Source organism: Taudactylus pleione, unplaced genomic scaffold (assembly GCF_031769625.1).
Source record: "Taudactylus pleione unplaced genomic scaffold, aTauple2 ptg000242l, whole genome shotgun sequence".
NCBI lineage: Eukaryota > Metazoa > Chordata > Amphibia > Anura > Myobatrachidae > Taudactylus > Taudactylus pleione.
The window spans coordinates 139,808-211,896 of record NW_028284644.1 but is presented as its reverse complement, the minus strand read 5'-3'; positions in this window follow the sequence as shown (position 1 = coordinate 211,896).

Below are 72,089 nucleotides of genomic sequence, written 5' to 3'. Positions count from 1 at the left end.
TTGTTACCAAATTTATGGAAACGGTAATTAATCGAAAATAACAACCTATCACCCATAATACTTAGGTTTTCTTCAAAATGAGTCTTTGCAGTGAGGTATTCCTGTTTATTAGAAAGAGAAGGGGATTGTTTATATTTTTGGAAAGAGGCTGAAAGTTCTATTTGTAATTTCATATAATTTTCTGCTTGTTGTTTACGAAGAGAGGAAACATATGAAATAACAAATCCCCTCAATACCGCTTTTGCAGCCTGCCAAAAAAGGGAAGGGTCAGAAGTGGCATACGAGGCATTATGAATTTTGTAGTCCTCCCAAGCCGCCTCCAAATGATTACAAAATGTGAGAGAGTTGGAAAGGTGGGTTGGAATCTCCATTGGCGGGTCGGGCTACTATCGGTAGGTATATGCAAAACGATTCATACTAGAGCATGATCCGACAGGACTATAGGTTCCATATCAGATATACTAACCCTAGGGAGCAGAGGGGAAGAAATTAATATGTAATCAATCCTTGAAAAAGTATGATGGGCTGCTGATAAACAGGAAAATTCCCATTCTGTAGGATGAAGTGCTCTCCACGCGTCCACCAACAAGAGCTGTTTGGAGAGAAAGGGTATTCCTATTTTAGGGAGAGACGTGGAGCGGGCATTTGAGGAGGATTTATCAAGGAATGAGGAGGAGACTACGCAAACAATTAAAGAAGTGTGGAAAAAAGGAGTCAGTGTGGCTAGTAGTTTTTGCATGAAGGCTCTAGAATATTGATTTGGAGCGTAAACATTACATAATGTGAACTTATTATTAGAAAGAGAAATGGAAGCAATCGTATAGCGACCTTCTGGGTCTGAGTATGTAGAGGAAACAGCCAACTGCCAAGTTTATTTGTAGAGAATCACAACCCCTCTGGCTTTTGAATTGAAAGCGGCAGCTGCAAGGATCGCCCACCCTAGCATTTGCAACTTAGTCGTTTCTTGCGGTGTGAGATGGGTTTCTTGTAGGAAAGCGATGTCAATGCACAATTTAGAAAGATAAAGAAGTATCTTACGGCGTTTTACAGGGGAATTGATACCTCCAATGTTCCAGGAGCCCACTCTAAGCTCTATCATCTTCCTCAGTAAAGCGAATAAGATGACTGTCCCATGCAATTACAGGCAAAGATCCAATTAGCTGCAGGGAGAAGAAGGGGGGGAGGGCTAGAACACAAGGACTGGGAGGAGAGACATCAAATATATATATGCATAGATCTATAAAAAACAATCTATGAAGTATCGATGAGATAGGAGAGTATCCCAAGACCCCATTCTTAGATAAGGCCTGGGGGACCCTCCCGTCTCTGGAACTTCTGAATATTTTAAAGAAAATCATCATTGAAATATTAAACATTGCTAAACGAAGCAACATTATCTGCAAAGAATGTCGGGTAGGAGGGCTCCACAACATCCCGGCTAACACATGTAACAGTTTCATATAGCGATGATAATCAAGCAGCAATAAAACTATGATAAAGATAGTAATAGTAAAGGCACCTCAGTATCTATCATGTAAAGTATATATATCTATATATATACGCTGTGGATATTTAGAGAGAAAACTAGAAAAATCACAAAATATATGTGAGACCGCAGTGAGCATACACGGAGCTTACTAGAGCAATATAAACTTAAGTATAGTACTTAACAAGGAATACTAGAGTCCAGATTGTAATAAAGGAGAAACTGAGAGAAGATAAAGCATAGAAAAGAGACAAACACCATGACATATCAGATTGCTTCTAGCAAAAATATCAAGGTGGGATATGGTCGGAAATATCTTCAGCTGAAGCTTGGGATTCTTCATTAAGGTAGCCGGCCGCATCATCTGGGTTCATGAAATCCTTGTAAGAATCTCCTTCGAAGAGCCTTAATCTAGCAGGGTAGATGAGTGCAAATTTGCGTTTATTCTTGACTAGTTGTGAGCATAACGGTGAAAATGCCTTACGGGCTCTAGATAATTTGACGGAGAAGTCTTGGAAGATATATAGCTGTTTCCCTTCCCATATGATGGATTTGTTTGCTCGCGAGGCTGTCCAGAAGGTGACTTTGTGAAAGTAATTGAGACATTTGAACAACACCACTCTTGGACGTGAGTCAGTCGGTTTAGGATTGGGTCCTATTCTGTGAACTCGTTCAATAACTAAGTCCGTACAGACCTCAGAAATTTCTAGGAGAGAAGGGAGATTATTTCTGACGAAATAAGCAAGTGCTGGGCCTTTTATCGATTCAGGTAAACCAACCAATCTTATGTTGTTGTGTCGAGAGCAATTCTCAATGTCGTCTAACTTGTTTCGCAGGTATTAATTATCTTTCTGTAGAACTTGTATTTGCCCTTTTCTATCAAATACATCCTGGAATGTAGCCCCTAATTTTTTCTCTGTGTCAGAGACCCTTATAGATAATTGCTGAATTTGATCTTTGATGTCAGACACAGCTTGAGAGAGAAGAGGCGTCATCGTGGTTTTGATTGCTTCTACTACATCCCTATAGGTAATAGAGTCTGCAGGACCACGAGCCTGATCTTCCACATGAGCCGCAACCTTTTTGTGAGCTGGTGGAGTGACCTCTGGTTCATCACCTGGTGCCATGCCGTTATTTACACGGCGTTTTTCTTGACGTGGCGGTTTAGGGATAGCTGAGGTCTGGGACTGCAGGTATTTCTTCATACAAGCACAATTGAAATGTGTTGATATATATATATTAAAGTTAACAGCTCTGCACACTGCTCTTGATGGTGGATATAAATAGAATATAAGTCTAAGACGCTTATGGAGACATATAAAAATGAAATCCCACCTAATTTCTGTGGGGAGCTCAAACAAAGAGCTAGAGAATGGGGGAGATCAGAATGTCATCAACTCCGAGGAAAATATGCAGCATGCGTCAACTGTAATAATACTGCGATCAATCAGCGGCGGTGGTAATTAATGCGTGACCAGTAACTGCACACCTATAGAGAAGTATGGTAACAGGGGTCTTAGACGAGAGTAATGGATAAGCTAGGGATAGTACACTAAATAATCCTCCCACTGCGTTCAGCGTTCAGCCGACCCGCTGTCCAGGTGAAAGGCTTGTCCATGTTATAATTGTGTTGAATGGCTCCCTCGTATCCTGCTGTAGCGCGGCTATTAATAAAGATGTCAGACACTCCTGCAAATCAGCCTTCCAGGCCAAACTATCAACAAGTCCCGGAGTCTATGGGAGCTGGAAAATGTCACAGGGAAGCCTGCAATAGTGGCTATTTCACTGCTGCCACTTCCATCTGGCTCCCCACACTTAATTGTACCCCGTTGCTAGCAACAACGGCTTGCAAGACTCTTCCAGGTAAGGGGGGGGAAAGGCCTAAAATGGCGGCACTTATCTTGTCCCGGCTTGCTGCTTTCCCCGACTGGCATCACCCTCACGGCCACAACTCCACGGCAAGTAGCGGCTGCTACAAAGAATACTGCAAGGTAACGGGAGGGGGGAGTCTGTATCAGCGGCTCTTACTTCACCGCCGTTCCGGCATCGCCCACATGGCCGCAATCCCGCAGCTAACAGCCGTGTCTGATTATATTTCCCGGTGGGCCAGACAGCTCTGCCGATGTCTTGCTGGATCCGCAAGTCAGGAGGAGAAAGAAGGTGCTGCTATGGAGGCTATAATAGCCTTGAAAAAAGGAATGTTGCCGGGAGTGAAATGGAGCTCTCTCACAGAGCTGCTTCCTCCATGAACCCGGAACCGGAAGTATGCTACAACTATTTAGGGAAGAAGTAGGCAGCTGGTATTCTGCCTGTAATGGAGTGGCCAACACAGTCACCAGATCTCAACCCCATTGACCTGTTGTGGGAGCAGCTTGACCGTATGGTATGCAAGAAGTGCCCATCAAGCCAATCCAACTTGTGGGAGGTGCTTCAGGAAGCGTGGGGTGAAATTTCTTCAGATTACCTCAACAAATTAACAGCTAGAATGCCAAATGTCTGCAATGCTGTAATTGCTGTAAAAGGAGCATCTTTTATGAAAGCAAAGTTTGAAGGACAAAATTATTATTTCAAATAAAAACATTATTTCTAACCTTGCCAATGTCTTGACTCTAAGTTCAATGCATTTTACAACTCATTTGATAAATAAAAGTCAGTTTTCATATAAAACACGAAATTGTCTGGGTGACCCCAAACTTTTGAACGGTAGTGTAAGTTTCATGCAACACAAACAATATAGACAGAGTGAGATTACCTGAAGGAGAGAGCAGTGAGGAGAGACAGTGAGGAGAGAGTAGGTGCATTGAGGAGAGACAGGAGAGACAGTGAGGAGAGTCAGTGAAGTTCATATCAGTGAGGAAGGTGCAGTGTCAGTCTGGCAGGAGCAGCAGCTGCAATTCTGCACAGTGAGATAGAAGCAGGGGTCTAACGGAGCCTGAGACATCCCACCAACACACCATGGGGAAGAGTGGTGTCTGATTACAGCCATAGGACAGACTTGCGAGGGCCTGGTGTACAGGAGCTGATCAGTAACAAGATACTGACCAGAGCCAGCTTCCTGACTGAGACCTAAACCAAGGTGTGTATGGTCTTATGACAATTATCACCTCAGCACCCAGACTACCTATTAGCTAAATACCTGTATACATATTCAGTACTTCAAGCTATTGATACTTGTACTTCAAGTTATTCAGACACACCGCTGGCACAGAAGAGTAACTGGAAATGACGCGAAAGCAGAACAGCAAGGGAACCTGTAATGAAGTGACGGCAAGCAGACACTAGTAGTAACGACGTTGTACAGGCAACTTTCTGTTGTCCAGAGCCAAGTAATACACCCCAAGGTAGCAGTCCATTGGAGGACAGCATCAGCTGACAACAACCATGCTACCATTGGATGAAAGGTCAGCCAGGTGATGAAGATTGTCCATGGCTGCGTCCATGATGGCAACATCGGTAACCAAGTCACGGAGCAGCACATGAATGTCCAAGTGCACCTAAGGCATAATCCTCAGTGCGTCACTCACCGCCACACCTGACATCTGACCACACGGGAAGTCAGGGGAAGTCGGCGCTGTGGTGAGTAACGGCTGGTCCTAGGCCAAAACCTGACATATATTCTTGCATATGGTTACTTTATTAAAAGCAAAGTGTTAAACAAACACTGTAGTTACAGGAACTACTTTATATTACCATCAGTTACATGGTGCAGATGCTAGTACTATTATATTGGAAAGACAACAAATTTTATAGGGAACATTCCTTTAATAAACAACTTAAAAGGACCCAACACAAACCTACGTTTGCAACTATAAAATGTGTACACCAATGAGTAAACAGGACAAATATGACTTGCTAAGTGGTTATTAGTATGGAGTATCAGTATATTATCTGAGCTGTGTTTCATGTATGTGAATTTTAATGTTACAGTCAGTGATAGTGCTCTAAATTAACCTAAAGGAGTCAACTTAGCACATGTAATATGTTGTTTCTAAAACTGTTAGAATTTTCCAAGTAATCATTTATATATGTGGTAGAAAATAGCATAACATATTTCCTTCTAATCTATAAGAGAAGTTACATTGGTTGAAATGTAATATATAAATGTATGCCTTTAGGGATCAGCTAACTTACTTTTGTTACAGCGAAGAATAACTCTCATTGCTACTGTATCCTGTATAATAAAACTTGTGTTTCTGTTACCACAGATAATCAGATCGCAGGTATTTTATTTGTGTAAAGGAAAACAGAATATAAAACATAGGACACTGACAGTAATTAGTTTTCCACAAATAAGACCTAGGGGTAAATTTACTAAAGTGAAAGTTTTTAGAAGTGAGTTTTAAAAGTGATGTTGCCCATGGCAACCAATCAGACTCTACTTATCATTTAACTAGCACCTTCTAGAAGATAATAGCTAGAATCTGATTGGTTGCTATGGGCAACATCACTTTTAAAACTCACTTCTAAAAACTCTCACTTTAGTAAATTTACCCCCTATACTCTAAGTTTAGGGGTTTTCCAAAGCAAGCCCCTTGGTGGAAGGTATACAAGAGAGGAAGCTTGGGTGGAGGCACTCACTACCGGAGTAGTATAGAAATCATCTGCTATAAGGTAACCCACTTCAAAAATATAACAAAGTAAACAGGATTACACTGGCCCTTCATATGTCTGCTCTAAAGTATTACATACACTGCACTTTGCATGAGGCAGACTATAACTTGTTATATGATAATTCTAATTGGGCCAGCCACACATGGTCTAAAATAAAGCATTTGGGAAAACCCCTGTAGAAATCCTGCACTTGCCCCTGAAATGATATATATAAGACAGAAATGGATCCACAGAAAAAAGAATTGGCAGTAATTTTATCAAATTAAATTTTGTTTGGCATATGAAGTCCTTTTTGCATACAGATGGAGCAATTTTAATTAAGAAAGATGGCATTATTCTGGTACTTGTTGTGTATAAAGTTATCTTAGGTAAACCACACCCACTTGAGGGGTATATCTATCTCTATTAAATACTATACATGTATTTTTTGTAGAAATAGAAGATATTGAGAGGCTTCAAGTTGTGTAGTTTTCCGCGTTTAGACATTAATGCACCAAAAGCCAGTTATACTGTATGTATATTTGTGTGGGGAAAAATGCAAAACATTTATATTTGCTCTTTAGAGTAGCTGCTCCTCTAACATATCTGCCATGTAAAACTGAAGCTGTCATTTGACTTTGTATCTTTACTTGTGTCAAGATGTTTCCCCTTATCTGCCAATGCTCAGATTTTATTATCTGCCTCCTCCAACTCTTTCTTTATAGCACTGAGTGTGCTGCAGTCATGCTGAGTGTTCCCTGTCGGAGGAAATGCAATGAATAAATGATCTATCTTCATTGTTCATTAGATTTCAGCACCTGGACAGCTCAACATGATATCAAATAAAATGATGACTCGGAATGAGAATTGAGATGGAAGTGTCTGCCCCCGTGCTTTGGATTCATGAAGGAGAACGTATTCGCTCTTTCTCCCGCCCCACACATATTAATGATTAAGTATAAATGCATTGGCCACACTAGGAGGATACTAACAAGGACCAGGAAAGGGCATTGCTATTGTTGAAGTAACTTGAAGAGGAGAAGCCATAGGGAGCTGGAAGCACGTAAGATAAATTAGTTGGGTGAATGTGAATTTTCTGTTGTATTACGCAAAGACTGAAAATGTATTAACAATGCAACAACACCTGAGTGCCCAATTTTGTATTTATTTATTGAATTGATTGCTATTTACTAAATTACTAGTTTTAATACTAATAAGCGATGATGCAAGTTATTTTGTAGGATATTTTCTGATGAATTTCTGAAACTATTTCATCACTTACTGTCATGAATTTCCAGACTTGTATTTTCGAGAAAAAACATGGATCCAACACTCAGGCAACAAAATCTAAGATGCTTGTACACTGTGACGCTGCCTGTCAGACCACAGTGTAATATTCATACACGTATTGTTTGTGACACTGTAAGTGGTAGCACAGTGTATAACAAATATTGTCACACTGTGGAAAACGCAGTGTATTTGTAAAAAATATTGTAACACTGTAAGTGTAAAACACAGGGCCTGATTCAGACCCGCTCGCAAGTGGGTCGATGGTGGGCCAGTGTGTATTCGCGGAGTGCGCGAGTCCTGGAGCGAGAGCAAAAAACTTTCACTCTGGTGCTCACAACTAACGGGGCGGCTGTCGATGTTGATTGACAGCTCGCCGTGTTTTGTAGGCGGGGAAGGGGGGTGGCTGGGCAAACTGAGGCATTCCTGCAGGAACACAAGTGATGTCAGTAGGTGGACTTCCTTCTCTATTAGAGCAGGAAGTCCACTGGGGGCTTGCGGCCATGAGACCCTACCGTAAGGGTCTCGTCGCAAGCCCGATGGTTGCGATGGTCTTGACCATCGTGAAAATCACCTGGCCGCTCGCATAAGCTGTGGGTGGTCACCCACAGCTATGCGAGCGGCCAGGAGGCTGCATCTTAAAAAAACAAGCGTCCACCCTGATTCAGGGCGAGCGCTCTCTTTTCGCGAGCGGCTCTGAATCAGGCCCACCGTGTATTCCTAAAAAATATAGTCACACTGTTAGTGGAAATGTAGAGTATTCATAAAAAACATTGTCACACTGTTAGTGGAAACGCAGTGTATTCGTAAAAAATATTGTCACACTGAAAGTTGAAAACGCAGTGTATTCGTAAAAAAATATTGGTCACACTGTCAGTGGAAAATGCTCACTCATGAGCTCCATCTTCCGGCTCCCACAGTGGATAATGGGAGAGAAGTCATACAGAGCGGGCTGGCTCAGGAGCAGGAGCCGGAGCAGGGATTCAGGTAAGTGGTGTTTTATATTATGTGTGTGTCAACTGGGGGGGGGCACTACTAGGGGGAGGGACTACTACTAGGAGCACTACAAGGGGGGACTACTACTAGGGGCACAATAAGGGGGGGACTACTACTAGGGGCACTAAAAGGGGGGAATACTACTAGGGGTACTACAAGGGGTACTACTACTAGGGGAACTACAAGGGGGGACTACTACTAGGGGCACTACAAGGGGGAACTACTACATGGGGCACTACAAATGGGGAGGACTACTAATAGGAGCACTACAAGGGGAGAATACTAGCAGGGGCACTACAAGGGGGTACTACTATGGGCACTACAAGGGGGGGACTACTACATGGGGCACTACTAGGAGAGGACTACTACTAGGGGCACTACAAGGGCGGGACTACTGGTAGGGGCACTACAAGGGCAGAACTACTACTAGGAGCACTACAAGGGGGGAATACTGCTAGGGGCTCTACAAGGGGGCAACTATGAGGGGCACTACAAGAGGGGGACTGCTAGGGGCACTACAGGAGGGGGGCTACTACTAGGGGCACTACAAGGGGGGACTACTACTAGGTGTACTACTACAAGGGAAGGACTACTACTTTGGGAACTACAATGGAAGAACTACTACTAGCGGGATTACTACAAGGGCCACTACAAGTGGGTGACTACTACTAGATGGACCACAACAAGGGAAGGACTACTACCAGGGGCACTACAAGGGGGGGACTAATATAAGGGGTACTACAATGTGGGGACTACTACTAGGTGGACTACTACAAGGGACACTACAAGGGAGGGACTACTACTAGGGGCTCTACAATGGGATACTACTACTAGGGGCACTACAAGGGGAGAACTACTACTAGGAGAACTACTACAAGGGGCACTACAAGGGAGGACTACTACTAGGGGCACTACTAGGGACACTACAAGTGGGACTACTACAAGGGGCACTACAAAGGGGGACTACTACTAGGGGCACTACAAGGGGGGACCATTACTCGGGGCACTGCATAGGGGTAACTACTTCTGGGGGCACTGCATTGGGGGACCACTTCTGGGGGCACTCTATAAAGGTCAATACTGGGGGTACTGCATAGGAGGAGACTACCACTGGGGCCACTATTTAAAGGACACTGCATAAGGGGTACCACCATTGGGGGCACTGCATGGGGGGTACTACTACTGGGGGCACTATATAAGGGGCACTGCATAGGGGAACCAATACTGGGGGAACTGCATAGGGGGGAGTACTACTGGGGGCACTATATAAGGGGCTTACTACTGGGGGCACAAGGCACACTGCACAGGGGGGGCCACTTCCGGGGGCACTGTATACTGGGCACTGTATAAGGGGAATCACTACTGGGGACACTACTGAAGGCCTGCATAAGGGGGACCTCTCCTGGGGCACAAAGTGCACTGCATAGGGGGGACCACTACAGGGGGCACTGTATAAGGGGCACTACATAGGGAGACCACTACTATGGCACTACATAGCGGTGACTACTACTGGGGGCACTATATAAGGGGCACTACTGGGGGAATGTATAAGGGGGACCACTCCTGAGGCACAATGGGTACTGCACAGGGGGGACAACTACTGGGGGCACTGCATAAGGGGCACTGTGTAGGGGGGATCACTACTAGGGGCATGCATAAGGGTGACCACTACTGGGGAAATGTATAAGGGGCACTACTTGGGGCCTGCATAAGAGGGACCACTACTGGGGGCATTGTAGACTTACATCTACAATCAAGCAAGCAATGATTTACAGTGTTAAAGAAAAAAAATAAATAAAAGCTAACAGCTGCAGAGATAGAAAAAATTGGCAATATGCCATTTACTACTCGAAGTGGCAAGGAAAGGATAAGGCCTTGGCCTTTATTTATGACTGGTGGTTATGCATCTTATGATGATGTAAGCCCTTCTCCCTGTAGAATTGTCAAAACAATTTAAATCGCTAAGGCACATGAAACAACTGTGTGCTCAGAAAAGTCACAGATCCCCGGGGAGAGTCCTAGTATATCCGGGGTTGCCATGTGTGAGCCTGACATTTCTAATACTGTACTTGAAGAGGATCCTCCTTACACCATTTGTGTGCCCAATGTAAATGTGGGGATGAGCAGCACAAGTCAACATGCTGATGTAGAAATCAAGGATGTTTCTGTGGAACTGCACCAGAAGGATGAGGAGGATATTTATGTAGTTGGCGATAACAAGGATGATGAGGATGTTGATGCCGAGGATGTTTGTGTAAAAACTGTAAATCGGGCAACAGTTGTTGCCCATGGTGGGAAAAAGCCCATTGTTGTTATGCCTGGGCAAAGGACCAAAAAATCCACTTCTCATGTGTGTAATTATTTCCACCCAAATCCGGACAACAGTTGTAAATCCATCTGTAACCATAACCAAGTAACAGTGAGTAGAGGTAAGGATCTTAACCATCTAGGAATCTCCTCCCTGTTACATCATTTGCAGCACAGTCATCAAATTGAAAAGGGTTTTTCAAATACAGAGACTTTCGCTTTTAAAAAACATAACAACAATCAGTCCAGTGTCACCTGGCTCCTCCCTTCTTTTTGGATCCAAGTGCCTGCAATCCCCCCCACCAACACCTGCATCATCATCAACATCCTCAATCATGATCGGAAGTAGTCCAGCATCCAATTTCATAAGATTGACTGACTCCAGTATCCACCATTAATGAAGGGGGTTTTAGACAGTTAATTGAGGTCCTGTGTTCCCGCTACCTTGTCCCTTCTAGATTCCACTTTTCTAGAACAGTAATTACCAATCTGTACAAGGACATTAAAAAAAAAATGTATTAATGTCCTCCGAAATGCCGTTGTGCCCACTGTCCACTTAAACACAGATATGTGATCAAGTGGGACAGGGAAAACTAAAGATTACATGACTGTGACAGCCCACTGGGTAGGTGTATTGCCTCCAACAGTGCAAGTAGCAGCAGGATCTAACAAATACGGGTTCATTGAGGCAGGCTATTCTGTGTATCACCGGTTTTACTAAGAGGCATACAGTACCACTGAGAACCTCTTAGAAAAACTCAGGGAAATCATTGCAAAATGGCTTACCCCACTTGGACTCTCATCGAGATTTGTGATTTCTGACAATGCCCCCAATATTGTGCGAGCATTACATCTGGGCAAATTCGGACACATCCCATGTCTTGTTCACACAATTAATTTGGTGGTGCAACATTTTTTTTAAAATGACAGGGGCATGCAGTAGATGCTTTCGGTGGCCTGAAAGATTTTGGGACATTTTCAACAATCAGCAACTGCGTGTCGAAGATTGCAGCACCAGCAAGGACTATTGAATGTGCCCTGCCAACAGCTGAAGCAAAAGGTAGTAACTAGGTGGAATTCTACCTTCTATATGCTTCAGTGGACGGAGGGGCAGCAAAAGGCCATCCAAGGCTACACTATGGCTTATGACATAGGGAAAGGAGCAGGAATGCACCTTAGTCAAGTGCAGTGGAGAATAATTTGTGTGTTGTGCAAGGTTTTCAAACCCTTTGAACTTGCCACATGTGAAGTTAGTTCAGACACTGCCAGCATGAATGAGGTCATTCCCCTAATTAGACTTTTACAATAACAGCTGGAGAAACTGAAGGAAGAGGTGAAAAGGAATGATTCCACTAAGTATGTCGGACTTGTAGATCAAGCCATTCATTTGCTTTCCCAGGATCCAAGGGTCATCAATCTCTTGAAATCAGATCACTTTATTTTGGCGATCATACTTGATCCTAGGTTTAAGTCATAGCTTGTGTCTTTCATTCTGGTGGACATAAATCTGAAAAGATGCAAAGAGCTGGTGGTGAAAACATTGTCAGCTCAAACAGCACAAGAAATGGCAGCATCTTCTCCTTCAGTTTCTGTGGCTGCCAGTAAAAAACTACATTTTCCTAAGAGACCCATTGCTGGTGGTGATGCAGATTAGTCATCAAAACCTAAAGACATCTAGTTGGGTCTGAATGAAATGGCTACAATGAGTGACATATCTACAGTGACTTTGTCTGAGGTGGTCATCATTCAGAGAATGGTGGAGGATTATTTTAAGGCTAGCATCCAAATAGGCATGTTAGACAGTCCGTTTCACTACTGGCAGGAAAAGAGGCACTGTAGTCCTTTACACAAACTGGCTTTGCTTTACTTTAGTTGCACACCCTCCAGTGTGTACTCTGAAAGAGGTTTCAGCACAGCCGGGAACCTTTTGAATGATCAGCATAGGAAGTTACTTCTCCAAATTGTGGAAAAGGTGCTGTTCATCAAAATGAATTACAAATTCCCAGAGAAAGACCTTTACCAGCAATTACATAAAAAAAATACAGAAGCGCCTGTAATGGTGGATTTCAGTGGGGACTAATTAATAATGTGTGAAGAAGAGGATGTACACACTGATGGGGAAGACGATGATGACATCTGATCTTACCTATGTTGTAAAGCCAGTTTGTGTATGGGATCATTGCAACCAATGTCCACTGCGCATTGGCAGCTTGTTTTGTGGGGGGGCCAAGCAAACCAATCATTTCAGCCAAAAGTGGCAGTCCCTGTCGCTGAAGTGATTGGTTTGTTGAACTGTGAATGTCCTGTTTTATATATACAACATAAGGGTGGGTTGGAGGGCCCATGGACAATTCCATCTTGCACATTTTTTCTTTGCATTATTTGCTGATTGGGGCATTGCTGCCTGACATTTTACATTTTATGGTTTATAAATGTCCAGAAATTTTAATGGCAACAGACAGCATCTACTGCATACCCTTTTCATTTTTTGAAAGAACATTTTGAACCACCAAATTGATAGGGTGGGCAAATATGATCAGCATGATCACAGAGTATCTTCATGCCAGGATGTGTGCAATAAAGTGTAAATACATTTAAAACAAAAATTAGTTGTGCATGTTTGTCATATACAAATACATTTACATGGTACATACAGTGCATAAAGCAGGCTGAGGTAACCTGAAGTACGCCACCTGTTGTTGACAAATACAAACTACTAGGGGCACTACTGGGGACACTACAAGCGGGACTACTACAAGGGGCACTACAAAGGGGGACTACTATTAGGGGCACTACAAGGTGGGACCATTACTAGGGGCACTGCATAGTTGGGACTACCTCTGGGGGCACTGCATTGGGGGACCACTTCTGGGGGCACTCTATAAAGGGCAATACTGGGGGTACTGCATAGGGGGAGAACTACCACTGGGGCCACTATTTAAAGGGCACTGCATAAGGGGTGCCACTATTGGGGGCACTGCATGGGGGTACTACTACTAGGGGCACTATATATTGGGCACTGCATAGGGGGACCACTACTGGGGGAACTGCATAGGGGGGACTACTACTGGGGGCACTATATAAGGGGCTTACTACTGGGGGCACAAGGCACACTGCACAGGGGGGGCCACTTCCGGGGCACTGTATAATGGGCACTGTATAGGGGGAATCACTACTGGGGACACTACTGAAGGCCTGCATAAGGGGGACCTCTCCTGGGGCACAAAGTGCACTGCATAGGGGGGACCACTACAGGGGGCACTGTATAAGGGGCACTACATAGGGAGACCACTACTAGGGCACTGCATAGCGGTGACTACTACTGGGGGCACTATATAAGGGGCACTACTGGGGGAATGTATAAGGGGGACCACTCCTGAGGCACAATGGGTACTGCACAGGGGGAACAACTACTGGGGGCACTGCATAAGGGGCACTGCATAGGGAGGATCACTACTAGGGGTCTGCATAAGGGTGACCACTACTGGGGCAATGTATAAGGGGCACTACTTGGGGCCTGCATAAGAGGGACCACTACTGGGGGCATTGCAGACTGGGGTACTGTATAAGGGGCACTACTGGGGGCCTGCATAAGAGGGACCACTACTGGGGGCAATGTGTAAGGGGCACAACTGGGGGATTGCATAAGAGGGACCACTACTGGGGGCATTGCATACTGGGAGTACTGTATAAGGGGCACTATTGGGGGGACTGCATTAAGGTGTATATGGAATGGAAAGGACTGTTCCCAAAGTGACATGAAAGGGGTGTGTTTCATGGTTATGGCTTTGTCCATGAGATCATGGCCCCTTAATTTGTTTGGGCATGCACAACAATATGCCTGGGGGCACCAAAAAATATACTCGCTTACCAAAAAATTGGGGCTAGGGCTGGCCCTGTTGATACCGCAGTGTAATATTTAAAATTGGTACAAATTGACGTGTATGCTGTACCCAACTTCATTCATGTTTGTTATGGGGAAAGATCAGTTGAGACTGCAGGAACCACATACTAGTGGTGGAGTGCTGCCAGTGCAACAAGTCATGATTATACTAGTCCATCTACATCATCTACTAAAGCCGATGCCCAAGGGCATACAGAGCTTAAGTGAAGGCATCTAAAATAAAGCAAGCAATGATTTACAGTGTTAAAGAAAAAAAATAAATAAAAGCTAACAGCTGCAGAGATTGAAAAAAATGGCAATATGCCATTTACTACTCGAAGTAGCAAGGAAAGGATAATGCCTTGGCCTTTATTTATGACTGGTGGTTATGCATCTTATGATGATGTAAGCCCTTCTCCCTGTAGAATTGTCAAAACAATTTAAATCGCTAAGGCACATGAAACAACTGTGTGCTCATAAAAGTCACAGATCCCCGGGAAGAGTCCTAGTATATCCGGGGTTGCCATGTGTGAGCCTAACATTTCTAATACTGTACTTGAAGAGGATCCTCCTTACACCATTTGTGTGCCCAATGTAAATGTGGGGATGAGCAGCACAAGTCAACATGCTGATGTAGAAATCAAGGATGTTTCTGTGGAACTGCACCAGAAGGATGAGGAGGATATTTATGTAGTTGGCGATAACAAGGATGATGAGGATGTTGATGTCAAGGATGTTTGTGTAAAAACTGTAAATCGGGCAACAGTTGTTGCCCATGGTGGGAAAAAGCCCATTGTTGTTATGCCTGGGCAAACGACCAAAAAATCCACTTCTCATGTGTGTAATTATTTCCACCCAAATCCGGACAACAGTTGTAAAGCCATCTGTAACCATCACCAAGTAACAGTGAGTAGAGGTAAGGATCTTAACCATCTAGGAATCTCCTCCCTGTTACATCACTTGCAGCACATTCATCAAATTGAAAAAGGTTTTTTAAATTCAGAGACTTTCACTTTAAAAAACATAACAACAATCAGTCCAGTGTCACCTAGCTCCTCCCTTCTTTTTGGATCCAAGTGCCTGCAATCCCCCCCACCAACACCTGCATCATCATCAACATCCTCAATCATGATCGGAAGTAGTCCAGCATCCAATTTCATAAGATTGACTGATTCCAGCATCCACCATTAATGAAGGGGGGTTTAGACAGTTAATTGAGGTCCTCTGTTCCCGCTAGCATGTCCCTTCTAGATTCCACTTTTCTAGAACAGTAATTACCAATCTGTACAAGGACATTAAAAAAAAACTTATTAATGTCCTCCGAAATGCCGTTGTGCCCACTGTCCACTTAACTACAGATATGTGAACAAGTGGGACAGGGAAACTAAAGACTACATGACTGTGACAGCCCACTGGGTAGGTGTATTGCCTCCAACAGTGCAAGCAGCAGCAGCATCTAACAAATACGGGTTCATTGAGGCAGGCTATTCTGTGTATCACCAGTTTTACTAAGAGGCATACAGTACCACTGAGAACCTCTTAGAAAAACTCAGGGAAATCATTGCAAAATGGCTTACCCCACTTGGACTCTCATCGAGATTTGTGATTTCTGACAATGCCCCCAATATTGTGCGAGCATTACATCTGGGCAAATTCGGACACATCCCATGTCTTGTTCACACATTTAATTTGGTGGTGCAACATTTTTTTTAAAATGACAGGGGCATGCAGTAGATGCTTTCGGTGGCCTGAAAGATTTTGGGACATTTTCAACAATCAGCAACTGCGTGTCGAAGATAGCAGCACCAGCAAGGACTGTTGAATTTGCCCTGCCAACAGCTGAAGCAAGAGGTAGTAACTAGGTGGAATTCTACCTTCTATATGCTTCAGTGGATGGAGAGGCAGCAAAAGGCCATCCAAGGCTACACTATGGCTTATGACATAGGGAAAGGAGCAGGAATGCACCTTAGTCAAGTGCAGTGGAGAATAATTTGTGTGTTGTGCAAGGTTTTCAAACCCTTTGAACTTGCCACATGTGAAGTTAGTTCAGACACTGCCAGCATGAATGAGGTCATTCCCCTAATCAGACTTTTGCAATAGCAGCTGGAGAAACTGAAGGAAGAGGTGAAAAGGAATGATTCCACTAAGTATGTTGGACTTGTATATCAAGCCCTTCATTCGCTTTCCCAGGATCCAAGGGTCATCAATCTCTTGAAATCAGATCACTATATTTTGGCGATCATACTTGATCCTAGGTTTAAGTCATAGCTTGTGTCTTTCATTCTGGTGGACATAAATCTGAAAAGATGCAAAGAGCTGGTGGTGAAAACATTGTCAGCCCAAACAGCACATGAAATGGCAGCATCTCCTCCTTCAGTTTCTGCGGCTGCCAGTAAAAACTAAATTTTCCTAAGAGACCCACTGCTGGTGGTGATGCAGATCAGTCAGCAAAACCTAAAGACATCTAGTTGGGTCTGAATGAAATGGCTACAATGACTGACATATCTACAGTGACTTTGTCTGAGATGGTCATCATTCAGAGAATGGTGGAGGATTATTTTAAGGCTAGCATCCAAATAGGCATGTTAGACAGTCCATTTCACTACTGGCAGGAAAAAGAGGCATTGTAGTCCCTTACACAAACTGGCTTTGCTTTACTTTAGTTGCACACCCTCCAGTGTGTACTCTGAAAGAGGTTTCAGCACAGCCGGGAACCTTTTGAATGATCAGCATAGGAGGTTACTTCTCCAAATTGTGGAAAAGGTGCTGTTCATCAAAATGAATTACAAATTCCCAGAGGAAGACCTTTGCCAGCAATTAAATAAAAAAAATACAGAAGCGCCTGTAATGGTGGATTTCAGTGGGGACTAATTAATATTGTGTGAAGAAGAGGATGTACACACTGATGGGGAAGACGATGATGACATCTGATCTTACCTATATTGTAAAGCCAGTTTGTGTATGGGATCATTGCAACCAATGTCCACTGCGCATTGGCAGCTTGTTTTGTGGGGGGGCCAAGCAAACCAATCATTTCAGCCAAAAGTGGCAGTCCCTTTCGCTGAAGTGATTGGTGTGTTAAACTGTGAATGTCCTGTTTCATATATACAACATAAGGGTGGGTTGGAGGGCCCATGGACAATTCAATCCTGCACATCTTTTCTTTGCATTATTTGCTGATTGGGGCATTGCTGCCTGACATTTTACATTTTATGGTTTATAAATGTTCAGAAATTTTAATGGCAGCAGACAGCATCTACTGCATACCCTTTTCATTTTTTGAAAGAACATTTTGAACCACCAAATTGATAGGGTGGGCAAATATGATCAGCATGATCACAGAGTATCTTCATGCCAGGATGTGTGCAATAAAGTGCAAATACATTTAAAACAAAAATTAGTTGTGCATATTTGTCATATACAAATACATTTACATGGTACATACAGTGCATAAAGCAGGCTGAGGTAACCTGAAGTACGCCACCTGTTGTTGACAAATACAAACTACTAGGGGCACTACTAGGGACACTACAAGCGGGACTACTACAAGGGGCACTACAAAGGGGGACTACTACTAGGGGCACTACAAGGGGGGACCATTACTAGGGGCACTGCATAGTTGGGACTACCTCTGGGGGCACTGCATTGGGGGACCACTTCTGGGGGCACTCTATAAAGGGCAATACTGGGGGTACTGCATAGGGGGAGAACTACCACTGGGGTCACTATTTAAAGGGCACTGCATAAGGGGTGCCACTATTGGGGGCACTGCATGGGGGGTACTACTACTGGGGGCACAATATATTGGGCACTGCATAGGGGGACCACTACTGGGGGAACTGCATAGGGGGGACTACTACTGGGGGCACTATATAAGGGGCTTACTACTGGGGGCACAAGGCACACTGCACAGGGGGGGGCACTTCCGGGGCACTGTATAATGGGCACTGTATAGGGGGAATAACTACTGGGGACACTACTGAAGGCCTGCATAAGGGGGACCTCTCCTGGGGCACAAAGTGCACTGCATAGGGGGGACCACTACAGGGAGCACTGTATAAGGGGCACTACATAGGGAGACCACACTAGGGCACTGCATAGCGGTGACTTCTACTGGGGGCACTATATAAGGGGCACTACTGGGGGAATGTATAAGGGGGACCACTCCTGAGGCACAATGGGTACTGCACAGGGGGGACAACTACTGGGGGCACTGCATAAGGGGCACTGCATAGGGGGATCACTACTAGGGGCCTGCTTAATGTAATGGGGCAATGTATAAGGGGCACTACTTGGGGCCTGCATAAGAGGGACCACTACTGGGGGCATTGCAGACTGGGGTACTGTATAAGGGGCACTACTGGGGGCCTGCATAAGAGGGACCACTACTGGGGGCAATGTGTAAGGGGCACAACTGGGGGATTGCATAAGAGGGACCACTACTGGGGGCATTGCATACTGGGAGTACTGTATAAGGGGCACTATTGGGGGGACTGCATTAAGGTGTATATGGAATGGAAAGGACAATTCCCAGAGTGACAAGAAAGGGGTGTGTTTCATGGTTATGGCTTTGTCCATGAGACCATGGCCCCTTAATTTGTTTGGGCATGCACAACAATATGCCTGGGGGCACCAAATAATATACTCGCTTACCAAAAAATTGGGGCTAGGGCTGGCCCTGTTGATACCACAGTGTAATATTTAAAATTGGTACAAATTGACGTGTGTGCTGTACCCAACTTCATTCATGTTTGTTATGGGGAAAGATCAGTTGAGACTGCAGGAACCACATACTAGTGGCGGATTGCTGACAGTGCAACCAGTCATGATTATACTAGTCCATCTACATCATCTACTAAAGCCGATGCCCAAGGGCATACAGAGCTTAAGTGAAGGCATCTAAAATCAAGCAAGCAATGATTTACAGTGTTAAAGAAAAAAAATAAATAAAAGCTAACAGCTGCAGAGATTGAAAAAAATGGCAATATGCCATTTACTACTCGAAGTAGCAAGGAAAGGATAAGGCCTTGGCCTTTATTTATGACTGGTGGTTATGCATCTTATGATGATGTAAGCCCTTCTCCCTGTAGAATTGTCAAAACAATTTAAATCGCTAAGGCAAATGAAACAACTGTGTGCTCAGAAAAGATCCCCGGGGAGAGTCCTTGTATATCCGGGGATGCCATGTGTGAGCCTGACATTTCTAATACTGTACTTGAAGAGGATCCTCCTTACACCATTTGTGTGCCCAATGTAAATGTGGGGATGAGCAGCACAAGTCAACATGCTGATGTAGATATCAAGGATGTTTCTGTGGAACTGCACCAGAAGGATGAGGAGGATATTTATGTAGTTGGCGATAACATGGATGATGAGGATGTTGATGCCTAGGATGTTTGTGTAAAAACTGTAAATCGGGCAACAGCTGTTACCCATGGTGGGAAAAAGCCCATTGTTGTTATGCCTGGGCAAAGGACCAAAAAATCCACTTCTCATGTGTGTAATTATTTCCACCCAAATCCGGACAACAGTTGTAAAGCCTTCTGTAACCATCACCAAGTAACAGTGAGTAGAGGTGAGGATCTTAACCATCTAGGAATCTCCTCCCTGTTACATCACTTGCAGCACATTCATCAAATTGAAAAGGGTTTTTCAAATTCAGAGACTTTCGCTTTAAAAAACATAACAACAATCAGTCCAGTGTCACCTAGTTCCTCCCTTCTTTTTGGATCCAAGTGCCTGCAATCCCCCCCACCAACACCAGCATCATCATCAACATCCTAAATCATGATCGGAAGTAGTCCTGCATCCAATTTCATAAGATTGACTGACTCCAGTATCCACCATTAATGAAGGGGGTTTTAGACAGTTAATTGAGGTACTGTGTTCCCGCTAGCATGTCCCTTCTAGATTCCACTTTTCTTGAATAGTAATTACCAATCTGTACAAGGACATTAAAAAAAAACTTATTAGTGCCCTCTGAAATGCCGTTGTGCCCACTGTTCACTTAACCACAGATATGTGAACAAGTGGGACAGGGAAAACTAAAGATTACATGACTGTGACAGCCCACTGGGTAGGGTGGGTTGGAGGGCCCATGGACAATTCCATCTTGCACATCTTTTCTTTGCATTATTTGCTGATTGGGGCATTGCTGCCTGACATTTTACATTTTATGGTTTATAAATGTCCAGAAATTTTAATGGCAACAGACAGCATCTACTGCATACCCTTTTCATTTTTTGAAAGAACATTTTGAACCACCAAATTGATAGGGTGGGCAAATATGATCAGCATGATCACAGAGTATCTTCATGCCAGGATGTGTGCAATAAAGTGCAAATACATTTAAAACAAAAATTAGTTGTGCATATTTGTCATATACAAATACATTTACATGGTACATACAGTGCATAAAGCAGGCTGAGGTAACCTGAAGTACCCCACCTGTTGTTGACAAATAACTTCCAGTAGGCCCAGCAAACATCACAGATGCTGGGAGTTCTAATTCAGCTGGAAAACTACAGGCAAACTAGTAAATGTATGTTTACAGTATGTTCTAGCATCACCTCAACAAGCAAGGCCACCTCATTTTTTTTTAGATCATGATGTATAAAAAACTAAAAAACCTCTTCCAGGTCAAAGATGTCTTTTAGGATCTCAAGAAATTGATCCTAGATTGATCTTCCCTCATAATTTTTCAAAATATTAAATGAAATAAATTAAAAACGAATCATTCCTTCTGTCCTTACCCTGTCTTCAGTCTATAAACATTCCAACTTTGTTGGGCCTCTGACCTAGTTAAGGAAAACATTTTTTGTTTTTAAAATTCCTAGGGGTCGTATAGTTTATTAAACTGCCATCCTGTCTACCACTGCAATGCCACTCTGTGCCATGTTCAAAGTTTAACTGCCACATGTTAGTGTCGCCCGCTGCTGTCACTTAGCTTAGTCAGCCAGCTAGCTGGATGCAACCTTTTGGCCCTTAGCTAGATGAAAAAAAATCAATATTGTGAACTGTGAGGTGGGCAAAAGTGCCTGTAAACAGTTGGAAATAAATGTTATTGAGGTTAATAATAATGTAGGATCAAAAACAGGCCCAAATTCTGTGATTTTAGCTTTTTAAATGATTTTTTTTTAGAAAAAATACAGTTCCAAAACCAAAAACCATAAACAAAACACGCAAGGCCGGTTTTGGCAATACCTATCCAGATACAAAACAAGAGGAGATTCAAATTCAAAACCAAAAACAAAACATGGGGGTCGGTGCAAATATCAACTTTTTACCTTATCACTTAAAGCAACTCTAAGTTATGTCTGTCCAGAAAGATAGGTAAATGTGGACACGTGTACTAATGGTAATATATTTTTTCCAAAATATGGCATGATATCGTTGCACACCTACCAATCGTGCCTCATTTCTTTCATAATAATGCTGTCATGACATCTTCAATATTACCTATTAACAGGTACAGATACTTCCTTAATACATGGTGTCTGCCCCAGGTGTAGAAGAGATATAGGCTACATAAGGGACCCATCCTGTAAATGATATTGTGAAATGTAGAATGGTATTTGCCTCATAAATTGGAATGACCCCTGACCATGAATTATAAAACAGCAATTTGTGAAGGGCAGAAACTGTTTCCAGCAAGATGCTTAAGGCTCCAATTTAACTATGATCATAGAAATTGAGGTGGATCCTACATTTCTGCATGATGATAAGAGAGTCATTTGAGAGACAATCTCGTTCTTAAAACATAACCTTTAGAAAACATCAGCAATGAAAACTGCTGTTAAATGTCTTGAATGGCTTTCTGATTAGAAAGTGATTCCAGGCATACAGTAGCATCTCTATCAATATTTGAATGTGGAACATCAGCAATCAACATTATTAATGTTGTTCCTCATCCTGATCAGAGCAAGTTCAGGGCCAACTTCTCTCTAAAAACTTCAATTCTGCGGAACATCAGTAACACACTCTACTGTGTTTCCTCCCCCCTCTTCCTAACCCAATCACATTCCAACATTTGAGAGATCTACAATATCAGTCAAATTTTGGTGCTTTTTTGGGCATGCATGTGATTTGCGTAATCTCTGCAATTAGAACTTTGTCTAAAATATTCACCTTTTGTTGTGACTAAGATGCATACAGCTCAAAATCACTTGGGTACGAAGCATGTGCAGTGCAGAAAGCTGTAAGATCCATCCGGAAAAATGCGTACACAAAAGTAATATTCTGTTCAAAGCTAAATAACTTGCCAATATATATTTGGACTTTGAATGGAAATTGAATAGGGAACAACCTCCTAGGGGAAAATTTATCAAGCAGTGTTTATTTGGGAGCTTGAAACTGTCACACTTTGCTGATGAATTTGCCCTCTAAGCCCCTTGATTTATTATATAGCGGTTTGAAGGGTTAAAACTAAAATCACTATCGATAGCAGGGGCAGAACTATGGGAGACAATGGAGGCGCCTGCCGCCGGGCTCCAGCTCTGAAGGGGCATTTCCTTCATTGTACACAACATATTTACCCCACTTAGGGCTGTTACTATGTACCCGGAGTGTACCGTCACGGCTGCCCAATACAAGGCACCCCTTCCCGGCACCTGAGAAGTCACCATACACTAGTGGAGAGCTCCATGTCAGACCATCAACTGCTGCCTCAGTCTATCTATAGCCTGTCTGCACCTGAATTGCTACATTACAATATCAGCGGCTGTGACAGGGGGGGGGGCACCAAATTATAACTTGCCTCCAGGTATCTGGGATGAACTTACACCACTGATCGATAGGCAGTGGTTTCATACCCAGCAAAACAGTTTACACCACGGCCTGTTTAATGAGCATCTAAAGCAACACAAAAACATAATATTAGCATGAGCAACAGACAAAACACCTACAGTATCAGCATCAGCATTTTACAAACAGCCAATTAGGGGCAGTTCTCTAATACTGGTGACCATCAGCATCGCATATGTGCAGCTGGCCTTGACCACCCGCATATGCTATGGCTTTCAGCAATATATGTATCTGTGTGCTTGTCTGCATTTTTTGACAATGTGCAAATATACCCTTGCAGTACTCAGCTTACATTAGAAAGCCTCATCTCCCAGTCTTGCCTCTCCAGTCACAAGCGAGTGTAAATGGCTGTGCCGATCAGTTTTTCTTAAATCTTTCTTTCAAACTGGTATGAGTCAGTAACTAGGAATTCCAAAATTGTAGGTCTGTTACATTAGGGCATATTTCCCAACTCTCCCTTATTGTCAGGGAGACTCCCTGAAATAGTAGCAATTTCTCTGACTCCCTGAGAAGTCCAGCAATCTTCCTGATTACACCTTACCCCCATTATGTAGCTGTTATATATATATATATATATATATAAATAACAAAAAAAATATATACACATTCAAATGGGATCATTAGTATAATTTCCTTACATTGGTTATAACTTATAAGGCACAATGGCCCCTATGGCTACATGCATTTTCTGAAAAGTACCTATGTGTTTTAATAAACAAATAGATCTTTCTAATGCTGGGTACACACTGGCCAATATATTGGCCAATCAATTGATTGGCCAATATATTGTGCCCCCGTCAGCCAGTGTGTACAACATCGTTAACAGACATATCGCATTGGCTGTGCTGCACAGCCAATGAACAGATATGTCTGCAGACATATCTGTCCATTGGCAAGTGTGTACGGATGCTCAGCTGATCGCCCATACACAGGGGTGCAGAGAGGGGAGGGGGGAGCCACGAGCGAGTACTACTTACCCAGGTCCGGCACAGCTCCCCATCCACAGCAGCCCAGCACATGCTGGGCTGCACTGGGAGACTGCCCGAGGCTGCTAGAGCAGCAGCCTGAGCAGTCTCCTATGCCAAAGGGGGGAGCAATCACACTGATCACGCCCCCCACTGGCTGTGTGACGGGCTGAGGGGCACAAAGCGCCCCCCTCCCCAGCGTGCAGCGCCGCATCACAGATGTATGGGTTTTTTTCCAAAGGGGGCGTGGCCTCGCCTTCCGCAATTAGGCCACACCCCTACCCACCCCCAGTCCAGCCAGAGCTGCTGCAGCAGCAGATGATGGTTGTTTAGTGTGTATGAACGACCATCATCTGCAGATATATCTGTCAGGTGTGTACCAACCTTAACTGTTTTGGGGCTTGTTTACATGTGGATGGAAGTACATTTTATGGCACATCCACTTTACCACCGTGCTCATATTTGTTGCTTTCACAATCTCACTTAAAAGCTTTTTAAAAAGTAGGCAAGCATGCATTAGGGCATTTTGGCATTCTAATGACTGAGAAATGTATAATCGGTTTTCCACTTCCCAATTAGAAAAACATCCATGTTACACGTATTCTAAGGATAGTACAAATCGTAATACCTGTACAGTATCTCTAAAAAAACAAAACCTTTAATTGTTTGTTACTTTGAATGATTGAATGAAGGAACATAGCTTTATATTTCCAGGCCAACTGAATGCAGTTCCATGAGCTTGTGTAAAAGTAATGTTAGTAGAGAAAATGTAAGATATAAGATGAGGGATTCGGAAGTTTATATAGTCCTGCTTATTGCATTATTGCAGAAGCACAATCTTCCCAAGTGAACCGTACATCAAAGGCAATAAAGTTCTAATTTGATTCCTTCTGCAGAGCACTCAACACAGGTTGCTGTTCTCCTACCTCCCAGATTCTTTAGCAAATCTATGCTCCAATACAACAGGCTTCAGTCTAGCTTATCTAATATCCTTGTCATATGTTCTCTGCAGCTACAGCAATATACAAGCTCCACTTCTTTTTTTAATTAAGTTATTTTCCGTGAGAGAACAGACACAATAAACCAATATCTTATTAACCACTTATTTCCCAGAAAAGAATAAAATGCTTCTATTTTTAAGTGATTTTCCAGGCAGAACTGTTGAAAGTATTAAAACTGATTTAGAGCTAGGAGTAAATATAGCTACAGCAGAAGGTTATTTTTTCACCTTTATAAAACCATGTTATGCTGCGGCATGGGGGGGACTAATAACATTTTAATCAGATTTAGTATTGGTAAGGGAGCGTTCCCTAGCTAATCTCTAAATTAGGCTGCACAGCTTCTGCAAATTTCCCAGCATGCCAAAGTTAAACTGCATTTGCAACAATTGTTTTGCAACATAGTTTGTGAGCGTGCAAATTTGCGCACATCAGCTGGAGTTGCTCCTAGCTCTAATTGGGACTGTGTTAGCATGGCTATAAGAGAAAAATTTAAGTTTTTTTAATATGGGCCTGAATCAGAGATGAACGCTGTTAGCATCACTGCTGCATCATTGGACGCAGAAATTATGCTACCATATGGTAATAAAGCAGCAGGTGTCTCAAAAGATGTCTCCTGACAGCATTGCAGATCCGAGTGCTGCATCCTGAGATGTAGCATCGGATCATCTGCGAGACCTTGACCATCTAAGTCACCCTGTGGTCATTCAGATTGGCCCTCACAGCTACATAGCCGAGTCCAGGAATTCTGCATCAGAAGATACAGATCCTACCCTCGACACCCCTCATTTTACAGAATGGAGGGCAGCACTGCTCCAAGCCCAGCCCCAAACAGGCAGCGGCTCTCAGGCACTGTATTTGATTATGCAGGACTTGTTGTGTACATGTGCAGAGTGGTTCTTGCGCATTTGCCACACAGCACTCAGGTTGTGGGTTCGATTCCCACTACAGCCCTAACTGTGGGGAGTTTATATATGTGCTTGCGTGGGTTTCCTCCAGATGCTCCGGTTTCCTCCCACACTCTAAAAATATACTGGTAGGTTAATTGGGTCGCAACAAAAATTAACCCTAGTGTGTGTGTGTGTATGTGAGCATGTTGTAGGGAATATAGATTATAAACGCCAGTGGGCCCCTGCCACTGATGTGAATGGACAAATATTCTCTGTAAAGTGCTGTGGAATATGTGTGCACTATATGTGTGCGCTATATAAATAACTGATAATAATAAAAATAATGTGCAGGTTTCCAACAATTGAGGATGTATGCAAATCATAGGGTTTGCGTATATCTTTGAATGAGACTCTATGTTCACAAAATAGACCCTTGTTTAAAGGGGCAGTCACATAGTAGACTACCTTGGGCAAGGACACGTTCTCTCACTGTTGATTATGCCACCTGGTTGCCAAGTTGGGATCTGATGCATGCAGATAACCTCCCCAACTATTATGATCTGCTGATCGTAATAAACACAATCAGAATAAGCAGGAATAATTTTCTGCCTGTATCATAGCCCAGCTTGGTCGACAGGTGGGGCCACGTACTGAGTGGCTGCACAGTTACTGTGTATAACAGTTTCTATTATACCATGTAATTGGTTCCCAGCACACCAGTTGGTTGATAGCAACTGCCAATCAAAGTGTTGAGAGTTCTCTCTGACTGGTGATGGCTGAAAATACCCACCAATCAGAGTTTTGGGAGCTGTCTGCCGGGCATTTAATTTTTCTGGGAAAGCCAAATTTCTTCTACAATGCACTTGAAAAGCTATTGGACCACAATAGGAATAATACTTTGTAAATACAATGCAGAAGTATTAGGTATTAGTACATACATTTACAAATATATGGTAAGCTGTTCATCAAATTACATGTGGTTCTGCTATTGGTTATTCATATCTCAAAACAATGACAGTCAAGGAAGGATCACACCAGTAACTCTGCACCCATTGACCCATTGACTATACTTACTTTTCCACACATGAGCAATAAACTTTAGCATATTGTCAGAGTATTCTCAGGGCATGCACTGGTGATAAGTTGTGGTGGAGATGGGGGGGTGGTGATGGCAGGAAACTGCATGCGGGTCTCATTTTCTTTTAAAATGACTATGCATAAAATCTTGTATTTTTTTCATTATAATTTTATTGATAGATAAACATTGCAGGAGGTAAACATCCAAGATATATTGTTGAAGATTAACACTTCATAATACACAGGTACAGCTCTCGGTGACAGATAGTCAGTCACTTATATTACATTTGAGCACACTGTAGATGTACAGTATAATTTGTAATCTCTAGTACAGAAAAAGGGCATTAGACATTCAACAAGTAAGACCAGTGGTACTCTCATATTAGGGCCCTGATTCATAGCTGGTCGCTCTCACAGAGTGCTCGCTCTGAATCAGGACCGGTCTTTTTTTTTTAGAATGGCCTCCTGGCCGCGCACATAGCTGTGGGTGACCACCCACAACTATAGCGAGTGGCCAGGAAGATGGTCGCGATGGTCAAGACTATCGCGACCATCGGGCTTGCAACGAGACCCTTGTGGTAGGGTCTCATTGCCACAAGCCCCAGAGAGATTTAGACTCTAACAGAGCCGGAATCTCTCCACTGAGATCACTTGTGATGTCAGTGGGGCCGCCCCCAGATGGTAGGCATTCTCATGGGAACACCTCCTTCTAGACAGCCACCCCCCATCCCGCCCACCAAAGGGATTGTGCTGTCACTGAACATCGACAACACGCCCCCTTTGGTACGAGACCGGGAGTGACGGATTGCCCGTCGCTATCCGGGTCTCGCGCATGTGCACGACGGAGCCTGCTCCATCATGCGCATGCGCTCTAGGCCACCATCGACCCAGTTGCGAGCTCTCAGCGCTTGTGACCAGGTCTGAATCAGGCCCTAGGTTCAATCCTAATAGCACATGTTATAGTCCCATCCAAGGTTCAAACATAAAGAGAACAAAACATAAAAAAGGCAATTCAGTAATAATAAACTAAAAAGGAACACAGTTAGTCAGAACCTCTAAATTATACCAAGAAGTACGGTGAAAACATTTTCTCAAATTTTCTTCATTATGGGTGTCAAAGTTTGAATATATGGGAGCCAATTGTCAAAAAAATATTCAACTAACCTGTCTTTGTGGATTGATGCCTCTGTCCAATTAGTCATAAATAGGAAAGATATTCTAGGAAATAATAATGCCATTGGTGGAGGATCTTTAGCAATCCATTGGGACAAATTTGTTTTTTTGGTAGCAGCTGACAATTTAGTAAGTTAAAGCCATTAAGCTTTAGAGTGAGTCAAGGTGCCAGCCCAAGAATAGACATTCCAAAATGCCCATGAATTAGAAATCCGAAAATCAATTTTTAGGACATTAATATAGGCCTGAAGATTATCCCATAGAGATTGAACCTGGGTGCACTCCCATAGACAAAGGACTATGGAGTAAATTTGCTAAGTATCAAGTTTGGTTGAGTTTTTTAGTTTTTAAACTAACTTTACTTCCCCAAAACTCGGGAGAGGTTTCCTTTTTAAAACTCGCAAATTTACTAAGAAGTGAGTTTAGCTGAAAGTGAGTTTTTTGATGGTGAAGCAGTTTGAGTTTTTTGTCCCAAATTGTGTTTAGAGGAGATTTTAGAGGAGAGTTTAAGGAGAGTTTAGGTAAGAGTTTAGATGAGATTACTTACTCGAGATTGCAGTGTTTTCTCTCTGCAAAACTCAGCCGAGCAAGCAGCCTGCACATATCAGTGAAATATGTGAAGGCTGCTTATGTATTGAACCTGTGAAAAAAAGTGTTAAATGTTAGATAAAAAATTACATAGGGTCCCCCTCCCCCAAAAGCATAATCAGCCCCAGACTTGCCAGCCAGTCCAGGTTCCTAAAATTATGGGGAACAAAATGAGTAGGGTTTCACCGTAATTTAAGAACCAGCACCAGGCAGCAGGGCCAGACCTGGTTTTAAATATACAGAGAAAAAAATTGTGTGAGGTTCCCTCGTATATTTAAAACCATCTCCAGACCCTTTCTAGTGGGGGACTGATGCCACAGCCAGGGGAGCCCTTTCACTGGGCCCCCCAGCCGCAGCATCAACCCTGACCACTAATCATCCCTGGCCAGGGATCCCTGGGGAGTTGGGGACCCCATCAATAAAGGGGTCTCCCTCTCCAGGGCATCCCTATCCTAGGCTGATAGCCTGGGGCAATCCCTGGCACCCTAGGGCAGTGGGTGCCAGGTTGATAGTTTTAGTGTGTAGTGTAAAATAAATGGTTAAATATTGTCTTGAGTTGTGGAACTGCATGTAACAGCAAGCCTCCCCCGCCTGCTGGTATTTGGAGAACCACAAATACCAGCATGCAGGGCATTATTGGCCCGCTGGTACTGGTAGTTCCACAACCAAAGCAAAAAAAACACAACATACACCATGAAAGGAAAATTTTATTATAACATACATGCCCACTCACACTCACTATCACACATACTCACCTAATATCCAAAGTAATCCATAGGGGTACCTATAAAAAAAATCCATACTCACCTCAACTATGCGCAGTTCACATCCTCTTCTCCAAGTTGGCTTCCATGGGGTTAAAACAAAAAATGGGAGCTTCAAAATCCATACCTGTACTCCACGCAAATGACTGGGGCACATGTGTGCCCCGTCATTGAAGGAGCCGTCAGCCAATCAGCAGGCATCTCCATCAGAGCAGCTCACTGTGTGGTCAGCCTGTCTCCCCCATAGACTTAAATGGAGAGAAATTTCCATTGAAGTCTATGGTGGGAACTGCTACATTGCATCTACTGCTGTAACCACAAGGTTAATTGAGGTGAACCTTGTGGTTGCATCAATGATACAATGTAGAAGATTTGGGCAGAAATGATTCCACACATAAGTAGTGAATATTTTTGTTTTATGCCTAGGCAAGAAAATGGGCTTTTTCTTATCATGGGCAACAATTGTTTCAACTGGGGCCTGATTTACACAAACAATATCCTCATCAACAACATCCTTATCATTAGCATCCTCATCATCAACATGCTTATTAGCATCAGCTACACAAATATCCTCCTCATCCTGGTGCACTTCCATAGAAGCATCCTCAATTTCTATGTCAGCATGTTGCCTTGTGCTGTTCATCCCCACATTTGCAGAGGATACACAAGTGGTGGAAGGAGGCTCCACTTCAAGTACAGTTTTGCAAAGGTCAGGCTCACACATGGCACCCACCTACACACTTAGGGCAAAATTTACTCGGCAGTTTGGTGTCGGTTTGATGATGTGTTATATTCTGTTCTAAACCCCAGGGGTTTGGTGGCGGTTTTTGCAGCAGTTTCTAAATGATAGCCCTGTTCTATTCTATTCTAAAATGTATTTTTATGGCGGTTTTGCAGCGGTTTTGGCCTTAGTAAATCTGCAGATAGCAAAATCTCTGAAACTCTTTTCAGGGATTTGTGACATTTGTAAGCACACAATTGGATCCTGTGCCTTAACGATTTAAATTTTTTTTAAAAAGTCTACAGGGAGAAAGGCTTACATCATCATAAGAGGCAAGACCACCATTCATAAATAAATGCCAAGGCTTAGAATTTCCTTGCCACTTTGTGTGGTGAAAGGCTTAATGCCAATTTTAAGTCTTTCTGCAGCTAACTTTTCCTTTTGATGTTTTTTTGTTTACCACTGTAAAAGATTGCTTCTTTTGTCTTAGGTGCCCTGACTTAAGCCCTGTATGCTCTTGGGCATCAGCTTTAGTAGATGACGTAGATGGACTAGTATCGTCATGACTGGTACCACTGGCAGCAGCTCCAGCACTTGTATGTGGTTCCTGCTCTCCTCTCAACTGATTGTTCTCCATATCAACAAACACAAATTAAGTGGGGTACAGCACACATGTCAATTTGTACCAATTTAAAAAAATAAACTGTAGTATCAATGATCTACAATGTCACAATATTTTTTATGAATATACTGCGTTAAAACTTACAGTGTCACAATACATGTTGAATATTACACTGCGGTTTCACTTACAGTGTCACAATATTTTTTATGAATACACAGCTCTACTAATTACAGTGTCACAATATTTTTTAATGAATACACTGTGCTAGTACTTACAGCGTCACAATTTTTTTTATAAATACACTGTGCTACCACTTACAATGTCACAATATGTGTTGAATATTACACTGCATTTCCACTTAGTGTCACAATATTTTTTATATCAATAAAATACTCCGCCACCACTTACAGTATCATAATATTTTTTAGGAGTACACAGCGCTACCCCTCACAGTGTCACAATATTTTTTATGTACAATATTATGCTGTGGTATTACTGACCTATAGCATTACTCACAATACTTTATGAATTATACACTGTAGAATTATGAACCTACAGCATCACTCACAAGTGTTTTGGATACTGGAGGGGTAACCCATACAGTGTCAAAGTGTGGTGTACAGCACAAAAAAATATTTGCAACTTTTTTTTTTTTTACTTTTAGTTACTATTTTTTTACAGCCTATGGATGGACAGCACACTGGATGGACAGCACACAAGATGGACAGCACAACACTGGACAACACACCCCTTTATGGACAGCACAGCACATCCCTGGATTAGCAAAGCAATGATAAATAACACAGCCCCTGGACAGAGCACAGTACAACCTGCCCAGCACAGCAAACCCCTTGATGGGCAACTCAGCCCCCTGGACAGAGCAAAGCACAGCACACCCTGCACAATACAGCCCAGCACAGAACACACCTCTGTATTGGACAACACAGCCCAGCACACCCCTGTATTGGACAGCACAGCCCTCTCTTGGATGGAGCACAGCCTGACTGCCCAAGATTCAGCAAACAAATGGTACCAATAACCGTGGGGGGGACTTATATATAATCCAAAACCCATGAGAATCCGACAGCAGGATGATGACAATTTGAGATCCGAGTCAGGCTGGAAAACTCTAGCTGGACTCGGATTCCGTCCCGGCTTATGAAGTTCGAGTGGGTATGGTTCTCAGAGAACTGGACACACTCATCTCTAATTATTACCTCTGTTGTGGATCTCTTCTATTGATTCTGTTTTTAATAATATTAAAATAAAATCTCTGACTGTTATCCAGGCTTTCATATGACAATATGACTAAATATTGAGATTTTTTTTAATTACCATCATGATCAGTAACCCCCCCCCCCCCCTCAAGTAATAGCAGGCAACCGGCTTCATCATAATACTAATTTCAAATGAGTCCAGAAATTCCAGGAAAGCTACATTTGGCATCATATGGACATCAATGAATTACACACCCCATTCAGAGCATTTACTGGATGGCACTCCCTAAACTTATACTTATAACAGTCCAAAAACATGGCGAGATTTGGAACTTGGTGGTGTAATGTGTGTGAGGTTATAACCTCATTTTTGAGGTGACTAATGTTTTCTATGTAACATAGATTATTTTATTTGTTGTAAATATCATTATATACATGGAGAATGTATTTTATTGTTAGTACAGTGTAAAGGTAGATAATTAAGGGATAAGAAAATACTTTTTATTGATGACAGGGGCAGTTTTCTAGTATTCGTGACCATCAACATTGTATTTGTGCACCTGGCCTTCACCACCTGCATATGCTATGACTTTCAGGCATACTGAGTATCTGTGTGCTAGTCTGCATTTTTTGACAATGTGCAAACATACCCTTGCAGTAATCAGCTTACATTAGAAAGCCACTTCTCCCAGTCTTGCCTCTCCAGTCAAAAGCGGGAGTAAGTGGCTGCGTAGATCAGTTTTACTTAAGTTCTTTGTAATATGGAATTCATTCTTTATACTCACCACGTGGATATATTCATATACTGTATTACCTATGAAAATGTGTAAATACCATTGCAGATGAATAGAGTGGATCATATTAAGTCTACTTAAACTAGGAGTAACTACTGTATATCCATCCTGCATAACATTTTACTAACTATTCAAATAAACCCTAGTTTTTATGGATAGAAAAGTGCACCAATGTTTAATTGGCCAAACAAGGTTTTAAAATGTTTCATTGGTATCTATATCTATTAAAGGATATTTTCCTTAGAATTCTGAAATATGGTGCATAAAATATCCATTCCAGAATATTAAAAATAATTATAGACTGGTAATATGGTATATTGTTATAGGAAAGTTTACTATGTGAGTGTGTGGGGCTGGGGAGTATTAGGGATTTAACATTAAAGGGAATCAGAAAAATAGAAGTGATAGGGAATTCACTAAAAATAGAAAGAGAAGGATTGGTATTTGTTACTATAGGTAAAGTAGATACAGTAAATAGATAGATAGTGAATTATGTCATATTGCTTTTTAATAGTGTTTATAAAATTATATGCTTATAAGTATTGTGACACAGTCAGATTAGGAGGTCCCTCTCCTGGGTAGGGGACTCCTTCCTTACACACACACACAGCAGCAGGGAAGCAGCACACCAGTCTGGATGCGAGTACAAGCTGGTCAGCACCAGTCTTTATTGTACAATGTCAGAAATAACACAAAGAAAACATAAACATAAATCCTAGCCCTGTCGTGGCACTAACTTCACAGGTAGTTCCCTCACTACCAGAACCTGGCAGGGCCTAATGCCCTCGGCAGCAACACAGCACAGTACTTACAGATAGGTTTTCCAAGTGTCTCTGAGCAAACTCCCTGTCTGCTCTCCCAGGTGAGACAATCAGCCCTAAACACACTAGGCTTATATTGGCCACTCTCAGGTGGAAACCCTAACAACCTGTTACCAGGCTGCGAGAACCAAAACCTGGAGTGGCCGTGGGTGGAGCCCTCCCTCTCCTCTCACCCACAACCCCCAGGTCCCAAACCGGCTTTTCAAAAAGCCGAAAACTCAAGCCTGCTACACTGCAGACTTTCTCCTGGGGATTTTAAACACATAGGACAGGAATCTGGGATAAATGTCCCTGTCACAGACCACTTTACCAGTGATCCTATCACATATCCCCCCCTTTGTTTTGACCTATGGGGCGGAACAACTGAAGCCCCCAAACAATGAACGCGTGACAACGCGTCTGCTTTAGACAACAGGCCCCCTGGCCTGTGTTCCACTGAAAATTTAAAAGTTTGTAACGCCAAGAACCATCTCGTAATTCTCACATTACTGTCCTTATTTTTGGACATCTACTTCAAAGGGGCATGGTCAGTGATCAATTTGAACTTTCTACCAACCAAGTAGTACCTGAGAGCCTCTAATGCCCACTTTATGGCCAACGCCTCCTTCTCCACTGTGGCACCGGGTAGGCATCGAATTTTGAAACACTGTTCAACTTTCGGAAGTCATTGCAGAAATGCACACTCCCGTCGGGCTTTGGAATCAACACAATGGGACTTGACCATTCACTATGTGATCCTTCAATAACCCCTAACTCTAGCATATTTTTAATTTCTTTCGACACCGATGCTCTTGGTGCTTCTGGTAACCTATAGGGCTTTAGATTAACTTTAACCCCTGGGTCAGTGATGATGTCATGTTTAACGACCGAGGTCCTCCCAGGTACATCAGAGAACAGCACCCTATTTCTGACCAGAAACTCCTTGACCTCTCGTTGTTGAATTGCCGACAGGGTTTTTGCCACTGTCACTTTGGGAACTAAGGGCCCTGGATTTACTGGAGGGACTCGGATGGCCGACAGTACCATTCTATCTTTCCAGGGCTTTAACAGATTTATATGGTATATCTGTTCCGGCTTTCTTTTCCCCGGCTGGTACACTTTGTAATTGACCTGTCCCACTCTTTCTAAGATTTCAAAGGGCCCTTGCCATTTAGCCAAAAGTTTATTTTCCACAGTGGGAACCAACACTAACACTCTGTCCCCAGGAGCAAAGCTGCATAACCGGGCATTGCGGTTGTATACCCTCTGCTGTGCTTGTTGAGCCTGTTTCAGGTGCTCTCTCACTATTGGCACCTCTACAATAGGCAATGGAAATAGTGGACCCTTAAAACGTTGTCTGGGAGCATGATACTGACACTCATGGCAGGATAAATCCTGACACATTGCCATGTGGGGATAGGACAAAGGACTATCAGGGTCTACGGGTTTACCATCAACTACCTTTACATTCTTCCTGGCTTTTACCAAAGTAGGGTCTTTCAACTGCTCAATGGCAAAGACCTCTCTTCTGACCTCTAAATCAGGCAGACGATCAACTGGCCCAACAACACTTCCCACCTCAATGGGAGGCACATCAGTTGGCGGGCCACCGTCACGCTCCGCATTCTCTAGTTCGCCAATCATAGTAGAAAAAGGGAATAACTCTGACTCAGAAGAAACTCCCTCCTCCACTACATCAACAACCTTCTCAAATGGATCGGGGTTGTTCACTTCTGGAACAAAATGGGTTTCCCACAACTTCCAGAAGGGAGCACAGTCTCTCCCCAATATTGCATCGTACATCAGACCAGACACCAAACCCACAGAAACTATAGCAGAGCCACAAGGTGTCTCGATGTTCACCTCGGCTGTAACATAATATTGAGTATCCCCATGTATGCAGGTCACACCAACAGTTTTCCCTGTATGCCTCAAGTGGTTCACCAGCTCAGCTTTTATAAGTGTCACCAAGCTACCAGAGTCTAACAGTGCCTCTACTCAGTTGCTATCTACAGTAAGTACACACATGTGCTTATCAGTCTCAGCCTGCCAGTCAGCCGTACAGGCTGTCTGTGCAAAGAAAGACCCCCTGCAGTAGACATGAGCAGTATCACATTGCATAGGTTCAGTTGTAAGTGAACAATTAGCGGAAATATGGCCGAAGTCACCACACCGGATACACTGAATCATATTAATGTCTAGTCGTTTACGGGGCAAGAACCTTCCTGGCCTGGCAGGCCTGTCTCCAGGTTCTACACCCTCAGTCTTAGGTACATCCCACCGCCCAGCACCCTTCTCCCCTGGAACAGTCTTACCAGTGTCTGTGGGAGTTCGCCGGTGTGCCATCGGGGCTTGGTGGGGCATACTCCTCAGCTCCTCAGCTGCCACGTACCTCTCCACCAGCTCGACCAACTGGTCCGCGGACTTAGGGTCTGCATGGCTCACCCACTTGCGCAGTCGCAGGTAACGATTGCAGGTACCGGTCCATCATGACCCTTTCCACGATTTGTGGTCCCGTCAGCGTCTCGGGCTGTAGCCATTTTGAGGACAGATGGATGAGGTCATGCATCTGTGAACGTGGAGGCTTGTCCATATGGAACTCCCTGCGGTGGACCCATTGGGCACGAACAAAGGTGGTGACTCCCAAGCGAGTTAGGATCTCCTGTTTTAGTTTTTTATAGTCCTTGGCATCAGCCAGGCATAAGTCGAAATAGGCCTTTTGTGGCTCCCCAGACAAAAAAGGTGCCACCAGACTTGCCCACTCCTCCTGGGGCCAACTCTCCCTTTCGGCCATTCTTTCAAATGCGGCGAGATAGGCCTCCACATCATCGCCCGAAGTCATCTTTTGGAGGAAGTGACTGGCTCGTACGGAGTGAGTGGTGGTGGGAGGACCCATATTAACATCTCTGGGCCGGGCGACCAGGTGCTGTACCACCTGTTTTATGGCCTGGCTGTTTTCCGCGATGGCAACCTGTTGTTGTCTCTGGGCTGTCTCCAAGGCCAACAGTTGCACCCTGGTGGATTCCTGCTGAGCCCTGGTAGATTCCTGCTGAGCCCAGGTAGCTTCCTGCTGAAGTTTGTTCGTCTCCTGCTGAGCTCTGGTAGATTCCTGCTGAAGTTTGTTTGTCTCCTGCTGGGCTCTGGTAGATTCCTGCTGAAGTTTGTTTGTCTCCTGCTGAGCTGCTGTAGCTTGGAGCAAGGCCTTAATAATGTCCTCCATTTTGTCCAGGGGTGTAGGTTGGAAGCTGAACCTTGCCTCTCTGAGCATTGGCTGACGCCTCCTCTATGGGACTCCAAGGACACAGTGTTATTTCCACACTCACCAATTGGGTGTCTGTCCCTTTAATTTTTAAACGGAAAGTTTTCCTCTTGCTGCACCTTCAGTGTGTGTGGTTGCCCGCATTCTCCACCATATTGTGACACAGTCAGATTAGGAGGTCCCTCTCCTGGGTAGGGGACTCCTTCCTTACACACACACACAGCAGCAGGGAAGCAGCACACCAGTCTGGATGCGAGTACAAGCTGGTCAGCGCCAGTCTTTATTGTACAATGTCAGAAATAACACAAAGAAAATATAAACATAAATCCTCGCCCTGTCGGGGCACTAACTTCACAGGTAGTTCCCTCACTACCAGAACCTGGCAGGGCCTAATGCCCTCGCCAGCAACACAGCACAGTACTTACAGATAGGTTTTCCAAGTGTCTCTGAGCAAACTCCCTGTCTGCTCTCCCAGATGAGACAATCAGCCCTAAACACACTAGGCTTATATTGGCAACTCTCAGGTGGAAACCCTAACAACCTGTTACCAGGCTGCGAGAACCAAAACTTGGAGTGGCCGTGGGTGGAGCCCTCCCTCTCCTCTCACCCACAACCCCCAGGTCCCAAACCGGCTTTTCAAAAAGCCGAAAACTCAAGCCTGCTACACTGCAGACTTTCTCCTGGGGATTTTAAACACATAGGACAGGAACATGGGATAAATGTCCCTGTCACAGACCACTTTACCAGTGATCCTATCACAGTATGTTTATGCTTCTGATTGATAACAACAGTCATACACCTTGGATGTCATGACCCAGGTTTCACAGCATGGAGTTTTGCAGTCCCTACTGGTGAGGGCGATGTGGCAATGTCCTTCTGGCAGGGGAGCTGGTGCGTGGAGATTGGCATTGCATGTATGCAGAGGTCTGCCAGCTTTGCGCCATCCTGACAGGGGTAAGACTAGTGGTGCCTCTGCATCATGGCTGTCTGGGTGCCACCATGCTGTCTTTGGCCATGTGACATAGCAGGCTAATCGTCTGTGGGTCACCTGCTCTCTCTGGCCTATCATGTTCTGTTGCTGGGTACTTAAGGGTGTTTGGAGCACCCTGTTGTTGCCAGTTCAATGTGTTTCACAGTGTCAGCTGTGAGAGAGTTCCTGTGCTCCTGAACCTGATACCCGTGTTCCAGTGCATGCCCTAGCTCCTTGTCTGCATTCGGCTCCCTGCAGCTTGCACCGCTCTGCCTTGCCTTGCCTTGCACTCTGCAGATCACCCTGCTCCTTCCACCAGATCCACTCCTGCCTGAACCTTTTTCCGCAGTTAACACATTCCTGTACAGATATCATCACAGCATTACCGGATTCTCCTTTCAGCAATCATCACAGCATTACCTGATTCTCCTTTCAGCCATCATCACACCATTACAGGATTTTCCCTTCAGTCATCATCACAGCATTTTTGGATTCTATTGTCAGCCATCATCACAGCATTTCCGGATATCCCTCTCAGCCATAACTCTGCATACCTGGATATCCATTTCACCTTTACAGTCTATCTGCATTCACCTTATTCATCTATGTCACCATGGTGGATATTTGTTTATTCCCACTCACTACAGTTTTCTCCTGCTACATTTATTAGTTTGTTATTACTGGACTTTAGTTTATCTTATTGTTCTTGTCTACCAACATTCACATTAAACAACCTACTTTTCAGTTTAAACCTGTTCAGGTGTTTACTCCTGTTACCACCCCAGGTCCACAGCAAACACAGATTCTAACAGTTTGCACTGGCCAAAGGGATTCAGCCACTGGACAGGGATCCAGAACAGATTAATTGACGGCTTGGATTCTTGCCTGGAAGTATTGGAAACCATGCAACAGCAATTTGCACAGTATGTACAAGAAATGGCACTCCATCAGGATACCTTACAAGCTATACTAACTACTCCAAGTATGCCTGCAGTTACTTCTGTCTCCAATTCTGTGGTAGCTGCCTCTGGAGTTTCTCCTCGTTTGTCTTTACCTACACCTGGCAATCCAAAAATATGTTGTGAACTCCTCAACCATTGTGATGTACATTTTACTTTACAACCCTCCAATTTCCCTACTCCTAAAGCCAAAGGGGCCTATATTGTGTCTTTTTTGTCCGGTTTAGCTTTAGATTGGGCTTCTCCACTCTGGAAGCGATTAGATCCATTACTGAATAATTACCCAATATTTTTAACATCATTCAGGAGGATTTTTGATGAATCTGGAAGAACCACTTCTGCTGCATCCAGTATTATGAATCTGAAGGTATCCGTCCTGTCAATCAGTATGTAATTCAGTTCCAAACGTTTGCATCAGAGCTCAGGAACGAAGAGACCCTAATATCGGCCTTCTGGCATGGACTATCAGATCGTATAAAGGATGAGCTAGCCACTCCTGATTTACCCTCTAGCCTTAATGATCTAATTTCTCTCTGCAACAAAGTGGATATATGCTTTAGAGAGCACCAAGCTGAGAAGCACAGAGCTGATCATTTTAGGCCTCATCCTCTACCTGCTCCTAGCCATTCTTCTTCCTCTTTACAGATGAAGAACCCATGCAGGTTAATCATACCCATCTTTCTAAAGAAGAATGACAGACGCATTCAAAAGAACCTTTGTCTATACTGTGGAGACACGGGTCACCTGGTGGCTTCCTGAACCTGCAAGTCGGGAAATACCCATTCCTTACTAGTCCAGGGGACATTCAGTTAGGAGTATTACTCCCGTCCCCAAAGTAGAATGATTCTGTCTTGTCCATAGCTCTGGACATTAAGTCTAGTCCTGTATTCGTATCTAACCTCCTGGATTCTGGGGCAGAAGAAAATTTCATGTCCCTTTGTTTGGCAGATAAATTACAAATTCCTTGTGTCACCTTGGATCATGCTATCTCCTTGACCTCTGTTGATGTTAGACCTATTTCAAATGAGACTGTGTCTAAAAGATCTCAACCTGTTCTAGTTCATACTGGAGTCCTTAATTTTGGACATATCAGCTTTTTAATCATACCCAAGGCTTCCCATGAGATTATACTCGAGCATCCTTGGCTGCATAAGCACAACCCCTGAATTGATTGGAGTAATATGCAGGTTCAGTCATGGAATGAGAAATGCCAGGGGTCTTGCCTCCCGAAGATCTGACCTGTGAGAGAAATTCAGGCATTAGAGGTTCCATCTATACATAAAGAATATCAATCTTTCACCGATGTTTTTTCCAAGAATCAAGTTAACATCCTACCTCCCCATAGGGAATGGGATTGTCCCATCGACTTGTTACCATGGTCGGACCTATTAACATTAAGGACCTCCTTACCAGAAACCGATGCCATGTCGGAATACATCCAAGAGAATTTATAGAAGGAATTTATCCGACCATCTACTTCACCTGCTGGAGCAGGATTCTCCTTTGTTTCTAAAAAAGATGGAGGCTTGAGACCATGTATAGATTATAGAGGCTTGAATGATATCATGGTGAAGATAATCATTAATCATCAAATTATTGACAGGGTCAAGGGATCTACTATTTTCTCTAAGTTATATCTCCGAGGTTCATACAATCTCATCCGTATCTGAGCAGGTGATGAATAGAAAACAGCATTCAACACAAGGGATGGTCATTTTGATTATTTGATCATGCCGTTCGGGCCGTGTAACGCACCTGCTGTTTTTCAAGGTTTTGTTAATGAGATCTTTAGGGACCTATTATATATCTAAGTTATCGGCTATTTAGATGACATTTGGACTTTTTCATCCTCTCCTGAGGAACACCACAATCATGTCAAATAAGACTTGTCTCATCTGAGGAAGAACCAACTGTATTGTAAGTGGGAGAAATGTGAGTTCGGTGAACCGAGTATTCAATTTTTTTGATATATCATTCCGGATCAGGGTTGGAAATGGACCCCAAGAAAATCCAAGCAATCTTGGACAGGTCCTGCCCTACGTCTTTGAAAGCCATCCAGAGACTTCTCGGTTTCTCCAATTATTATCAATGTTTTACTAAAGGGAGTGGAATTTGAGGTGTCTCAGATTCTGGATTCTCGTATCTGTCATGGTCATTTCCAATACCAGCTATGGTCTGGAGGAATGTTGTTGAATTAGATCTGAGGACGTCCACGCTTCCAAACTAATCAGCAAATTCCACTTGGATCATCCCAAAAAGCCTAGAAAGTGTCATGAGGCCATCCATAAGGAGAAGGGTACTGTCATGACCCAGGATTCATGGCGTGGAGTTGTGCAGTCCTTACTAGTGAGGGCGCTGTGATGTGGTTCTTCTTGCAGGGGAGCTGGCATGTAGAGATTGGCATTGCATGTACGCAGAGGTCTGACAGCATTGCATTGTCCTGATAGCAGTAAGACTAGTGGTGTCTCTGCATCACAGCTGTCTGGGCACCACCATGTTGTCTTTGGCCATGTGACATAGCAGGCAAATTGTCTGTGGGTCACATGCTTTCTCTGGCTTATCACGTTCTGTTGCTGGGTACTTAAGGGTGTTTGGAGCACCCTGTAGTTGCCAGTGCAATGTGTTTCACAGCATCAGCTGTGAGAGAGACTTTCTGCACTCCTGAACCTAAGACCTGTGCTCCTGTGCTTGCCCTAGCTCCTTGTCTGCCTTTGGCTCCCTGCAGCTTGCACCACTCTGCCTTGCCTTGTACTCTGCTGGAGATCGCCCTGAACCTTCCACTAGACCCACTCCTGCCTGAATCTGTCTCTGCAGTTAACCCATTCCTGTACAGCCATCATCATAGCATTACCGGATTCTCCTTTCAGCCATAATCACATCATTACAGGATTTTCCTTCAGTCATCATCACAGCATTTCCAAATTCTCCTTTCAGCCATCATCACAGCATTTCTAGATATCCCTCTCAGCCATACCCAGATATCCATTTCGTCTTAACAGTCTATCTGGAATCACCTTATTTATTTCTGTCACTGTGCTGGACATTTGTTTATTCCCACTCACTACAGTTTCCTCCTGCTAAATTTATTAGTTTGTTATTATTTGACTTTAGTTTATCTTATTGTTGAGAAGGGCTCCCATAGTGTATTTCCATTTTAATTGGAATTTATATGGTACCTTGAAAAAGACTCACGTTTAGAGTTGAAACGTGTTGGTGTTTATGGACATACAGGCTGGATTCCAGGAGGTGGGGACTGTATAAAGGAATACTCTATGCTGTGGAAAGACTACAGACTCCTACTTCCAGGAAGTGTTGGACTTCCTAACAAGCGACTATAGGTGTATTCATTTTACATCCACACCATCTGATATGTCATGATTTTTTTCTTATGTATGGTGGATTTTATTATCTATGTGTTTGATGTTATAAATTCCAATTAAAATGATAATACACTATGGTGGACATTCTCTCTCTGCTTGCATATAATCGTTTATGGTACACAGGAGTTTGAAGTTCCACTCAAATATCAGTGTCTGGAATGTCACAAAACCCTCCTTTTCAGTGGAATTCACAGTGAAATTTGCCAAGGAATTGGATAAGAACCCTTTTTTTGGATATCTGTTAAGTTGGGACTTAAAAAATCCCAGGACATCAGATTCTACTTGTATTGTGGTTATTCAGTTTTCTCTCTTGATTATTGCACTTGGGTGTCTATATATATATATATATATATATATATATATATATATACGTTTTGTTGACAGAAAAAATATGTCCATTTAACCCATGAAATATGAAGGTCAGTTTGGTAGTGCTCTGTGAAACACTAAATTTGCACCAGTGCATTTAAAGGGGATGTTGTCATTGGATTAATACTAACTATGATAATGTAGATTCCAGAATGCAGAATGCTTTAGCCACATCTTTACATTTGTAATGCTGATCCAGTTAACATGCTGTAAAAAACATATTAACCTTGTCAGCACTTCAGACACTGAATGACCATAGAATTGACACTAAATGAAATAAGTGTGTGGTATAAAAAGTCGACATTCAGAATGTCGATACCAGAATGTCAATAGGTGTTTTGATATCCAATGCCTACTCCATATGAAATGTCTAGAACCAGGCTAGCGAGATCTTCTGCCAATAACAACTGCCCGTTGTTCCTTTAGAACTGGGATATGTTCACCGGTACTTAGGCGGCCGCCTGGACTTATAGCTCGAGGTAGTAGAAATTGACATGGAGGAGCAAAATGATACAATGGTGAAAGCAAAAGTAGGAATGGAGAATGGTTATAATAGTAGAAAAGGTGGCCTGAGGCCTGTGCTGAAGAGTTAGATAATTGATTTGGCTTTGAGAGCCATTGTTGTGGCTTGGAGCCCATGCTGAGGAGAGGTATATATTTGAGTTGGCTTTGTGAGCCGATGGTGTGGCTTGGAGCCGATGCTAAAGAGTTTGACAATTGATTTGGCTTTGAGAGCCGAAGGTGTGGCTTGGAGCCAATGCTGAAGAGTTTGACAATTGATTTGGCTTGCAGAGCCAATAGTGAGGCTTGGAGCTGATGCTGAAGAGTTTGACAATTGATTTGGCTTAGAAAGCTGTTGTTGTGGCTTGGGCAGTGAACCAGATACGATGTCCTGATAATTAGTACAGAGATTTGAGCACTAGTTTGTGTACAAATTAGTGTACAAGTTTGTGTACAAATTAGCATCCAAAGTCCTGACGGACAGTACATAGGTTAGAGTGCAATTTTGAGTACAGGTTTGTGTACAGAAAAGCATCCACAGTTCTGACAGAATATACATAGGTTTGAGTACAAGTTTGTGTACAGGTTTGTACAAATTAGCATCCAAAGTCCTGATGGACAATACATAAGTTAGAGTACCAGTTTGTGTAAAAGTTTGTGTACAAGTTGTACAAATTTGTGTACAAATTAGTGTACAAGTTTGTGTACAAATTAGCATCCATTGACCTGCCAATAATGCTGATTCGGCTTGGAGGGCCATCACTGCCGGTGCAGCTAGGAAGCCACAGGTGGGATAAGCAAGCCAGAGCACAGTACGAGAGTAGATGGTGTGGCTAGGTAGATGTAGGAGAGGCCACAAGATCAGGAGGCAGCTGGGACACATAACCAAGGAGAATGAGATCCTTCCGGCATAGTCGACAGGATACTGCTCGTGCCACTGAACCAAGTGAACCCACAGGAACATTATAGTCAGCAAGGCAGCAAAAGTCCAGTGTGTACAAATAGGAGGATGGACATGCTGCACTGAGGATGATACATCACTACCTGAGGCATGCCGATCTCCTAGCAACAGAAGAAACTAAAGTAACCCCATCCTGATTTTGTAATCTGCTTGAAGGAGACAAGTCGTGACCATGACTTGTAACAATAGGTTATGAATGTCGACTGTCAGAATGTCGACATGGACTTTAGGTCGGCAAGCCATATGTCGATGTTCAAAAATGACAACATGGTTTAAATGTTGACATGTTCATAATGTTATGGAAGTACAGGATGGTTCCAGAGCTTTCTATGATATATCCTATGAATTTATTTGATATTGTTCTCGACGTGTTTGGTGATATGTTATAGACAAAATGGCAATATCGTATAATACCATCAAAAAAAGTTTTCTCTTTTAAGAAATATAAAAGCACTCACCATTTACTGGTGGGTGATAGACGTTGGACACATTTTTCACCGTGGTCCAGCCATTGTTGCAAAATGCAACGTAGATCTGGATACCTTTGAGTCACTCCAGGTCAGTGTAGCTAGATAGAGGGAAACACATATGACAGGCCTACATAGTGCAAATCAGTAAACCCAACACAAGGTCCAATAGGGTTGTCTAGTATACTCAGCCTGGACGGGATGTGATGGAACCATTGGACATTTATATTTAAAAACTGATATCCATCAGTTTAATATAGAGTTTGTTGAGCTTTGTGTTGATATTCAAATCCAAAAGAATTTACTTACAAAAATCCAGTAATCAAATGATTTATAATTTATTAGTCAATAATGGTGATATCTAATTACACTAGATGATGATAAAAATAATTTTCATTATGGGTAGAGACATAGCAAAAAGAAGGATGAAAGTGTAGGGGATTGTTTTGTAGATAGGGGAAAGAGTTCAAAGGTAATGGTATTTAAATGGTATTTAACAAGCACCTGTTAAATACCATTAAATTGATAGGAGCAACCACTGTTTTGTATTGCTGTTCTGAGAAGCATGGATGGTACCAGCATTGGGAGGGTGTGCTGGTTCCTGTATTGCTATTTGGAGGTATTTTGGGTTCCTCCTAGGTGAGTTGGCCCTCAGCTTATATATATTTATATATGTGCTGTTATCATGTAGCACAACAGTATGCAATTATATGACCCAGAGTGGGTGCTATTATCATGTAGCATTAGGGATGCCAGTATAGAGGAGCCTTGATGTTGGCCTGGTGCTTAATCATATATTTGCAAATGTATGCAACAAATACCTCTGAATTTCTATTATCATGTAGTATTCAAGTATTGCTGCTGGTTTTTTGCAGTGTGCTGGGGGAAACTTTTTTCCCCTGTAATTCAGAGTAAACCCTCTCTTTTTAAGAACCTGTTAAATACCATTAAGTTGATATGAGCAACCACTGTTTTGTATTGAGGTACAGCAAATATAGCTGGAACTGGAACAGGGCAGCTTTGGAAAAGAGGAATTGGAGAGGGGACAAAAACTGAAGCAAATGAAGCAAATGTAGATATGCAGAGTGGAGGTATCTCCCAGAAAACAATGTAAGCCCAGGGGGGATATTTAGACAATCGATCCAAACAAAGCCCCAGCGATTGGTACTTATCCTGTATAACGTGATCCTGTTTCCGGAGGAAAGATTTCTTCTAAAAAAGGATGATGGTTCCATGCATCAGCCTTTTGTTCTTCCAAGCTGCCTCCCCTCCCATGCACCTTGGACCTCCCTTGTCTTGTAAGTCCACCTTTAACCCTGCGTTTTCCTGCAGTAACTGTCCGCTGACAGACTAATCATTACTTCCTCTATTGTGCACTACAGATAGCCAAACAACTCTTACACACTATCCCCACAATACTACAGTGCTTATCTGCATCAGAAACATTTGCAGATCCCTGCTTACATATTACAATCAGATAACATGGTTTAAATTAAAAAGATAATATAAAAATCTATGAATAAAATAAAAATAAAAAGTAATTTAAAAAACAGAATACATAGTTGAGAAATGAAAAAAAGGAGAGAAACAATGGGTGGTCACCTAACAACGCATTTCACAGAACCAACGTCTGTTTCCTCAGGCTAGTACATCTGGATCTACCATTGGATCTAACAGAGAAATTGGCACCAGTCTCACAAATCCTTGTTCATAATGTTGACATTCAACATGTCGACACCAGAAAGTCAATATACAGTGTTTGCTTATTTTAGCCTAACCCTAAGTGTAAGCAAAAAACTGTATGTTGACATTCTGGTGTTGGCATGTTAAATATTGACATTATGAACACTTTAAAATTGAAAGAAATGCCATAATAAAAATATACACTTGGGGTTCTATTTCCTTGTTTTCCTTTGGCTTTTAGGGCTGTATTTAAAATGGCAGTATTAAAACATGCAAAATTGGGCTAGTTTTGTGTGTATTACTATTGCCCCGTTAAATTCAGCTATCAATGCTACCAAGAATTGTCAGCTTTGAAAACACAATCTTTTATAAATATTCCCATGGGTGTTTACAGAGTAATGAGATTTGGCATGATTTTTGGGGATTTTACAATTGCCTTATATATCAATGCAAAACCATTGAAAAATTGTTGCTTTCAAATGTGACCTGTCAAAAACCCTTATTTTTTTTCTATTGGAAATTACAAATTGCTAAATATAGGTTAACATACTGCTACAAATAAACACAGGATAACCTGCCAAAAAATGAAATATAAAATACCTACAATATGGAGTTCTATTGCGCCCAACCCCTATGATGGCATGTGTGGTGTATAGAAAATGTATTACTAATGATCTAGACCAGTGTTGTCCCAAACTGTATGCCGTGCCACCATGGGGCTGCCTCAGGACACTTGCAGGGGTGCCTCAGGTTGGTGGTCTAGCACCAACTCAAATTATTTAGTCAATGTAATGTAAATATGTGGACAAACAGAAGTACAAACCTGTCCACCACCTCATAACTGAACCGGTAAGCACAATTTACTTAATCATTTATTTTCTCTGAATTTCTCAATAACAAACCTTTGGCTTAGGGGTGTCATGAAAACAATGCCAACACTCTAGGGCACCATGATTCCAAAAAGTTTTGGAACCACTGATCTAGACTGATAGTTTATTTATTGGGTGTGCAAAATCAGACAGTCATGTTTTCAATGAAGCAATGTTACAATTGTATGAATATTTGGCATGCAATGTAGTAACATGTAGCCAATGCCCACAATGTGTTGCAAATGGATAGACATTGCTGTTTGTTAGTAATTTAGTCATATTTTTACAACCTTGGACTCAAGATAGTGTTTTTGGAAAAAAACTTAGCTGATTTGTGACAGGAGAAAGGGGGGGACAGAGGGAGAGGCTGTAACACAGCAGGGAAGATGGGGGTTGACATAGAAGGAGGCTGTTACAAGTACTGTAAATTAGAAGATACAGAAGAAGTGGCTATTACAGGAAGGGGAATGAAGTGGCAAATTGTTAGTCGCTGATATGATAGAGGGAGGAAACAAAGGGAGATTGTCACAATTTTGAATGTTAGTGGAAGAATACAAAGGGCTATCACATGCTGGAAGTGGATGCTGTCACATGCTGAGGGGAAGATAGGGGGATAATTTAATACCTCCCAACATTTGAGACCTCTAGACCTGGGGCAAAATAAACCCATATCTGACAAGTAAAATGTGCAAGAAAGTTGTCATCTTTATCAAGTCAATATGTAATACAAATAGTTCAGTTATTTGTTCTACTGAACATTTCTCTTGAGAATTGCTTTTTGAAGAAAATAAATTTCCCCTTCATTTTGAGTTTGACTATCTTTCTCTTTGTTCTGATACACTTTCAGGGGGGCTTAAAGCTATGACATGTTGTCTTCTCAACAAATACAGTTAATATGAGCCTGATTCAGTGGATGTATGGTGGTGTATCTTCTTACATAGCGGATCTGAGAAGTCATACAAATGTTACAGCCTTTTGTATAGAGATTCCCAAAGATCCGCTGCTTGTGTAAAAGATTCAGCATTGGACAAACACTGGTTGCACAATCAGACTTCAGAGCAACTATATGGTTGCTCAGAATATGCATTGCAACTAAGCCAGTGACACTGCATCCAAAGAAGCAATCACTGTCTGTGACACGCCCCTGAAATGGTTGCAATGCACCTGTGTTTTTGTTGCCACACCCCCGGTTCTCCCCCAAATGGCTGTTGTCTGTCAATCACCCTCCGTCCTAATCCACACTTTTTGACTGGCATCGCAAAACCAACACAACACATGCACAGTGAGGCTCAGATGCATCCATAGTAGATAAAACATCATCCATTTGCAAACTAATTGAAACTGCATCCACCTCTGAATAAGGTCCTGTGGTATGTTTGCTTCCAATTATGTTATAGTCAGTCCAATCTGTCTTAAGAGGGTTTATTAGTAACACATCATCAACCTTGATTTCTGGCAATCAATGTAACTAATTATTGTGCCTGGACAGTTCCCATTAAGTGCATTTGTATTAACATTCATTTGTGTCAAACAGAGGTTACTTCTACTCAGGAGGCCTTGCTGGATTGTATGAACTTTATAACTCTTAAAAAAAATGAGTCTGCATTATCATCTCCGATATGCCCAAACACCACACTGATCTTCCCCAGAACTCCCAATGTTGTGACACACATTTCTATATATGGGAATCAAGACAGTAGGGAGGTATGAGAGCAGTATGCTATCATTCTACTGGGTTGAGAAAGAGAAGGGTGGCAGTCACAAGCTGTGGGGAAGGATAACAATACTTTTTCTCATAGAGGGGATGCTGTTACATGCAGGGGAGGGATGAGAAGAGAGACTGCCACTTGTCAAAGGGGGAACTGTCACAAACCAGGGCGTTTGCCATATGCAGAGGTGCCAAGAGCTAAGGGAAAGCTATGACATGTGGAAGGAGATTGAGGAAAGCAATGAATCAGATTGGTGTGCTTAGCACAAAAATAAGGAGACTGTTCTGGGGCAGGAACCAGCAAACAGCAAAGCAAATTTCAGGCCAGTTCCACATGGCCTACATAACCCTGTGGATACTTATAACAAGGTCCCAACTTTGAAGTTGATGAATCAAGCAGTAAAAAGAGTGGAGGTGGACTAGTGGATAAGTTGCCCACAGCAACCAGTCAGCTTTAATGTAGTATTTATCAAGTACATTCTATAAAATGGTAGATACAAACTCATTGATTGCTAGGGGCAACTTCTCTACTGTCAACTTTTACACTATTTTAACTACTCATTGACATTTAAAAAAAAAAACTTAATATCATTGTAGCCGCTTGCCTACCACTAAAATTCCCAGTACAGTTTACAGCAATATGCCCCGATGATGAGTATTAACAGATTTTCCAGTGGTAAATGCAGGATTTCTTGAGGGGGTTTCCAAATGCTTCATTTTAGAGTGAGTGTGGCCAGAAGAGGGCATAATTAGCACTTATCCATCTTTGTGTCAAAGTGTATTGTGTGTCATATTTCCAGCATATACAGTACGTGACTATTATATCTGCAGAGAACAGGGACTACAAACTGGCTGATTATACTTCATTTATATGTGTTAGAAAGTGTTTAGTTAGAAAATAGAATAAAATAATTTCAGCAATCTATGAACTTGTTGCTAAGTAACCCATGTGTTGTTTATCAAGAAATTCTGCTCAAGAAAATACAGCTTTGTGCTTTAATAAGAATAGACAATTTAGATCAGAATAGTTAATAAGTGGAATCCAACACAGTATATAAATTCAACGGTTTGGAGATATGGCAGCAGCACAAAATCCAATACAGCATATACATTATATTGAATGGCAGAGGTACTATAGATCAGAGCTGGTAATCAGCAAAATACAGTAGCATTCACTGAGGCTTTGTACTAGCAGAGATGAACAATGTGGATATATATATATATATATATATATATAGACTTGAGCAAGGCAGATATTTGTATTTGCAGAAATGCAGCAGAGATGATATTCACTGTGTGAGCATAGTTGCACATAACTATTGGAAAACAGCAGAAATGTATTTCACTGTGTAATTTGGTAGTACTTGCAGTTGGTAAAAACAATAATTAAGGTTCCACAATGTAGAAAACTAGAAACAGACACAGCATTTGCATATGCAGAGCAGGAGACCAGAACAACAATACACATGGAATGGACCAGGCAGCAGTACTGAGGTATAAGCTATCACTGGCTGGGCATGCTGGGACTGACTGCAATTTAACAGGAAGAGGAACCAATCCAAGCTATCCTCCTTGATTGCAGACTAAATTGCAGCTGAACTGCACACACACTGAGAGTTTGAGTACAGACTGGCTGCAGCTGAATGCCAACACAAAACTGCCAGCTTTCCTGCTGCCTAGAAACAGCCGAGACTAGAAACTGCTAAGGCTGTAAGAAATCCGGGCAGGGGATCGTAACAGCTGCAACTGCCACCACTGAGTCTCATGAAACACTTTCAATTTACAGACCATTCCACAGGGCATGGAGTCAGGTATGCAGCACCACGCTGGATGCTGAGTGTGATGCAACTTCTCTTTCTGTGCTCCTCATGTATGTTGGGCATGATGATGTCACACAGCATGATGTAATCATGCCCGTCATTCAAGGTGGAGAGAGGAAAGCACCTTCTCCAGACTTTTATACTCAGGCAGCTTGTGGAAAGACAGTCAATCAATGACTGTGCAAGTGTGGCTACACCCCGAGACACCAAATTAGACAATGCTATCTGGGTGAACCCCAGGTGAATACCCTGTCAGCCCAACCCTTGAAGCACCCCTATTTGGAAAAAACCCTTGCAATGCCTCCCCATGTAGTTTTCTATGGGCCTAATTTAGAGTAAATCTTAAGGTTTCTGAACAACTCTGATACTTAACACTTGGCACATGCACAGGATTTGTACTGCACATGTGCTGATGGCAATGGAGGTTGCAGTCCCCCCTAAGCAGCAGCATGATTGGCAAGATATTGGGGTAAAGAAGGGGCAGTAATGGCCAACATTCTTGAAAATATGGGTGTGTCAGCCTTATTTTTAAGGCATGCCAAGGCCAGTGGTTGTGTCTTCTGATGCAGCTTCACTGGCCCCAACAGTGTTAAAGCACCAACCAACCTGAGCAGGGACAGATTGTGAATTTAAAGTGGCCCTGGAAAAATTTCAGAAAGAGGCCTATTGTAGGCTAACTGAAAGCAAAACCTATGGATTTTTGCAGACACCGGAGATGGGCATCTGAAAAAACTGAACTGTCATGTGAAATACAGTGGCTCCACTCCCCTTATTTTCTTCACACTTGGGGCATACCCAGAACTCCAGGAGCTCCTGGTTATGTCCCCAGTCTCTCACTCCAGTGAATAGACACCCTGTGCATGTGAAAAGTATCTATTCAGTGGGTAAGAGGGGGCCTCCCAACCTCCCTACCTTTGCAAGGTGAACTCTATCTCATAAGACAAGGATGGTCTCATCTTGCAATGTTATGAGATCTTCTGTAGGCCACTCCGCTTGTTATGACAGATGTCATTAAGCTGCCTGTCATGCAAGTGTGTCACTACTCACAGGGACGGGCCTAGACCAAGTAGAGCCAAGTATAAAATGTTCCATTGGCGCTCCACACAAAAATAAAATCTATTCTAATTTTTGTGTGTACTAAATAAAAATACAACTTACCTATATTGTGGTTTCTTTTTTTTAATAAATACGGTAATTTACCAAGCTCTCGTGTTTGTCAGGATTGTGTTTTCCAATTGTGTATGTGATTGTTCATACTGTGTTTCCAGTAATCCCCGTGTTTCCAGCCTGTGTTTCCCTCCCGAACAAGCAGCCTGCACAAACAGTACCAGTGAGATACAGTATGTGCAGGTTGCTGTGTGTGTATATAAAACATTATTTTTTTAAAATAAAATTATGTGGCACCCCAAAAACAATCATAACCAGCCCCAGGCTCCTGAGCCAGTCCTGGTTCTTAAAAATATCGGAAAAAAATGTATAGGGTTCCCCCATATTTTCAGAACCAGAATGGAGCTCACAGAGCCAGTCCTGTTTTTTAAAATAGGGGAATTATTCTATTATTGTGGTCCATATTACTGCTATGAGTTATTTCTCTAATATCTCTTTCATACATACAGCATAAACCCAGGCATTTTGCAGTTAACACGCATCAACCAGGGTAGTACTGATACCCAGGAAATTGCTGGTTTGTTAGACCCGTGTATTTCCTGGGTCTTATATCTGCTAAGAATATTAGTAACATAAAGAGTTATCTCCAGCAGCAACTAATGCCTTTCATTTAGTGCCACAGCAGGATGTCTGTGCATACTGGTATGGCATCCCCTGTCCCTGGAACATGTGACATCATGACATCACACATCACATACCTGAGGAACATCAAAGGAGAATGAAGATGGCTGCAGGGTAGAACATCATGCCATTGGGGATGTGACCAATATGTCCCCTTTGGCTCTGGCAGCAGTCACACATTTCTTGTTGTGTCTATGTTTTCATAAACTCAACTGCTTTCATTTCATCCGCAATGTTTCAGCAACCTTATGTGAATGCTCCATTCCATTTGTTAGATTCTTGAACAGGTGCAATAGTAGCAGTTCCATCCATATGATTTTTTTCTCTGTGAAAATACAAGCTACTGAGGAAAATAATGCTATAATATAGGTGATAAAGAGTCCTATGCTTTGACTGGCTCTGATGCCTTTTCTGACTTTACATGATGAGAAATTATGTTGGAAAACATCTGCACCACCATATAGGATTCACCCTTCCATTTTTTTGCTAGTTTATGCTACCCTGGAAATACCAGATGTCAAACAAGGAAGCTGTGTTACTGTTATCTAATCAGATGTTTATAACAGTTCTAGTTTATCTGTCCCAATTTTTCAGATGCTGCCTATACATCTTGCAAGTCCTCTCTCAGCTTCATGAAATATTTCAGATAGATGCATCTTCAGTGGACAACCCCAAGCAAAAATCAATTGGTTGCTGTGCTTCTTTCTCAAATTTCATTAGAATAGGGGAATATCCAGTTGACCAGTTCTTGGTACAACTCTAAGTGTGTATACCTGCTCACCAAAGTTTTGACTCCACAAACCTTTCTTAGTAAGGCCTAAAGTTTCCATCTTATTGTGTATTGTGAATGCAAAATTGGATTTTGAGACTTAAATCCCACAGTTTTACACAGTTTTTATGTGAGTCAGAATTCAAAGTCCAACCGTTGTTCCTAGCTGTATGTTTCTTTGTGCTTGTCTCAAGTGGTGTAGAATTGACCATAGTGGGTTTTATTGGATTCTGACAAGTGATGTGATTCTGGCACCAGTGTTCTAAGTGCTGAAATGTATCCCATTTCAAATGTTAGAAGTTTGGGCATAAAGCCTCAGATGGCAGAACTAAATGGTATCTCATCACATAAGTGTGACAGCAGGAATAAGTTAGCATTGAATGTAGCAGACAGCCAAAGCAAGGACTATTGGTACATGGACTCAGGAGCCAAAAGACACTGAGAGTTGATTCAAGTCAGTAAAGCTGTGTGAATCTGTGAATATCTGGGTAAAAGGAGACAAAGTCCTAAATGCCACAAAAGTTGGGACACTTACTGAAAGCTCAAGAATTAAAGGCAAAATAGTTATTACAGATTGATCTAGGGATGAATTTAATTACTATTACTGTACTGGAAAAGAAATGATACAGACTTCAATTAGCAAAGAGTCAGTGTGTTGTGTACAACCAAAGAGGATGTGATGCTACCAGATTTTTTCTTTCAGACCACACAGCCCTACAAAATGCACAGGACAATTTCCTCATGGATTGCATCCAATTCATTTTACACTGGAATTATTTTTGGAATGGAGGTCAATAGTACAATCAAATAAAAGGAACTGCAATGGGTTCACCCTTTGCACCCAGTTATGCCAACCTCTTTGTGGCAAAGTGGGAGGAGCAACACAACTGGTAAAACAACCCTTATTAACAGAACATTATTCATGGAAAAGGTATATAGATGACCTGTTCTTCATCTGGGATGGTTCTGAAGATCATCTAATGGAATTCTTTACATATTTGAACAACAATAAATTTGGACTTGAATTTATTTCAACTTTCAGCAAAAGTATGGTAATTTATCTGGACCTAGAAATCTTTATATCCCAGAACACAGTACAGACAAGAACTCATACAAAAGATATTAGTGGGAACAACACTCTGCTGAACACTAGCAATCATTATACTAAATGGATTCAAATCATTTGAGTGGACAATTTAGCAGACTAAAAAGAAACTGCTCACAGCATGAAACCATTTTGCAACAAAGTGAAATAATGAAAAAAAATTTTTTTAAAAAAGGATATGATGAGCAAAAATTACAGGAGTCTTTAGAAAAGGTATCACTCACAGAAAGGAAAGAAATACTTACATACAAGCAACAAACCACACAGGAAGACTTCAGTACAGCCTTTGTTATGCAATTCAATAGCCAACACCATATGATCAAATCATTTTAAACAAACAATGGCACATACTCCTTTTGGACAATAAATTAAAATCTCACATATCAAATAGACCCCAAATCATTTACAAGAAAGCTCATAATTTAAGATATCAATTTTTGAAAAGTCATAACCATTCCATTGATCCAAACAATTGCTCAACAAAAAAGAAAGGGACCTTTTGTTGTTTAAACTGTTTACCTTGCAAGACTTTGAGAAAGACATCCACACAACTCACAATAGAATTCAAGTCAAGTGTATCAACGAAGAGTTACAAAATTATGAATACAATCACATGTGACACAGAAGGAACTATTTATCTGCTTGAATGCCCCTGTTGGCTACAGTACATTGTACAGACAAAAAGAAAACTAAAAATAAGAATTGCTGAGCATTTTTTTAATATAAGAAAGGTTTACAGACCCATAGCGTGTCCAAACATTTTTTCGAATGTCATGAACGCAATCCTTCTGGACTTTCATTTATGGGCATTCAAAAAATCTGCACCAACTGGAGAGGAGGTGATATATCCCAGGAATTAAGAAAAAAAGAAACAAAATGGATTTTCCTAATGCAAACCCTGCAACCAGCAGGTTTAAATGTAGATGTGGAGACTAATGCTTTCCTCTAAAACACCTGTTAAATTAGTTAATTAGGTCTTACACATAAATATTTTATACCAAGTTTCACATTTATATTTTGATTTTCTAATTATACTTGTATTACCAACACAGTCATTTTTTAACAAACACAATACCATAATAATATTTTAATTTTAAATAAAGGTTTATACCTAATCAATTAATCAGTGTTTTTAATTGAACCAATCAACTTTCTGAATAAAGTGGAGAGCATAAGGAATGAGCGCTATCCTTAACAAAAGGCCAGAAGCCTGAAACACGTTGGCATAGCGCACACCAGACTTACAGTGATGTCATAGCACTGCACTGCCACAGCATCGCGCCATTCACATGGACGAACAAGGCGAACATGCCTCAGGGAACCAGCCAGATGGAAGCGGAAGCCGCCAAAGTAGGTAGCAATAGGGAAAGACAGTTAGAGAATTTCTGATCTGAACTGACTCTACCAGTATACCGCTACTGCATGGCATTATATTGGAACCCAAATAACATTTGCATGGACATCAAATCATCTAAAAGGGCTATAAACATTGTTTTAATCACCATTCTATTCCCACAGGTATTGCGTTTTCATTTTTGACATATAATCATACAAGTGCTCTCTATTTTTATATATTACAATCACAGAGGAACTGTAATTGCGGCAGCAGCCCAGTACCAACAACTGTATATTCTAGGCAAAGAGATATGTTGTGCGATGGCAGCTCTTGCATCCAACCAGTCAATGGAGCTATAGCACAGAATGGTGTACCTTAAGTAATAGAAACATCTAGATGGTATGGCTACAGAGCTGTTGGTGAACAAGCCTGAAAAACCAGAATCTGAAAGGTGCATGAAAAGCAAACAAGCAAAGAGGTTACACCTTTCCAACATCAGCATGCAGAACTAAAGCATGGTTTGAATTAGTGCATGTATGTGGACCAATGGAAGTGGAATTCATGAGTGGGAATTGATAATTTGTGACATTCATTGAAGATGCTACTAGGATGACACATGGTTACTTCCTGTGAAACAAAAGTTAAGTTACAGGCAAGATCAAAGCATACAAAGTTTTGTGGAGTCTTGTGGAGAATCAGACAGACCTGAACATAAATGTATAAAGATCAGAAAATGGCAGAGAATACAAAAGTAAACATCTAGCCACCTATCTCAAAATAAATGGCATACAGCATCAATTAACTATTGCTTACACAAGAGAAAAAATATGTGAATGAAAGAGCAAATAGAACTATAGATGAGAGAGCTTGAGCTATGTTAAATTATCCAGAACTAGAAAAAGATTTTGGACAGAAAAAGTTCACACAGCTGTTTACCTCAAGAATCAAGCATCTACAGTAGCAGTCAAAGACAAGACACCATTTGAGGCATGATCTGTAAAATGGCCAAGTATCAATCATTTACATGTATTTGGATGTCGGTCATAAGCCCACATTCCCTAAGAAAGAAGATGCAAGCTTAATCCCAAATCCATCACATGTATCATGCTAAAATACTGCCAACAAAGCAAAGGCTTCTAAATTCAAAAGATATGGTGGTTCATGACACCATTTCAGCTGAAGACAAGCAATAATTTGTAATACCACAAAAATATGTTATGCTAGACTTGCCCATAGCTGAAAGCATGTCAGATAGTGAAACAGTAAACACAGATGATATATCATGAAGCTGCTATTCTGTGAGGAGCAACAAAGAAAAATCTCCCAAAAGATATTGTAAAGAGTTTGCAAACTTTGTCTGTCGTGAACCTCAAACACTCCAAGAAACAAAGTCAAGTAGTGACTGGCGAGAAAGGAAGTCTACGATAAGCCAAAAAGTGAATGTCAAGCTGTTGTGAAATGATAGATTCAAGCTTAAAGATCTTGGGTCTGAACATCATTTATCAGGACTGAGGATCATACTAAACCTAAATGCTGAGACTGTTACCATAGATGAACATTGTTATATTGAAATGATGCTTAACAATTCCGGGCAGCAGATGTGAGATACTTCAGCACACCCATTGACGAAAGCACGAGAACTTCAAAATCTATGTGTCCAACCAGCCACCTAAAGAACTGGAAATGCAGACATTGGCTGCTTGCCTCAATCTCCACTTCTGGAAGGTGAGTTTGTGAAATTTCATACACATTAACATTGCACACTACAAAATGTAGGTAAACTATATCACACTAGTAACATTTCATTAAGATATTTAGGGGTCTATTCATTATGTTAATTATAATTAACATACTAACCCACCTAACTCGCAGAAAGAGCCAGACAGGGGCAGACGGATCCAAAAGGATCTATTTTCACATCCCATAGAAGATTTTGAATGCTCCAACAATTAAGCTCCAAAAATATTGTATTTTTGGAGCTTGATTAATTCTATGCTCATACTAGAATATGACACAAATGCTAGCACATCAGGAGGCAGCATAGCTCATGCAACTACTCCTGTCACAAAAACACCCAGCCAAACACCCCACACCAGAGGTGGGTCCCAAATGCAATGGGAAGGGGGCACCTAGAATAGAGACGCCCGCTACCGCTTTCTCACATCCATAAGACCACGCAGTCCTGCATATACATCGATAACCTCGAGCAACATCAGCCCCTCATGCAGAATTACAGCAAGTCTGATCTGTCTCAGAAATTGCAACTCTTGATGCACACAGGGGGTCATTCAGACCCACTCGCGAGTGGCAGTATGCTCGCAAGTGGGTCGATGTTCCCCACTGTGCGAGACCCGGGGAGCGATGGGCTTCCCATCACTCTGGGTCTCGCACCAAAGGGGGCATGCTGTTGATGTTGATTGACAGCACACCCCCTTTGGTGGGCATGCCGGGGGCATGCCTGCCAGACAGAGGCGTTCCCATGGGAACGCCTAACGTCTGAAGCCGGCCCCACTGACATCACTAGTGATGTCAGTGGGAGTGATTTTTGCTCTGATAGAGCCAAAATCACTCCAGGGCTTGTGGCAGGGAGACCCTACCACAGGGTCTCCATCGCAAGTCCAATGGTCACGATGGTCAAGACCATCGCGACCATCTTTTTGGCCGCTCGCATATGCTGTGGGTGGTCACCCACAGCTATGCGAGTGGCCTGGAGGCCGCTCCATTTTCATGGAGGAGGGCCCTGATTCAGAGCGAGCGCTCTGGTCAGAGCGTCCGGCTCTGAATCAGGCCCACAGTGAGTAGCTGCATATGCCATTGCAGTGGCTAATTTATGCACGCCCAGGAAATGGCATTCAAATGGACTGGCATGTCTGTGTTTCTCCAACCACTCCCCAATCACCACCTCCAAATGCTGACATCCCATGTCTCACTCTGCGATGGCTTTGTATCTGTGTATGTGATCACAGTGCAATCACAATGCTGAACTGTGCACGCACACTACAGTGCCTATGCATGCGCAGTACGCACCAACGGCTGATCTTTGTACGCTGTTGCAATTGCGTTCCGTGAAGAATCAGGCACTAAGACAATTAACAAAGGTTTACCTAATGCTTACATTACATGTGTGTTTGTTTGCATAACACACACTTGGTATTTACACATGTGCACTAAATTAACTCCAATTTTAAGTAAGCTACAGTATATGTAGAAAGCATTTTTTTTTATTAGGGGTACTTTTTTGTTAGATGAAATTATACAACTCTAACAATTTCAAAATGTATTGTGAGTTTGTGCACATAAAAATATATTTACACACTTTATAACAATAATATTATAATATTTTAAGTTAACTGGTACTAAAATGTGTATTTTAGCAACAGAAAAACAACATTGTTTTAAATTGATTTACAGCAATTAGAAAAAAACACAAAAATATATAATTAACATTTGTCCTCTTCTGGGTAAGCTACATTTTGGAGAGGTGTAATCCTGCATTTAATTGATGAGTAGCTTGATAATTATGTGGTACATTATTGTAGCATGAACCACACTATCTACATAATCCAAGTAAGGATCAAAGCTCACTCAATTTTGTCAAGTCATCATTTGTCAACTATGTGTCTATTATTATGTATAATGTATTTGCTTACCCTCTTGAAATTTCCATGAGATTCCAAAATTTCCAGCATGGGCAGCAGCTCTGCACTGTGCCTTATACTACCTGTAGTGGCCATACTGAAGCCTACCAAAAATCATATTATATATTACTGCTGGAATGGTTGTCTGTCTGTGATTTCTATTAATGAACTTTGCAGCTCTTTTCTCGTTATAGCAGGGCCCCCTCTACCTGGTCTCATGAATCAAAATATACTAAAATACAGAAAAGTAGCACTGAGATGATGTACCTCATACTGTCCGTATATTAGGTGTTGCTGCATCTAAGGACAGGTGTAGTAAGCGAGAAATACTGTCCTGGCAGATTGTATAAATAAAGGTACTTTTTATTGGTGTCTGTATAAAATATATAATGTTAAAGATACTTTTCATTAACATTCAAATGTGTTTAGAGTAGTGGGTTTCTCTCCTAAACAAAGTGTCAAAGAAGAGACGCATTGGTAACATATGGCAACGAGATTAAATGAAAGTAACAAGCTGCATGATTTAGGTGAGGATACACATGCCAGTTAATGCATAGAAAAATAACATTTCACTGTTAGGCAAATATAGGTATCTAATTGATTCTGTCAGGGTGTAATAATCAAAAGCCCTGTCCTGCTCCAGAATTTTCATACATGAGCTGGACTGATGCTGGTCTTAGGTTACAATTGGTTCAGGCAGTTGGCAGGTTTGCAGTGTTCAGAGTAGTGCGGACAGGGTCCAGTATCTCCTGGCAACTCCTACGTGTTTACCCCTCCTGGGGTTTCATCAGATATGGTAGGATGTGTGTGCCTTCTAGTTTAAATAGCGAGGGGGGAGCGAGCCACCAGCACCTGTTGTGTTTCAGAGGTGGTTCCTCCCAGGTCCTAGTGCTTGTCCAATAGCCACCAATGTTTTGTATTGTAAAGTGGAGCAATCTCTTTCCTATCTGGTTATAGGCTGGTACATACAGTAATGGGTAGTTTTTAATGGTCTGATGCTTATATGGTGTCTTCCTACAACTGCTGACCCTAAACCAGAAGAGTTAAATTAAAGATACAATCCAAGTGCTGAACATCCTCAGTTCAATTAAATGGAAAGAGGGGTACAGTATATCCTGATGACATGTGACATCATCTTACTTTATTCAGTCATACCACATGAGAATGGGTGAGACAAAGTGAAAAACATCCTAGAACAAGAATCCAGATTCCACAAAGACCAAAATAACTTCAACATATACTCCATTTTTTAAATCTTGTAACATAATTATTTCACTTTCAATGACACGTACTATCGACAAGTGAAAGGGAATGTGATGGGTACGAAATTTGCACCTGGATATGCAAATTTGTTTTTTGCAGCATGGGAAAAGAACCACATATGGACCAATATCCCTCACCTGGATCATATCCTGCTATGAGCAAGGTATATTGATGATGTCATCTGTATATGGAGAGTAGTAGTAAGCTAGAACCCTTCATCAAATTCAGTGAGAACACATTCAACCTAGAATTCACAGCAACAACCAGCCCAAGCAAAGTTGAATTTCTGGACTTGAAAATCTACAGAGTAGACCTTTATGAAACAAGTGGATTGTAATAATTTTATACCAGCAAATAGTAATCATCATGCACAATGGCTCTCCAATATTCCCAAAGGACACTTTAAGAGAATCTGCTATAACTGTTTAGATGTGATTGTGTACAGAACTCAAGCATCCAATTTGAAACGATTCCTGGAAAGGAAATATGACATAATACCCATGAATCAAGCATACAATAAAGTCAATACTTTGGATAGGAAAACACTAATGGAGAAAAAACAAATGACACTCAAAGAAAATGGCAATGAAGTAGTGATGTTCATAACCCAGTATAATCAGCAATAAAAAAATCTAGAAAATATAATCAAGAAGCAACCCATCCTAAAGAAGGATGAAAAGCTCAAATACATCCTGCCCCTGAAACCAAAATTGATTTATAGAAGAGCACCAAATTTGAAGAACAAATTTGTCCCCGTGCCCTCAGAAGGGGGGGGGGTAACTCAAAACCCAGGAAGAAAGGTGTCAAACACTGTCTCAGGTGTCAAACATGCGAAACCACAAAATGTAGAAATACAGGAATCATCGCTGCATTTTAATCAGCCACCAAAAAGACATTTGAAATACAGGAGGACATCTCGTGTGATACTATAGGTTAAGATTATTTTTAGAATTCCCCTGTCTCAATCTGGACTTTGACCTGGGATAATTCCTGGACCTATGAAAAACATAAAAAGATGGAATGGGCCCTCCCCCAGTACCACCGCATTTAATGTGAGAATTGACCAGTCATCCTGCACTTCCTTTCTCTCATACCTGGTGGTATAGAAGTGGTATCCTGGATCATACATGGTGTTCTGGGAGTTGTAGTGTGCATGGTGCAGAATGCACCATCAGGCTCTGTATTAAATGTGGGGCCAGTGGGATGCTTGGGCACCTTAGCAGTGGTGGCAGAGCATATGTCCTTAGCCCTTTGGGCAGTAGCAGGGTCTGGAGCCAATGTACCTTGGGCTCTAATGGAGGAAACCACACAGTGGAGTAGTGCATAATGGAGGAGAGGCCTCCAGAGAGAGCCACGGAGGGTCCTAGTGACCATCAGCTGCAGGCACTGAATTGACAGAGACAGTGCAGAACTCTGATCTCCTCTCATCTTGCCCAAAGTTGCTTATCCAAATAGTCACTTATACTGAATATCTATATAAGGAAGTATGGCTCCACTGGTGTCTCACTCTTTGTATGGGATTTATGTGATGTCTGCAAGCAAATGATTAAGGATTGTCATTTTCAGTTAAAGTATATATAGGTCTCTGGTTGTAAGATAATTTGGTATATTAGGCTCTGACCCAATGATGGGGAAATGTTATTTAGAAAAGGTTCCAGTATTGATTTCAAATGTTAGAAAAGGGTTGTTTTTTTCTAGTGGACTAGATATTTTTATAGCAAGCAAATAATAGAGAAGCAGCACTGAGTTGAGTTATACCCCTTTCACATCGCAAATCCAGCCTGACCCTGGATTTTTAAGCCAGGTCGAATTTGGCTGTGACACCGGTCAGACCCCTTTCACACTGCACCTTCGACCTGGGTTATTGTCAGGTCAGCCCTATTCACATTGAACCCGGATCAGCCCTGTAAAACCCTATAGATGTCATTAAAAATAAAATTTTTACAGGTTCACATAGATGAGGTCACAAATGGGAACAAAGGGCAGGGGTGGGGACTGCTCACAGCAGTGCAGCAATCATGGCAGGTGGACTACCTGTGTGTTTTCCAGAGCTCATGAGTGTTTGTGCTTTCCTGCTGTTTCATTCAGTTAGTGAGAGCATGATGTAGCTTCTGACAATGTGCAACATACTGTACAGTTATTTCAGGAGGAGGGTGCAGTTTGTGGTTGAGAAGGCTAACACTCGGTGACAATATTTGCGCAGGAGAAGAGGCTTCATATGCACTACCAGACAACCATCCTGAAAATGAACATGTCAGCAAATCGAAGATTGTGGGCTGAAGACCACAAGCATGGAGAAGCTTTCATGGTGACTGTGGAAGCTTTCAAGGATGTGCAGTGGATGTCCCACTTTCGATGTTGCATGCAATATTCTATAATCTTCTGGACCTACTGAACCCAGCACTTTCAAGGCAGTCCATCAACTTTAGGAGACCCATAGCGCCAAGCTGGAGGGTAGCCATTGCATTGTGGTGGTATGCTACCCAAGGAGAGTACAGTACACTCTCCTGTCTGTCTGGAGTTGAGATATCCACAGGCTGATCCATAGTGCATAAGGTGACTCGGACATTGCTGGATACTCTCTACCAGCAGTTCATCAACCTGCTGCAAGGAGAGTGCTTAGAGGATACAATACAAGGTTTCCTGAGGTGTCGGTGTCCACAGAACGCAGGTGCCATAGACGGTACACACATCCCCATTGCTCCCCTTGACAACCCGGAAGACTATTATAATGGAAAAGACTGGCATTCCATTGTTTTACAAACTGTTGTGGACCACAAGTATTGTTGAGATTTTTTTTATCCAGTGAGTGTTTTATAATGTTTACATATGTACTAATGTGTGTCCTTTTGAAAACTTAATATACTGCACATTATTACTATACATTATTTATAGCTTCACAGATATCTTTATTGGGTGGCCTGGACAAGCACATGTCTCGAGAGAATTCCAATCTGTTCCACCTAGCAGAGGAAAACCGAGGTGGATGGCTTTTCCCAAGAAAGATAAGAAAATAATATTGATTTTCAAATTTTGTCATATTCAACTCATCTGTCATAGCAGACAATTTGTGGACAGCCACAGTTTTACGGGTGTAGTAGGTAATACTGCCAGCCACATGGCCGGCTGTTCAAAACCCGACAGCGGAAGCCCGGCAGGGGTGAAAATCCCGATCTCTAATAAGGTAAGTATAACTAACCCTATTTTCCCCCCTAACCTCCCTTAGGTAAGCCTAACCCTAACCTCCACCCCCCCAAGTGCCTAACTCTATCCCCCCTCTAAGTGCCTAAACCTAACTCCCCCATCCTCGCAGCCTAAACCTAAGTCTCCCAGTGGGGTGCCTAACCCTAACCTCCCCCAAGTGGTGCCTAACTCTAACCCCCCCTTCAACTAGCCTAAACCTAACCCTCCTGGGGGAGGTACCTAACCCTGATCCCTAAAACATATCCCCCCCACGACTGTCCGCGCCCGGCACCCGGCTTACCTTCATTCGATATGCCAGGTGTCATGCTCCCGGTGTAGGTCTAATGACAGGCATCTGGTTTTCGACACCTGTCATTAGTACCTTGCCGGGATTTGACAGGTGGGAAGCCAGCGGTCGGCATTTAGACCATCGGCTTCCTGACTACATCCCAGTTATACTTATCTATTATCTGTACTTGTTTGCTGTCCAGCTGAAACGTAACCACCAATTTATCAATTTTACATACTGCGATTTCTATCCCTAAATATTTTCTATTACAATTATATCATGTGCTAGAAATACCCAGTAGTTTGAGAACCTAATAGGCACTACAAATATTATTGTATGCTGCCATAATGTATAATCAATTTTAAGTGGGGCAAATACTGTATGCTGTGCTACATGCTCCAGATTATGGTCCTGATTCAGTAATGCATGCTAGTGCACTGCTGAACGCAGATTCCCAATGTTCTGTGCATGTGCAGAATGGGTATGCGATCTCCCTTGCAGACTGGAAGCAGACTATCAGTGATTGACAGTCTGCTGCCATTTGTGGGAGAGGGCAGCGATGGCCTGAAACAGAGATTCGTCGCCGCTGCTGGTGGTGGGGGGGAACATGCCAGGATCTCCACCGGTGATTTCCTGGCCTTTTCCTCTCAACTGTGGCGGCTGGCTATGTGACCCCATGGATCACCATAGCTGGACAATGTTATGCAGATTACACGATGCTGCATTGGACAATGCAGCTTGGATTAGTAATGCACATGGGGTGTGATGCCTTCTGCAATACCATATCTGCAATGATCGCAATTGCAAAGCAGCCTGGGTACAGCTTAGCAATTGAGATCCTTGCAGAATCAGGCCCTATGTGTGTACTATTATGCTCAAAGGACATATTTAGATTCTACAGTGCTGTACATGTAACTTTACAGGAAACTTCATTTGATTATGCTTTTTCCACCTTACCAATTTTTTTTTCCATTAGAAATCCTAGACTGTTGGGGATGAGAACCTGGTTCACATTTTTGGGGATGCAGCCTACCCTTTACGTCGCTGGCTGATGAAGGGCTTCACGCAACATTTACAATTGGGCCCAGGACAAATTGCGTTTAAACACACCCTGAGTTCAGCAAGAATGGCCATTGAGAATGCATTTGGCCACTTAAAAGGACATTGGCACTGTTTGATGAAGCGCTGTGATATGGACCTCATGATTATGACTGACGTAGCCCTGTGTTGTTTACTGTGCAACATATGTGAGCTTAGGAAGGAGCAATTTCTGCCAGAATCGAGAATGCAGGAGTCAGATTTTGATTTCTCTGACCGTGAATCTGATGGGCCTACTTGTGAGGCTGATGGGCATGCTTGTGAGGCTGATGGGCCTGCTTGTGAGACTGGCATGCTGCTGGTGGATTCTGAGACACAGGCCTGGCTGCTTCCCCTGCTGCTAAGCTGGATAACAAGTTAAAAGGTGTACATAATGCATACCTCCCAACATTTCAGAATCCCTAGTCGGGACATCCACGTTTCTGAAAAGGGGCGTGACCTATACATAAAGGGGGCATGGCCTAGTGGCACACTCTGTTTAAATCACTAAGGGGCGTGCCCAGCATCTCTGAGATGCTGGGCTGCCCCCGGGCTTCCCCTCGTACTCTGAATAGACGCTTTGCGCATGCGCACAGCATCTATTCTATCTCTGCATCTATTCTGTCTCTGCATACACACTGCTCTGCTATGCAGAGCAGTGGTGTATGCTTTCCCCAACTTCCACCCCACTGTGGAACACCGCAGCCCACGGGTGGGACAGCGGGACAGTTGGGAGGTATGATAATGCTGTGTGTCCGAAAACACGGCCACATATGTCATAGTATTGCAACTCTAAGCGGGCAGCTCCAATTCTATTCCTATTGTGGTCATGCACTTTCATAAAAAAAATTCTGAGTGCCTTAAGTTTATATACCACCTGCTGCCTATGGAAGCCACAAGATTCCAGTACCTTTGCTATAATTTTGTAGACACCAGCATTTTTCACTGTGCCTTATGGCAAGCAACTCCCACACCTCTTCATCACTCCAAATGGACAAGGCTTTACTAGTGATATTTGTATTATAGCCTTTAATTGCAGAAATGCTGCCCTCTTGTTATTGTCTGCAGTATGCTGCACGTGTGTCCAGGGCTCGGGCTGCTGACATCATCAAAGGAGACACAGAAACATCCAATCATCGCTGTTTGCTGAGTCCAGGGTTGGATAACCCGGGTTGTTCCAGTTCACATCAACATAGTTTGTTCCCGAGTTCATCTCTGGTCGATTGCAGGGTTGAAATGCTGAGTCGCCGTACCCAGGAATTTTTCTGTTGGCGCGTTCACACTGCACCTCGAACCTGGTTGACTCGGCAATACATCGGGTTACTTTTGCAATGTGAAAAGGGTTTTACATAACAAATGTGCTGCCTTGTGGCAGTAAGAAAAAAAATGGGAGCGGCCTCTCAGGTTTAGAGACCATAAAGTAACCATCCCACAATAGTACAGTACCATGTAATTTACAAATTCAATTTGAAAAGTTCTGAGAATATTTTCTATCTAAAATACTGGGATTCAAAGGAGACTGTGAGAACATTTTATTTAGGAAATTTCTGTTCCTTTCACAACATTAGATTGATACTATCACAAACCATGAGATCACATTATTAATGCCATTAGGCCTCATTCATTCCGGAGAATTTCATGTAACCCAATGGACTCTAGATCTTCACTTATGAAATTACCTCAAATGATAACATTTCATGTTGTCACTGCATACTGTACTGTACTAATATGATACATAACATTAGAAAAGTGTAACACTAGAATACAATTTAAGTATACACTAGTATACAAAGATAGTTTTGTCATTGTACTGTAACTAACAATTTGAGCACATAGACACTAACATTTTATTTTAATAATGTAACAATTGTAATTTGTGTTGTTTAACTAGTATTTGGCACTAGAAATACTTGGATATACCTTGTAGCCTTACTTAATAAAGGGTAGTAATTTCAAATATTAAAAAAAATCATACTGCATAGTAAATAAATGTTGGACATACACACACATTGATATAATGTGAGCAAACCTTATTATACTCATTAATTATTTAATCCATCCAAAAAGAGTCTACATCTGCTGCTTCATTAATGATGAAATAACAACTTCAAAGATACCAAATGCATGACGATGCAAATGTGACTACTAAAAATATAATATTGCAATTAGAATAGTCTACAGTGTCAGTTATGCTCATGCCTTGTGGGAAGCCGCTTTAATTAACAAAAAAATTACACATTTTGCCCAAGTGTTAGGGATATCCAACTGCAGGGAATAATAATTGGAGAATTTTCTTTTGTCACTAATATTTGACATGCTGTGCCCTTATAAAGTGTGAACAAGATTTTGGGCAACAGAGAAAACCTTGTTAAGTAAAATTACACTTTTTAAACACATTTTAAAATCTGCAGTAGCACATTGGAAACTGTCAGCGGGACCCAATTACAAGAAACATGCATTTTCTCCTAGCAGCTGATACTGCAACTTCTAAATATACACAATTTTCTCTCTTACAAGCCCCAGCTTGATAGTGACACCACCTGTGTTAGTTATCACTCCTGCAACCTCTGAAATAGTAGATGTGGCATCAAATAGTAGTTGAATTTGTCAAAATTGTCTCTCCATAAATTTAAAGAAATTTAAAGTGCAAGTGTCACAATGACTTAACATTGGGCCTAATTCAGAGATGTATGTGAACCTAGTCTTTACGTACATCTCCATTTTTTTTAGATCTGCGCATGCACAGAAGATGCACTGTGCATGTGCAGATCCGAGGCTGCGATGTCGCTTGAAGTGCCCCAAACACCACAGCATGATTGACAGGTGGTGACAGGCAGCATTATAGGAAATAGGTGCGTATTGGCTCCATTTTCTGAGCACGCTGAAGTCAGTGACTGTGTCCTGGGATGCAGCATTACTGGCTTCAGGAGAGCGAATTTCTCAGTCATCCAGAGTGACCTGCGGGTTACTCAGATGATCAATGTTTCATGCAGAAGATCTTATGCTTCATCCTTGGATGCAGTAGCAGATCAGAGAAGCCTGCAGGATGTGTTTATTTACACAAGATGCCTCCTGCAGCATTAGCATATTATCACTCAGCCACTACATGCATAGATGCATTAGCTGTGTGTACCTGCTTCCATCTCTGAATCAGGCCCATTAATAGCAAATTCAATACCTGTAGGGCCTGTTGTCTAAATAGCAAATTGAATGCAAGCATTCTGGTCTGGGTAACTCATATTTTTATTTTCTGAAGATCGGATACCAACTGGACAACAGGACCGACTGGAGCCAAGGAGTAGGTAGTGTGAGATCAGATAACATCGGTAACATCGAGGAACATAAGATCCATATGCACAGTTGTGGTTGAACTGACCTCACTCAAAAACTGTTAAACTTCTTCTCGATATCTAGAGCTCAGGCTGCATATGCCGTCACAGGGGCTTAATTATGCATGCCTCTGTATCAGCATTAAAATAAATTGCGGGTTATAAGCCATAGAGAAGTTTGAAAAGTCATTAGAATGTACTCCAGATTTAGATCCAAACTGGAAAACACAGTCCAACACAAGTTCCTGGGGGTATCATGAAAGTGGAAAATCTGTTTAAATGAGTATCACACAGGATATTTTGGGATAAAGAATTGTGTCTGGCTGAGATTGCATTACCGTGAGATTTTCCCCTGATTTTCAAACATGGAGATTCACTAAAGGCAAATTCGTGTGTAACATCATGATTCAGTCTGCAAAACACATGAGAAAACACTACAGTAAATAAACCATCGGTCAAAGCAGTATGTTTATCAAAAGCATGCACAGATCAGTGTTATCCATGCAAGCTTCTGAGTATAAATCAGGTTTTCAATAGAGATGTGCGTGATCCCCTTGTTTTTTTTTGGTTTTGGTTTTGGATCTGTACCTCCTCTGGTTTTGGATCTGGATTGGTTTTGCCAAAACCACCCTTGCGTGTTTTGTTTTTTGGTTTTGGATGTATTTTTTTTTTAATCCTAAAAACAGCTAAAATCACATAATTTTGGGCTGTTTTTAATCCTACAGTATTACTAACCTCAATAACATTTATTTCCACTCGCTTCCTGTCAATTTTGACAACCTCACAGCCCACAATATTGATTTTTTTCATCTAGTTAAGGGCCAAAAGGTTGCATCCAGCTAGCTGGCTGACTAAGCTAAGTGTCAACAGTAGGTGCAGTAACATGTGGCGGGTAAACTTTGAATATGGCACAGAGTGGCATTACAGTGGTAGATAGGATGGCAGTTTAATAAACTATGCAACCCCTCGGAATTTTAAAAAACAAGAATGTTTTCATTAACTAGGTCAGAGGCCCGACGGAGTTGGAATGTTTATATACTGAAGACAGGGAAAGTACGGAAGGATTGATTAGTTTTTCATTTATTTAATTTAATATGTAGATTCTTAAAAAAAAATAATAAAGGACGATCAATCTAGGATCAAGTTCTTAAGTTCCTAAAAGACATCTTTGAACTGGAGGAGGTTTTTTAATTTTTTATACATCATGATCTTATAAAAAAATAAGGTGGCCATGTTTGTGGAGGTGCTGGTAGAACATACTGTAAACAGATGTTTACTAGTTTGTACTCAGGGAGGTTGTTAGGGATAATGGGACCAAGACTTGCTGTTTATATCAGAGGAAAGCAGCTTGTAGTTCTCTGGCTGAATTAGAACTCCCAGCATCTGTGATGTTTGCTGGGCCTACTGGAGTTATTTGTCAACAACAGGTGGCGTGCTTCAGGTTTCCTCAGCCTGCTTTACACACTGTATGTACCATGTAAATATATTTGTGTGTGACCAATATACACAACTAATTTTTGGATTAAACGTATTTGCACTTTATTGCACACATCCTGGCAGAAAGATGCTCTGTGCTGCTACTGCTCATATTTGCCAACCCATCAATTTGGTGGTTCAGAATTTTCTTTAAAAAAATTAAAGGGGCATGCAGGAGATGCTGTCAGTGGCCATTAAAATATCTGGACTTTCATAAACCATAAAATTCAAACTGTCAGGCAGCAATGCCCCAAACAGCATATAATGAAAAGAGGTGCAAGATGGAATTGTCCTTGTGCCCTCCAACCCACCCTTATGTTGTATATATAAAACAAGACAATCATAGTTTAACAAACCAATCACTTCAGCGACAGGGACTGCCACTTGTAGCTGAAACGATTGGTTTGTTTGGTCCCTCACAAAAGAAGCTGTCAATGTGCAGTGGACATTGGTGGCAATGGTCCCATACACAAACTGGCTTTACAACATAGGTAAGATCAGATGTCATCATCATCATCATCATCCCCATCAGTGTGTACATCCTATTCTTCACACAATATTAGTTTGTCTCCTCTGGAATCCACCATTACAGATGCTTCTGTATTTTTTTTTACTTAATTGCTGGTCTTCCTTTATAATTAATTTTGATGAACACCATCTTTTCCACATTTTGGGGAAGTAACCCCCTATGCCAATCACTGACAAGGTTCCCTGCTGTGCTGAAAACTCAGAGTACACACTGGGGGGTGGGCAACTAAAGTAAAGCAAAGCCAGTTTGTGTAAGGGACTCCAAATTGCCTCTTTTTCCTGCCAGTAGTGAAACGGACTGTGTGACTTGACTATTTGGCTGCTATCCCTAAAATAATCATCCACCATTCTCTGAATGGTGACCATATTAGAAAAAGTCATGGTAGACATGTCACTCATTGTAGGCAGTTATTTCAGACCCAACCAGATGTCATTAGTTTTTGCTGACTGATCTGCATCACCACCAGCAGTTGGTCTCTTAGGAAAATAATTTTTTTCATGGCAGCCACAGAACCTGAAGGTGGAGATGTGTCAGGACTGCGACTATTTCAGTACATAAAGATAGACTGCTTTTGCCAAAGCTCCATTGTGGTCATTGGAGGAGCTATCCTGCTTGCTGGCATGCTTCTCATTCAGGGGATAGTTTGTTAAAGTGATCATCTGTTTCCCAGGTGTCATCAGGTTGTGGGATATCTACATTGCTCATTATTTCAAACCTGATTCCATTTGGGTCACATGTTCTGAAACTTCCTATGGATCACAGACCTCTAGTATAAAGCCTGTTACTAACTGTGTCTTAGTGCCTGTGTAACGTTGCTTTCGGGTCTTTTCTTGGACTCCTGCCAGATCCCCGCTGTGCCCATGGATTGCTGTGGACTTTGTTATATTCCAGATGAACTTCTCATGCCAGTTACCCGTGGCACTACTGAACCCAGCATTCCTATTGCCTAAGTATTGCTTACTGCTCCATCACTGTGGTTTCACCATTTTGCTGCACTATTTACTTTGCCTGTTGTCTTTCCATTCCTGTGGATATTAAACTCATCCTTGTTACAGTTGTCAACTGCACCGTTACAGTGTAATTTTTACAATACGAGGCTCAACCTCACTCTGAACCCTAGCTACATTAAAGGGCTCAACCCTGCTACAATGTTCTCTGCATCACGGGGCTCAACCCTGCTCTGAACCCTAGCCACACTACAGGGCTCAACCCTGCTACAATCTTCTCTGCATCACGGGACTCAATCCCACTCCGTGCTCTAGCCACATTACAGAGCTTAACCCTGCTCCGTCTTCATTATACCACAAGGCTCAAGTTTGCTTCATCTCTCACTGCACCGCAGGTCTTGGCCCTGTCCCGGAACTATATTATTCTGCAGGGTTCGCTCTGCTCTCGATTTCC